Source organism: Cupressus sempervirens, chromosome 9 (genome assembly GCF_028749045.1).
Source record: "Cupressus sempervirens isolate cs-2001-9-10 chromosome 9, ASM2874904v1, whole genome shotgun sequence".
Lineage (NCBI taxonomy): Eukaryota > Viridiplantae > Streptophyta > Pinopsida > Cupressales > Cupressaceae > Cupressus > Cupressus sempervirens.
In genome coordinates, this window is record NC_143126.1 from 301,163,666 (window position 1) to 301,235,754 (window position 72,089).

At 34.6% G+C, this 72,089-nt stretch overlaps 1 protein-coding gene across 2 annotated transcripts; it reads right to left on the reverse strand.

The window, feature by feature from the left end:
* Window positions 1–8,607: 8,607 nt before the first annotated feature.
* LOC149538596 (myosin-9-like) lies at window positions 8,608–55,024 on the reverse strand. 2 transcript variants are annotated; one of them, XM_089799904.1, is made up of 39 exons: window positions 54,883–55,024; window positions 53,218–53,346; window positions 52,560–52,703; window positions 52,134–52,279; window positions 51,878–52,034; window positions 51,673–51,731; window positions 51,306–51,465; window positions 50,989–51,138; window positions 50,748–50,884; window positions 50,488–50,634; window positions 50,228–50,329; window positions 49,779–49,836; window positions 49,533–49,634; window positions 47,214–47,251; window positions 46,975–47,101; window positions 46,712–46,882; window positions 33,573–33,704; window positions 33,338–33,447; window positions 33,145–33,205; window positions 24,679–24,856; window positions 24,303–24,508; window positions 23,995–24,114; window positions 23,550–23,648; window positions 13,161–13,382; window positions 12,883–13,022; window positions 12,651–12,765; window positions 12,479–12,529; window positions 12,269–12,352; window positions 11,956–12,126; window positions 11,560–11,715; window positions 11,266–11,472; window positions 10,826–10,969; window positions 10,622–10,692; window positions 10,392–10,491; window positions 10,210–10,266; window positions 10,039–10,095; window positions 9,868–9,948; window positions 9,661–9,743; window positions 8,608–9,472 (listed from the first exon to the last, which is right to left on the reverse strand). In XM_089799904.1, the coding sequence occupies exons 1-39, from the start codon at window positions 54,883–54,885 to the stop codon at window positions 9,343–9,345; spliced, it is 4,605 nt and encodes a 1,534-aa protein (XP_089656030.1). In that variant the 5' UTR covers window positions 54,886–55,024; the 3' UTR covers window positions 8,608–9,342. The 2 variants fall into 2 exon arrangements, with proteins under 2 accessions (XP_089656030.1, XP_089656029.1); XM_089799903.1 differs by lacking the exon at window positions 54,883–55,024 and having other exon boundaries at window positions 53,218–53,352.
* Between the last annotated feature and the right edge of the window lie 17,065 nt (window positions 55,025–72,089).

Sequence of the window (72,089 nt, forward strand, 5' to 3'; positions counted from 1 at the left end):
AGATGAATTTCGCTAGGACATTGCTACAAGACAAATAACATGCATGATATTTGATCTAGTAGTAGACAAGTATAACAATCCTCCAACCATTGACCTGTATTTGTTGTCATCAATCATAAAAGATTCTTCATCCTTACTCATTTACAACTAGTAATCATGGAAGTGTGTATTGGTTTAGTATTTTCCATTCCAAAGTTTTTTAACATCTCTATGACATATTTTGATTGTGAAATAAAGATTTTTTCACCTTTTTGACTATCTTGTAAGCCCAAAAATATATTCATCTCCCCAATCATAATCATTCCAAACGTTTTTTTGCATTTGATCAGCAATCTTGTGCATGTTATCATTTCCTCCAAATATTACATCATTAGTATACATAACTACAATAAAACTATAAATTGACTCAATTTTAAAGTAGGGTTACCATTAGTCATACATTTATTAAATTCTTGCATCAATAAATATTTTAGTCATGCATGGCATATTTTGGGAGATTTCTTCAACTCATATAATGTCTTCTTCAACTTGAAAATTTTTTCTAGATCATCTAAAATCTTGAATCCTTTCAATTGTTCTATGTATACCTCTTACTTCCATTCTCTACTTAGAAATTCATATTTCACATCCATTTGACATAGCTTGAATTCATCTTTTGTTGCGGAAGTCAAAATAAATTGGATTTCATCCATTCATATGATAAGAGCATAAGTCTCCTCAAATTCAATTCCTTCCATATGTGTGTATCATTTGCCTACAAGTCTAGTCGTGTTCCTTACTATGTGTCAATCTTCATAAAGTTTAATTTGCAATCCCCATTTTGTTCCAATCACATTTTTGTCTACCAGTGTTGGGACCAATTCCCAAGTCTGATTCTTCATAATCTAATATGGTTATTCTTGCATCACATTCATCCAACTCTAATAATTGCATGCCTCTTTTTAGTCTTTGGTTCAATTTCTGAGAGTAAGCACATATTCACTTATTAAGCAGCCTTACTTCTTGTAATGACACCTATATTCTTGTCCCTAATAATCTAAATTTATGAGCGATTTATCTACACATTTTTTGGGGCTCTCGAAATACTTGTTGGAGCAACCTCACCATCATTTTTTTCTCCATTCTCTTTAATCTTCTCTTCCTCCTATTTTTCCAAATGACTCATCTAATATGTACCCTATTTCTATTTCTATTTTTTTCCAATATTTTCGTCAACTTTCACATTTGTACTTCAAAATATTCTTCTCAACCTCTTATTGTAGCATCTATAAGGTTTTCTTTTAGTGGAATATTGAAGTAATATGTGTTCATGAACTCAAGAATCAAACTTGCCAATATTCAATTCATCTCTTCTAATATAACATTTGCTTCTAGATACTCTCAAATACTTTACACATGAGGTTCATCCATATCATACCTCATAAAATATTTTCCCAAGAATTCTTTCTAATTTGAACTATGTTTAGTGTTAGTGTGTACAATATCAGCACTACATCTTTCCAATAAATTTTAGATAGATTAGCTTCCTTTAACATTGTTTTAACAACTTCATGAAATGTTCTATTCATGCTTTTGACTACTCTATTTTGTTGTAAAGCTCTAGGAGTAGACAAAATTCTTCCAAATTCTCAAAAAAAAATGTTAAACTCTACAAAAAGTAAAGTCCTAAAGTCCCCTCCTCTATCATATCTAAAGAATTTGATTCTTTCAACTATTCCTCGAAAGGTTTTAATTTTCCCTTCGAAAAGTAACCTAAGGAATCTTAAAGAAATCACTGATTAAAAAGAATAAAGTACCTATCACATTATTGAATTCTTATTCATATAGAACCACATATATTAGTGTGCACCAACTCTAATAGCCAAGTAGAAAATTGTTTCTTACCTCTGACAATTTTGCTTGTTTGTTTCCCAACTTGATAATCTTTGCAAACATTATTAGTCAACCTTGTGTCTTGGAAAATCTCTCACAACTTGTATTGAACTAATCCTTATTGGATTGTCAAAATTGATGGCGCTTCCTTTGATTCTACATCTAGCTATCAATGATCTAAAAATGTAAGCAGTATTCACTAGCATTCTTCAATTAATACATATTTCCTCCTTTTTTTAATTTTAATAGCAATCATAGTTCCAAGTTTCTTTTTAATTTTACTTCTATCCTCCTTGAAAATAGGTTTACATCGATTCTCACACAGTTGTCCAACACTGAAGAGATCGTGATTCAATCTCTTCACATAGTACACATTGTCACTATTATGCTTTCCATCAAAACTGATAAAACCAATTCAAACCATCCTAACTCCTTGCTTACCTCCAAATATAATTATAAATCCATCATACTTTTCAAGTTTTACAAACTTTCTTTTAGTGGCATTCATATGATTAGAAGAACCATTTTTAATAAGTTATTCACCTATAATTCTTCTAACATGTAAAGCAGGTGTTACTATATTTGTGACCTTAGTACCTACTTTTGGAGATTTTTCAAGAATAGAAAAATATGTTTCTTCTTTAATTTTCAAAAATTATCATACATCATCTTCTTTATAGTCATATTTATCATTAGAAGTACTAGCATCTTCTCTAACATAATAGGCTTTCTAATTGAACTTTCCTTTTTTTTGTATTTGTAATTCTATTGGGTTGTCTAGAAGCATACTGACTTATCTTCTCATAGTTGAAACATTTCAAGGGTAACCTCCCTCTATACTTCTTGGTTCCTTTCTTTATTCTTATTAAATTTTCCTCAATCTTATCAAAATCGTCTTCTAAATCTTCATCATTTCTTGATTAGGTAGCCTTCAATGTAGTTTTTGTCCTTACAATGGTAGTGCCAAATTCTCTCGTTACAAAAGCAAGCTGTTGCACAATTTTTCTCTAGTATATTGGTTTAAATTCTAAGATTCTTTTACAAAAAAGACCTTGGATCTATAGGTTTTGGTAAGAATTTTAAGTACCTTTTGCACATCATCAATTTCTTCCAAATTGTCATTCGCAACATCATCAATCTTTTGTAGGTAGGTGGCAATATTGTCATCTTCTTCCATCCACGAACCTTCATACTTAGCTTTAGCATTCTACAACTTAGCTTGTTTGACCATTTTATTTCCTTCATAACAACTTCTTAACTTTTCCCAGACATGATAAGTAGTTTATAATGATATAACACGATTTTTAATCAAGCTTTGAAAAATTGCATAGCTTAGTCTTTCATTGTCTTCATATGCTTCAATTTGAACTGAAGTGTTCAATGCATTGGTTAATCATTAGTTAATTTCACATATTTGTTTCCAATAATATTCTAGGTCTTAAATTGAGACAAACCAAGTAACCTTGCATCTATACTTCTAGTAAGCATGGGCAGATTCATCAACTGTAGGTAATGTTAGTTTGTGCACCAAGTTTGATTACCATTAAGAACAATTTAAGTGGTTGAGCTCTTTCTAAAGAACAACATCTCTAATACCAATTGTTGAATATGCAAGGCAATTAAGAAGAGGGATGAATTAGTTGTCCACAAATTAAAATTCTTTCATCATTTCCACCAAACTTATTTTAAACTTTTAATCATTAAAAGATATGAAAATGAAAAGCACAACACATGAAGCACCTAATTTACGCGAAAAAACCTTGTAAAGAGAAATACCACAAAAAAATATTATTCTCAAATGTATGAACACTAGTTAAGGTGGATTATAAGAAAGGCTCGCTCTAAAGGCCCATTGCTAAAGGTCTCACTACTCAAAGAATGCTCACTACCTAGATGGAGAATGATAAGAGTGAATGGATCCATTGTTGATGTACAACCACAATACAACTAAAAGATTTGTAGTCACATTTGTCTCACTTTTTTAGTAGTTAACAAATTGAAGTTCTCATTGTTTTACACCACACTCCACACTTTTGCAATCAAGGAGATAGTTTCTTTTTTATATATCATCATCACATAAGCACGCACTTGCACAAAATCCACACACATGACACATCAAGACACTAATGATTCATCATTTATTTATATCAAATTTCTATTTGTGGAATCCCCACTCTTGGTCAAACAAGGACCAAACAAGATATAAAAATGAATCAGCACTAAACATTCCACAATAGAGAAAAAAAAAAGTAGACCACCACACACCATAATTGAGACAACAAAAAGCACCATACATGTTACATATCTTTTTGCATTCACTTAGACAAGTAATTGAACTTTAAACACTCAAGGTCAACCAAACCTAGACTAAAAACACCATTCAACTCTGAAAACATGTCCTCAAAGTCAAAAACAAACTCCTGCCAATTGTAATGAATGAAGCTAAGTATATTATCGAATATTTTCCAAACATACACCATTTAAAACCATTGTGCAAAGACAATGTAAAGCATGCATCTCTCAAATAGAATACTCTCAACAACCATCACAATCAAACAAATACCAAATTCAGTGCAATATGTTCTAAACCACAAAGTCTTGAATTTAACAATTACAGATACTAAACAACATATCAAAATCTTGCCATCAGATTCGCAACATAAAGTACAAGTGGAAAAAAATTCACATCACCAATGTATAGAGCACATGTTGATATTCATACAACAATGCATTGATATCAATGACAATCATACCAAAATAATCAAACCAAGTCATTGTTTTTCAAACTCAATTTTTCTCTTCAATTATATTAATCCTCCACTTGGTTTTTTCTAAATTATATAGAGCTAGTGAAGGTGGAAACAACTATTGTATTTTACGATTAAAAATGTTGTAGTGCCTCTCGTGGTTGCATTATGTACCTTTTTATATTTTGGTTTCGAGAGATACTTTGACACTCATGTTTGAGGAGATTTGAGATGACCTGATGGTCAAATACTATATTTTGTTTGGCAGTATCATAGATGTTAGATGCTATGTTGTCTAGTTTGATCATATCTGCATGACAATGTTTATTGATGTGACATGATGCTTTATGATGTTATCTCGTTATTTTGTATTATGTGATTATTTCATGAAGTTGGTTGTGCCTACACACGAGCACGTGTGCATGCATTTGATAGGATCTTGTGAGACCCAAACTCCCAGATATAGGTCGGTTGAGGGATTGTTCATTTGGGGTTGGGTTGGGAACTTGCATTGCCTTTGGGCACTCATTTTGAGATAAGCACAGGTATTTAAGGTAGACGTGTGGAGTGGTTTCTCTCGTATACCCTAGTTGTATTCCAAAAAGGTAGTATGAAGAAGTTCTAACAAGTGATAACTAAATTAATAAATGGGTATTAAAACTTAATGAAAGATAAGATTATGGAACACTTGGCCTCCCGAGGGAGTTGATCGAAGGCACAGTATCTAGCCTCCTACGAGAGGTGATTGAAGATACATTCTAAGTCTAGCCTTCCGAGGGAGTTGATCGAAGACTCGAAGTACTTGCGCTACCCAATGGCAAATAAGGACACTCCACTAGAGTCTCTACATAGTTATCCATAGAGAGTCTAACCAAGACATTTTGTATTGCATTGTCTCATGATATTGGTTTTAGTCCTCCTTACTGTCTAGTGTGAGTGTTAGTTGTGGACGTTTGTTTTATGTGTGTTTGTGGTTGGATTATTATCTCCATCAGTAAAGCGGAAGGGGACCTGCAAGTTCCACGTGGTTGGGAGAAGTAGCTACCTATACCACTGCTGGGGACCAGTGTACAGAGACGGTCGATTTCCAGTTGACACCAGTGCTTGATGTTCACTTGGTATTTCGGGTTACCGGAGTATGTTTCCTTGTGATTTATGCTTTAATTGGAATGCTTGGATATCATGTTTAAATGATGTTGTTTCATTTGATGCATTCATTTATTATGATGTTATAGCATATGGTTAGATGATGTGATTAACTACTAGTTGGAGTATCTATGCTTTGATGGATTAGCATGTTAAATCTTCTTGTTCTTATGATGTTACTTATGTTGTAGTAGTAACACCCTCTTAAGACAGCTCTGACTATCTAGTTGGCAGTTTGGGATGTTACGCTCTGGGATGGTTAGGATGCGTGTAATCTCATGATGCCATTGCGGTTGGGAGGAATCGAGCACGAGTTTTAATTGCTTTGGTGCTTAGTTGTTTTATGCTTTCCTTCATATGATGTTTGGTTTATGAACCATGTATGTGCATTGCGATGTTGATTTCCACATGTTCTTTGATATGTTGTTATGGATTAGATGGATACATGTTTTCTCCTTCATGTTGCATGGTGTCTTATATTTCATGCATTCGAGTGTCCAAGCCTCGTTTTGGTGGATCTAGTACTGCCCGATGTGGAGGTTCTTCCCCTTTTTGTCTTCTAGACTTAGCATTGTCCCTTTCGTTTTGAGTCTGGACCACAAAAGTTCAGCATTGGGCAATACTGGAAAAGTATCGCACACCGTAAGGGAAAGTGTTGCACAGCAGTAGTAAGTTTTGTTGTACAACACTAGCAAAGTATCACATAGCAATATTGAGGTCTATCACGTGATCCGTGAAAGTGTCGCCTGGTAGTAGTACAATGTATCGCGCAATAATGGAAAAGCATCACCTGATAGTACTATGAAATGTCGTACGCCACTAGAAAAGTGTCGCCTGATTTCTTGCAAAAACCTGCTTGGGCAAACAGCAAGTATCTCCAAACTTTTCGATATGGAGTCGAAGGGTGTTTTTGGGTACCCTTTAGGGTTGCATACCTCCCTAGTTGAAAACAAATTTTCTATAGGGCTTAAAATATATCGTTCAAGTATAAGTTGGCAAATATTTATTATACTTCAGATATATTTTAATATATGCAACAATTCATTTGAGATAGGTCCCAGACCTCTCCAAGTTAAGATAAAGATTCTAGGAAATTTCAAGGCTTTAGAAATTCAAACAGCCTAATTTCAGAGCTTCAGGATTTCAGACATAGGAAAATTTCAAGGTTCAACATGGTGTCCAGTAGATGAGCAATTGTAACTTGAGCCCTTGTCTTGTGCGTGGCCATTGTTGATCTCTACTTATAGTTCTTGATTATGTTATGGTTAGTTGGAAATGGACTTATATGTTCAACCGTGCTAGGAACTTGCTCTTTGGGGCTTAAAAAGAACATCTCTCCTTGAGTATTCCCATGATTTGTGTGATCATTGATATTGAGTTTGGTTTAGTGCATATGGATATTTGGAAGTGTTTGTTAGACTTCTGCTAGTGTAGGTGAACATGTGAGTTTAGTCGTGTTCCCTATTCTTATCACTTCGTTTCGATGCTTCATTCTTGCACTGGGTTACTTCATGTTGTTAAGTAACTTCACTTAACAATGCCTATTTTATCCTTGTGTTCCAAGGATTTTCGGTCGAGGTATTACAAATATAATACCTTTTTTTTAGTCAAGATCCAAGACTCGATCAATAATTATTTCTTAATTAAGTTATAACTTTAGCTTTGCATGCCACTACTTCAACAATTATTGTATGCAAATAAATTTTATCTTTTTATGATATTAATTATTACTAAAAACTTTGAGACTAACATGAAATATCACATCAATTATCACCACAAATTTCAGTCAATCAAGTGTAGTAATGATTAAAAGTTGTCCAAAATAAAACATTAGCTTCTCTACAATATGTTACATGTTTAATAGAGTATTGTGCAAGTCAAATTTACTTTTGTCCAATATAAGACATTAGCTTCTCTATAATATCTTACATGTTAGTATTGGTTAGTATAATTCAGTTTCATTACAAAATTGGCGTAATAAATGCAACAAAAAAACCGGCTAGTTGTAAGAATAGATGTGCCAGGTTTTCTAGTCCATCAATAGTATTGGGAAAAAAATTAAAACAAACTATATGTTCCAAAACTTGAAAGAAAAATGTACAATTTAAAAACTTATAATTTCTAAGTTCAAATTTAGAAACTATAATAGTTTTCATATGAATTGTGAAAATCTGCGCAATTAATTGAAAAAATATTGGTCAATAATATTTACAAGGATACAAAATTACTATAAAGAAGTATTAGATAATAAAATAATCAACAAAAGATCATGATACGGAAAACTAGACAAGAGATGGTGGCCATCTCCAAAGAGAATGAGAATGGTTAGACTATAACCCTTGAGAGGCTTACGACTACATACACTGACCGTTCAAATGCTTGTCTTTACAATGTAGGCCTTGATAAGTGAGATGTTCGGTTCTTATTTCTCTTCAACTACTTGTGTTAGGTGTCAACTTGTTTCAATGCAATAAGGTACCAAATCAAATCATTTACCCTTCATTTTTAGAGTATATGGTGAAAACGAGGTAGCTGGTGACAATCTCTAGGTAGAATCGTGGACCACCAATGACCTCCATCAATTTGCAAAGTCCAGATTAACCATATTTTATATGATTCCCCTCAGTATTAAACGTCCTCTTTTTAATGTAGGTTGGAACTGAAAAAGAAATGGCAAAAGAACCCAATAACAAACAAATCCACATTCATAAATTAGGGTCATTATCATCAGAGGTGTACAAAAACATAGCATGCACACATCTAAAGAGAAATGCTTAGAAAACATGTCCATTGTCATATGCAAATGAATTGAGCAGATTCGTAGTCCCATTACCAATAGCCCTAAAAAATCTCAATCACATTACTCTACCTTCAATATAGTCAAGTAATTGAAACACATTCCCAGATACACTGCACAAATTACTGGGTTCATTCTTCATTATGTACAATATAGAAAGCACCAGCGCCTTCTTTCATATTCTTTACTAGAAGTAAAGAAAAATTACAATATTTCAACGGAAGGTTTCAATGATTTGCACATAAAAACCTACACTGAATACAATTTTGGGACTCAAATCCTATCTATTCAGAAACCCTTAGATTCACTATAGCCTCAAAATCAATAAAGAATTCATACCATAGACTAATACACTGTAGGATACATTAAAATACAAGCTGCGCTTGAGCGGAAGCAATAATTTTGCTTCAAGCTTGCCAAACTTGTGGGACTCTATATGAACAAGGAATACTATTTCTTGGGACGTAAATACAGGCCAGAAAAAAATGATTCTGTGATTAGGAATACAGAACCTCCTAAAATCTGCCCCTCAAAACAAAGCAAATAATTCCTTAATCAGAAAATCTAAAATGAAAATCCAAATAAAAAAATCTAGGGCAAAAGAATTATATTTTCTCAGAAAAAAACAAATGGGCTCTTGCAGCAAACTCTTTTGGATAGACTCTGGCACTTTTGAGCTTCGGAAAAATCAAAATACAAATACAACCAGTAGGCATGCTTCTATTCACAAATATTTGGTGCCAATTTTTAGGGTGGTAATGAATCAGCGCTCGCCTCCAATTAATGTTGCTCAGCTCGTGGCAGCAAAAAACTGAAGCCTGAATTCTCACGAATAAGAGCAGGAGGTTCAATGTCTGACAAATCCATCTGGTTCAAAGACTTCGATATATCATCCACTGAGAAAGGTATGCTGTACCAAAACAAACAAAAATTCGGTTGTTTAGGCAAATTTAAAATATCAAGTTAATATGTCCTGTCCTATATTCATCTCAATTGTTACAAATTACAGGAGATTTGAGCATATAATTGAATAAAATGTCAACTTCTTAAATCAATGAAAAGTTCAGTAATGCATAGTCGTGAAGGCTTGACCTTTACCTTGAGTCATCATCCAACAAGAAAGAATTACTCATAGCATTGTTGGAATCTTCTGTCATCAATACTCTCATGTTGGAAATAACCTGCAAAAAACAACATTTAAGAATCACAACTTAAAATCTATAATCTTGCATCAAATAACCTAAAAGTCCATAGTATTCCAGAAAAAGATATTTAAAAATAGGAATTTTAAATAATTGAACTTACATCAGCTGACACACTGTGTGTTCCATATTTATCATCCCAATACATAGTGCTGATTCTATAGAGTTGTTGTATGCTCAAAACCTGAAAAGAATCAGAATAACAATAACAATTAAAATTCAGTAACCAGTCAATAAATTAACAACCCTCCTGAAAAAGCGAAATGTGTCTTACTGGGCATAGATCATGAGTAATTTCATCCAATGATTTCTTTGGCTTTTGATGAATGACCTGCATAAGTTTCATTAAAGCATTTTAATATTTTGCACAGGAGTTGTAAAAAGGATTATAACTCCTTATCAAAATAGCACACTCAGCACATTTCTCATCTCAAACAGTTCTTACCAGGAACCCAACTGCTTGCCTGATATGTTTGAGTTCATCCCAGGCTGAACCTACATACTGCATAATATACAGTTCCAATTAGAAACATGGTAAGAAATGGAGCACGGTGCCGACACTAGTCCTGATTTGTAAATGTAAACAGCAATTACTAAATTATTGAACTGGAAAGCCATCTGATCAACCTCTTCCGTTGCTTCGTAGCACCAATGCTCTAACTCAGCTAGCCCTGCCTTTACATATTCCCCATTACTAAATGAGCAACACTCACGTCGCAGGAGAAGGCTGTATGCAATCAAAATATATATATTGAACATTGTAGTGCAATACTCAACAGTTAAAGTAAAATTGAGATAAAACGAGAGTAATAAGCAACTGAAGATACAAAACTAAAAATAAATCTGTGCAAATTTACCTGTTGAAAAGTTGGACATTGATAAATGAAAATATCTGTGTGAATACCTTACGTATCAAAAAGGAAGGCACCTACAAAAAGGAGGTCACCGGCTCTTTGAGTATGGAAATGTGTAGAACTACTTGAGAAAATTAACATTAATTTGAAGTTTTAAAACATGCAATCCTTCAATTGCCCATAAATCAAGGCTTCAAATCCACTCACATATTTGGCACATAATGTTTCCTTAAAGTCGCTCAGACACTTCACAACGCTTTGCCAATGGCCAATCAATACTTGTTGTGCTGCTGCATTGGCATGAGACCTAGAAGACCCTTTAATCAAACTTGCTCTAGATGTTCTTGGTGCCTGTATACAAAACAGAAGGCAGTGAAATTTGTATCTGAGTAATATTTTTTCCATAAACAATAGTCCACCTCCAAAATTCCAAATAACCTCCATATTCTACCAGTTGTTGGGATCCCTGAGAGTCCATCCAATGCATAATAAAATAAGTCATTAATATAATCTGATGGTATCCCATTTCTTGTACTCTAAAGACATCAGGAGGTTAACTTATTAAAATAACAAGAAGTTCAAAGTAATTGTCATTAATTATTTTCAGTCAACATTGGAAGAATTCCAATTAAGTTATGTCAACAAACCTGAATGCATAATACAAGCTTCTTTGAAATTTCCTTCTTCAGAATATCACGGATCATTCCATATATTTTTTCTACATAGGCCGTAAGTTGTTGCTTAAAAAGCAAAGCTGGATATTTTGCTTCTACTTGCCGCGAAGCATCTAAACCACCAATTGTCACACCATTACCCAATGAGAGACCTGTGCTTGATGGACTTGTTCGAAACCCCTGTTAAAACATGAAATGTGTTAATCGTAACTAAATCTCAGCCATAGTAGTTCAGTGATATGACAATTAAACAAAAAGAAATCTTACACTAGCCATTCTTCCAAATAAACCAGATGAAGATGATCTGCGACGTTGGGGAGTCATGCCAGCTGCACCACTTGCTTTTAGTGTACGTTGTAGGAACAAAAGTAAAGTTGATGCATTTGATAACCAATAAGCCAAAACATCATTGCTCTCCTGAGCCTTCACAATACAAATGAAATTATGTCAGCATTTAAAAAAATTGGAAGTGCACTCATAAAGAAATTCAATAAGATTTCAAGAAAAGCTGTGCATGCTCACATAATCTCATAAGAGATGTGCATGCTCACATAAATTCATAAGAGATGTGCATGCTTCAATAAGATTTCATTGATAACTCATCAGAGATGTGCATGCTCACATAATCTACTCGTAACTGGAGAAATGTAGAATCAATATTACCTCAATTGCTGAACCAATCGTTTGAATAATACGGTCAAAAATACTTGTTCTTTCAACTTCAAATGAACGCCATTGCAGAAGTGACTTATAGATAATACAAGCAGCTACAGGTTTTCCATTACTAAAACCAATATCTTCTGAGATACACTTGATCAATGCATCTTGATTTTCCTAAAAACAAATACATGTAGTATAAGGGAATAGAAAAATCACCGGAGCTTTATAATATTATGTGTCTAACCAAAAAAGTGATATAATTAGAAATACAAATTGAAGAGATTGATAATGCTTCAGCAGGTTCAGAATCATATACTTGCTGCCTGTCAGTGAGAGTCTTCTGTGGCCTCTGCTCTCCATCAGTGAGTTCTTTCAAGGCAGACACAGGAGTTTGTAAATTCTGCCAGAAAGGTCTATTGGTTAAAAACTTAAAACATTACAAAAATAATATTGCTTACTAAAAATCAGGAGGAGATAACAAATCTTAAACATAAAAGATATGATTCGATTCACTGGAGGTACTTACTCCTGCAGGCTTAACTTCACCATTCAGCAAATGGCCATTTTCTGGAGTCCTCTGTAAAATAGAAAAAAACAGGCAACAGCACTTGAGATTATGACAAAATGTAACTATCATTCATTTAAACAAATATTTGACCATGCCACTTTGTACATTTCAAATAGATAGCCTTAATTACCAGAATAATAGGAGTCTTGTACCGCCCTGAGGGAGCTCTTGTTGGTGACATTACTAGTGCCTGCTGCCGAAGAACTTGATTCTCAGATTCTAAGTTAGAACTCTTTTCTTCAAGCCTAAATCATTAGAAGAAATATTTAACCCAGTAGCCAGTTATTGCACGTGAAATAAAAGATGAGTAATAATTCAATAACATTGCTCTTAAAGCCCGTAAATGATTTTATGTTGACTACCTTTGCAGATTCTCCTGAAGTTGGTCTATTTTTGACTCTGCTTCCTCAGCCCTCTTGAGCCTTTCCTCACTCACTTTTTGGGTTTCTGAATACTTCCTCTCAACTTCATCTGCTCTATTCTCTTGTGATTTTAGTAAAGCCTGTATGGTGCCAAATGTTAAAATCAATTTCACATCAATTTAACAAGAAATTAATGATTTGTAAAGAAAACCGTAACTCCTTCCAGTATACTGAATGAGAACTGGTTATTCTGCTATGAAAGTCTGCAAAAAACCAACCTTCAGTTCCTCATTCTCCTGTGTTAGTAGGTCAACCCTGGCAGTATCCTCAACAAGCACAGGCGTTTCCTTAATCACAGGTGGCGCCTCTTCTATAGCCTTCCTTGCTGCCTCCCGTTCCTTTACCAGCATGGCATTAGCTTCTTCTACTTGAGCTTGCAATGCCTGTAAAGAGGCTTGCAATTTTGCAATATCTTGTGCCTTTGATTCTTCCAAATCAGTCTGCATAAGATAATTTCAGATAGCATCATAAATAAAACTCAATACACCTTGCCAAACAGGTTGGGATACTTCACCAACACATACATAAAGCATCAAGAGATCAATATACTTCAAATAATTCATATTACAGATCAATAAATTATTATTTTCTAATATTCATGTGAAACATATATTTACACAAAAGCTAATTTGTATAAAGTGGCTCTTATGGTCATATCAAAAAACTGAAAAAAAATCATTTTATTGATTGTTTTGAAGAGCCAGACTATGAAGTATGTGGAGAGAAACCTCATAATACTCGGACACCCAGGAGGCTTTCCTAATTAAAGAAGCCTGGAATAATTTTAGGAAGCTCCCAAGAGGTGTCCCTTGGATGCCACATGTTTTACCCTTATGTGAAGTTCCGAGGTCTTCCCTCATCTACAAAGTGAGCAATTGTGTTATATTCCTTAACCCTGTATAACTACCCATTTATTCATTTGCACCAACCATGTGGTTTGACTGCTGTTTCTCAGTTTCAGTGCAACAGCAGTTTTCCAGATATTGAACACAACAGAGTAATAGCAGGAGAACAGCTTACCATAATTATAATATCAAAAGAATAAAAAGAATATTTGAGTTTTCTTTTAAAATTATATATATAATATCTAAACCTAATTAAACCAAACTTAAAGGGGCTGAAGTTTTAAAAAGGTGGATTATTTTAAACATATCTAATAAAAATAACAAAATATAAACATGAGCCCATACAAAGAATATAACTCTGGAGATTTCTCTAAATTTGAAAAAGAGAAACCACAGATGTCTAGGATAATCTGAAATAGATTCAATTATGACATCAGTAAACCAGATACACAACAATAAAAATAACAAAATATAAACATGAGCCCATACAAAGAATATAACTCTAGAAATTTCTCTAAATTTGAAAGAGAGAAACCACAGATGTCTAGGATAATGTTAATCTGAAATAGATTCAATTATGACCTCAGTGAAACAGATACACAACAATGAAAGCACAAAGGAATAACAACAAAGACTCATGGCTTCTCTTACATGCAGAAGAATTGCATCCCTCAGAGACCACTCAAAAACATACGGAACCCGGTTGATCTACATTATGCAACCAGCTATACACAGCCCACTTGCAGAGACTCTCTGTGTTAAGAAACATCCCCATTGATTAAGCACACTCTCGTATGACTTCAGCAGCAACTCCAGCAGCCTCTCCAAGAGGAATCAATTCACTTTTAAGCAAATGCAGTGAAGTTTGATCTTCCACATTATGTGGGAATTAAAAGGTTTCTTTTTTTGCATCTACATATAACTCAAGCTCAAAGATATCACGGTGCTTCAGTTTCCTATACATGTCTGCTAATTTTCCAACTGTTTCTGACTAATAGTCACCAAAATCAGACAAAACCAACAATCACCATCTGCAGCTTCTCCACATATCCACCCTTCGGGACATAGAATGGATCCCACATAAGCCCACTTAGAGTTAGCTTCAGGCCTTCAACCTGTGTGCCATGTGACACCGTGTCAACTACTGGTCCTCTCCCAAACACGAACACATTAAATGTGAAGCTCTTTCACAAAAGTTTCATCAAAGAATCCTTTCTGAATTAAATGTTTCATCAGTTAGTCAAGCAGAAAACGATTCTCACCCCAGAAAATCTCTCCAATAGAGGTTTAGACCTCATATCTAGTTTCGACATTTCAAAGGTTGTGAAACCCACCCCTTGTACCTTTTGAATGCGAAGCACTTTATTGAATTTTTATTCAGAATGGTAGGACTAAAAGGATGTCTGAAGACCTAGGTTGCATGGGTACCCTATCACACCCCTGGGATGTGTACCCATGTACCACAAGTACCAGGTACTCAGTGGAGAGCATCATAGCTAAGGACCTTTATTAAAATTTCTGTTTTATTTTGGTTTTTTTGTATATCAGCTTGTTGTTTATCAAGCTTAATCCAATACATAATCAGTTTGAAACTTTGATACAATACTGATTATCGGTAAACTTTATCACTGTTCAAGACAAAAAAAATTTATTTACAATATGTCATTGTTATATGATTTATGATCTTGTTCATGTTTAAAGTCTGTCTTGTCTGTTATGCATCTAGACATTTATCACATCTCATTTGTTCAAACATATTGCAAATCTGAAACTGAAAACAATACATTACATTTGCAAACTTTATCAATGTTCTTGTTTTGAAAAACCATTGTCATGACTCATAGTTTCAGATTTTCTATAAATATTCAATTGTATTTTAAAAAAGAATGGAAATGCCCAACCTTGCCCCCTATTTTAAAAAATAATCGTACCCATACCCGTACCCGTACCCAAGTACCCTCATACCCGTGCAACCTTGCTGAAGACACTGCTACTCCTAAGAACACACAAACCTACAAGATTCAGCATCTTGTGAAAAATACCAAAACTCATTGCAAAAAAAGAAGCACAAAAAAGCAGAACTTCACATTCTAAAAAAATGGAACCTTATGGATTTTACACATAACTCTTTGCCTAGCCTGCCCTCTTTGGAAATTCACTTCAATTGTTGTACTCTGTTTTGTGGAGGCCTAAAATTTGATCCCAGTATTGCAGCTGCTAGAGATGTGCTATAATCTGGACCTCGGCACAAAACTTGGAGTGGACCTACAACTATATTGAACAATTTATGGACTGCAATCTTGATTGTCTTCTTGCTTTCAAAGAAAACACAAGAATTATTCTGTTTATGGGGATAGTAAATTGATTATCCAATGTCTCTCAGATAAAAAAATTATCAGGTTTGTCTGACTTCATCTCTTGAAGACCGTCCATAATTTTTATCCAACTGATTCGTATCATATCTCCCAAAAATTGAACAATGTGTTCAGTGAACAAATGCATGCTATTACATCCCTGGCTGCAACAAATAATTGAGTCTCTCAACATAATTAAAACCTAAAAGAGTTCTTTATATGGGCTTCTGTTGAAAGAAGAAAAAAAAATTTAAAAGGTGATAAATTTTTCTTCTTTTGCAAAGGATACATTTCACCAACAAAATATGAATAACTTTTAACTTTTGCAGAATGCAAGTAAAAAAATCCTATAAAAAAGCTGAAAATGTCAATACAAGATATTTTCATAAAAACTGAACGCCTAATTTTTCATGTTTTCAAGTCCTATATAGACAAGATATTTTATCTTCAAGACTATCAAAGAGACATTTTATGAGGGGGATAATTTTATAAAAACTGAATGCCTAAATTTTCATGCTATATGTCCTATAAAAGAGAGATTTTATGGAGGGTACAATTGAGCAGGCACATACATTGATGATCATCACCATATTTGCGAGCAAGAATTTGTTTTCAAAGTTTTGTAGAACTTAGAACAGTAAAAGGCCAATTACATTGTCTTCCGCTGAGCCAAAGATGACCTTTATACTCATCCATGGTGACAGCTTGGTATAGGAAATTTTTTAATTTCCTGAATGATGTTATCCCAAGGGTCAAATGACAACTCTTGGGATATTGTTTAGAGTTGAAGCTTGGGCAGCAAGGTCTTCATCCAACTTTTGTGAAAGATCTTTTTGCAGTGATTGTGGTGGGTCATCGGTTAGTCAAGCAGAAAAAGAATCTCAACCCAGAAAATCTCACCAATAAAGGCTTAGACCTCATATCTAGTTTAGACGTTTCAAAGCTTGTGAAAAACACCCCTCGTACTTTTTAAATGCAAAGCAATTTATTGAAATTTTATTCAGAATGATAGCAGAACTTCACATTCTAAAAAATTGGAACCTTATGGATTTTACACAACTCTTCGCCTATCCTACCCTCTTTGGAAATTCACTTCAATTATTGTACTCTGTTTTGAGGGGGCCTAAAAAAATTGATCCCGGTATTGCAGCTGCTAAAGATGTGCTATAATCTGGACCTTGGCACAACATATCTTCAGTTGTAAACTTGGAGCAGACCTCCAACAATGTTGCACAATTTACAGGCTGCAATTTTGATGATCATCTTGCTTTCAAAAAAACTCAAGAATTATTCTGTTTATGGGGATAGTAAATTGATTATCCAATATCTCTCAGGTAAAAAAAAATCAGGTTTATCTGAATTTATCTCTTGCTAAATCATGTCTTGAAGACCCTCAATAATTTTCATCCAACTGATTCGTATCATATCTCCCAAAAATAGAACAATGTGTTCAGTGAACAAATGCATACCATTACATCCCTGGCTACAACAAATAATTGGGTCTCTCAGCATAAGTATAACCTAAAAGAGTTCTTTACATGGGCTTCTGTTAAAAAAAGACAAAAAAAAGTAAAAGGTGACATTTTTTTCTTCTTTTGCAAAGAATAAATTTCACCAACAAAATATGAATAATTTTGAACTTTTGCAGAATGCAAGTAAAAAAATCCTAAAAAAAAAAGCTGAAAATGCCAATACAAGATATTTTTATCTTCAAGACTATAAAAGAGACATTTTGCGAGGGGGATAATTTGAGGTTGACAACTGTACTCCAGATTTCTTTTATCTTGAAACTTAATAAGATTAACAAAAAATAATTTTATTAACTTGAGATGCTGTGATTTCATTCATCAATAATGAAATAATTTCTACAGGCATTTACTATTTCATTCTAAAGAATCCTTTAAGACAATAACATGTATTGTTTTAATGCCCCTTTTCCAACTAAAAGACAATGTACTGTTTTTGTCCTCACTTGAGGCAGCAAATCACCTCATTCAAAAGATACTTCGCAGAAATTACCTTAGTCACACAAAAGCATGTATTCTCAGTAGAAAAAACTAACACGTATCAAAAACTTACGTTGACTACAACAGAGCTCATTTTCTGAAAACGTACCATTCTTTTTTGTTTTTATCCAAATTCCACTGAGTTGATTTTTTTTATAGCACTAGCAATTATACCCAATCTATTTGAATGTCACTGAAGAATTCTTCACACTCTACCAGTAAAGAAATCAAACATGCAACCGATTTGCCGTGTTCTTTAAAAAAGATTCATAATTTTGTCTGTGGACAACTTTTGAACTAGAATTTGTCTTAGAGAATCAGAATGAGTCCTCTCAATTCATTTGCAAATAAACTGCAATCACATGACCAGCTCCAGCAAGTGAGCACTATCAATTCACAGATGCTAAATCCAATGTTACCTATTCACCTTCTACCATGCCCAGATCCAGGTTCAGTTTGCTCCTGTTATATAAATCCAATGTTACCTGTTCACCTCCTATCATGCCGAGATCCAGGTTCGGTTCGTTCCTGGTCTATCTTCAGGAACAATTCAACAGGGAATTCAACCAAAGTGCATGCAAATAATGGTGGATTCATCCCGGATGAACTTTGCACACCCATGAAGAGCCGAGCGGATCCAATAGTACCCAAAACAAACCCACACAAGAAAGAGGGTTTTAAAAATATTTATCATTTCTAGACCTTGATTTTGACTGGGAAGGAGTACGTTGGGAGCTCTAGCCTAAAAATGTTCTCTACACGCGCTAAAGATTTATGGCAGACAGCATGGTTGTGGCCAAAGAAGACATCCTCAAACTAGAAGTCCCGCCAAGAATATTAATCATTCTACCTCCCACCAATGGTTGCAGTGATAGGAAAGTAATAAAAGTGCAGCAGCCATACACTCTGAATTAAATAATTATCTATTGCTGACTCTATGCGGAGAAAATAGCTAAATTTTGTTCATCCAACTTTATCCCAACATGTTGTTTCTTATGGTTACGTTTTAACTTTGAATAACACCATCTAGCATATAAACACAATTAATAATATAATTCTAGATATTTCAGTACAATTCTTACATTTAAACTTAACTATATATTTATGAGCTTTATTTTATATCTACGTCAATTATGTGTATACTTATAAAATTTATATATTCAAGGTATGGACATACCCATTCCAAGAGGATACAGTTCTCTCCTTGTTCATTTTTCGAAGGGTGGGGTCATTTATGGAGTAACTTTCAAATAGGCTCTGCAACTAATGTACCCTACCTTAGGAAAAATGTAATGTCCCCACTATTAGGATTGATTTGAAATACAAATACCTTCAAAATAAATGTTAGGTTTAAGAACTAACAATTATAGATATATTATTCTTGCCATAGTTCTGGCCATTTTCTCATTCTCATCTAGCCATTTATACAAGGTTACTCATCTCCCGCACTAGCACGATAGCCATTTATATGAGGATCTCACTTCTTGCACTGGCACCATAAGATTCCATCAATCCCCATCTTAGCCATTTGTATAAAGACGACTCCTAACTCTATACTAGCACGAAGCCATTTATATAGACGAGCAATGTCCTTATACTGGAACTATGGGTTTTTAATCATTTTGTAACAAATATATGTACTAAATAATTAATTAACTTATATTCATAAATATAAATAAATTCATAAACATAATTAAATAAATATAATCTATAAACGTACCTTTCTTACCTTCTTTTCTTGGTCTATGTGGTTCTATCCTTAGTCGGCCATTCAATGAATTATTCCTTCTAGATTATCTCAACTCTATATTTACTTTCCAAAACTCTTCATTTTCTAATTATAAGGAAAGGAAAAAATATACTTTTTCATTTCTTCTTTTCCAAGAGTCACAAACTTTCATAATACAAATTTCTTTGAAAAGTCACAACACTTCATAGTTATAACCCTTTTGAAAAGTTACAACACTTCGTAACTAAAATCCTTTGGAAAAGTCCCAATACTTTATAATCAAAATATTTTTGAAAAGTCACAACTATTCATAATTATGAGTCTTTCAAAAGGTTCGCATCCTTTCAATATCATCGATACCTTTTCCGAAAGTCACTTATTTTTTTCATATTACTTTCCTCTTCCATTTTCCCTTTTTCAACTCCTCTCTTCTCTTCCTTTTTTCTCCCTCTCTAAAATAAACTCTCCTCCCTTTTATATCTTAATTTTAAGGAGTCATGTCTATTTGTTAAACATCTCTTGACTTTTCATTAGATTTAGTTGATTTATATTATTCTATGTTATATTATTTATTTACTTACTTATTTATGTTTATTTTATTTATGTTTATTTTATTTATTATTAAATTCTATTTAGAAAGTTAACATACTTTCTATAATATTGTCTCTTGTATTTGATTTTCTTTCTTTCTTTACTCACTAAATTTTTATTATTATTTTTAATTATTTAATATATCATGCTAAATATTATTTTATTTGTAATATAGATTAAATAATTATTGTTTCCTTGTTTTATATTTTAGTATTAGTTTTAATATAACTTTATTATTTATTTAATAACATTGTATTACCTAATTATTATTAAAATTCTATCTTAAAATGGCAATATGACAATCCGCCCTTTTCCTCAAATTGCATGTCCTCAAGCAATTAGATAATTTCTTTAATTGAGTTGAAATATATATTTCGTTTAGTCCAAATTATTAGGTTTCTATCATGAATATGTTTGAATCCTTTAACCCTACAGGATAGCAAGATCCTACTCTGATACCACTATAATGTCCACTATTAGGGTTGACTTGAAATACTAATACCTTCAAAATAAATGTTAGGTTTAAATACTAACAATGTGTGTATATATATATATAATTCTTGCCATAGTTCTGGCCATTTTCTCATTCTCATCTAGCCATTTATACAAGGTTACTCATCTCTCGCACTGGCACGATAGCCATTTATACAAGGATCTCACTTCTTGCATTGACACTATAAGATTCCATCAATCCCCATTGTAGCCATTTATATAAAGACGACTCCTAACTCTATCTTGGCACGAAGCCATTTATATAGGCGAGCAATGTCCTTATACTGGCACTATGGGTTTTTAATCATTTTGTAACAAATATATGTACTAAATAATTAATTAACTTATATTCATAAATATAAATAAATTCATAAACATAATTAAATAAATATAATCTATAAACGTACCTTTCTTACCTCCTTTTCTTAGTCTATGTGGCTCTATCCTTAGTCAGCATGTGGCTCTATCCTTAGTCAGCCATTCAATGAATTATTCCTTCTAGATTATCTCAACTCTATATTTACTTTCCAAAACTCTTCATTTTCTAATTATAAGGAAAGGTAAAAGTATACTTTTTCATTTCTTCTTTTCCAAGAGTCACAACCTTTCATAATACAAATCTTTTGAAAAGTCACAACACTTCATAGTTATAACCCTTTCGAAAAGTCACAACACTTCATCACTAAAATCCTTTGGAAAAGTCTCAATACTTTATAATCAAAATATTTTTGAAGAGTCACAACTATTCATAATTATGAGCCTTTCAAAAGGTTCGCATCCTTTCAATATCATTGATACCTTTTCTGAAAGTCAATTATTTTTTTCATATTACTTTCCTCTTCCATTTTCCCTTTTTGAACTCCTCTCCTCTTCTCTTCCTTTTTTGTCCCTCTCTAAAATAAACTCTCCTCCCTTTTATATCTTAATTTTAAGGAGTCATGTCTATTTGTTAAACATCTCTTGACTTTTCATTAGATTTAGTTGATTTATATTATTCTATGTTATATTATTTATCAGTGTAACACGGGGACGCGTCCCCCCCCCAAAATTGGGCTGTTTCGGAGACGGGGACATCCCCGGGACGGGGGGACGGCGTCTCGGCGTTTCGGGCGGCGCCACTTAGAGCGCCACCGCCGCCGGAGACAGCGAGACGTCTCCGAGACGGCTAGAGGTCTCCGAGACGGGGGAGACGTCTTCGAAACGGCTAGAGGTCTCCGAGTGTGGGGGTGCGGGGGGACGCCAAGGAGTCTCCTTCATTGAGGGGGGACGCCAAGAAATCTCCTTCATTGTGGGGGGACGCCAAGGAGTCTCCATTGATTTGACATTTTGATTTGGACTCTAGGAGACTTGTAGTTTTTGTTTGCATTATATACTTATTTTGATATCATGATTCATGGCACATGATACTTATTGTAATCATCTTTATGTCATGACTCATATGATCATTGATTACTATTAGATAGTAGAATCTAGATACTCATACTATTGATTTGAAGGCTGATATATAGAGTTTAGACTAATATTTATTATTTTCTGATGTTCAATGTTTAATGTTCATTGTTTGTTTGTCATTTGATCATGAATCATGATATTCCAGTTGATATGGTATATGCTATACCATATGTATAGTATATACACCCCTACTCCTTCCGCCACCCCCCCATCCCCCGCCGTCCCCCTGCCGTCCCCAAATCAAGGCCCCTCTGTCCCCCCGTCTCGGAAACTTGTCCTCCCGTCCCCCCGTCCCCCCGTCTCCCAGGGCAGTGTAACTATTTTATTTATTTACTTACTTATTTGTGTTTATTTTATTTATTATTAAATTCTATTTAGAAAGTTAACATACTTTCTACAATATTATCTCTTGTATTTTATTTTATTTCTTTCTTTACTCATTAAAATTTTATTATTTTTTAATTATTTAAAATATCATACTAAATATTATTTTATTAATAATATAGATTAGATAATTATTGTTTCCTTGTTTTATATTTTAGTATTAGTTTTAATATAACTTTACTATTTATTTAATAACATTGTATTATCTAATTATTATTAAAATTTTATCTTAAAATGGGTATATGACAAAAGAATTCCTTATCTGTGTACCAAACCCCTATAAACTGGAAAACCCAGACCTAAACCAGTAACGTAGGGTAAACCTGAAAGATCAATTGGACTCCTCGCTTAACTTAGGCTAATCTTAAAATCAAATAGAATTACTCACTTTCCTCTCTACTCCACCTATGAAGGCTTGATCACTTGATCTCAGTCCTGACAAGCTCAATGAAAACTTGTCACAGCTTTAAATTGCTCTTTAAAAGGTGCAGGCATGGGGGAACACCCTGACATCTGCAAGACACTAGGACATCCTCAATTTTAGTAAAAATAAAGGTGGCAACCCCTAGATGTCCCCTGTTTTAGATGACAGCCCAATTTCATCAAAAAAGTGGACACTGGAGGATAGAATGCATCCCCATCCTCGCAACAGCTCGGATGGGTGTCTATAACAGAGTCACATCCCTGGAGAACAGAGCTTTTTCACCATGATTTAAGATATTCATACATGAAAAATCAAAATAGAAAGATGTACCCTTAAACGTTTTTCCAATTGCAAACGCCATGAAAGTTCCTCAACACGTTTCTCCAACTTGTCTTTGGCTTCTTTCAATGCCCCAGTCTCCCTGGCAGCCTACACGACAGTAAAAATAGGTTTGAGTAAATCTTCAGTTTGAAAAATAAAAATATGACAGACTAAAATCATATGAAATATATATTTAAAATTGAATGAAAGATGGAAGGAAATGAATTTTTTTGGAGAAAGATAGGTAAGATCCTAACAAACAATTCCTGATATTAGATGGATAAACAATAAAAGTTGGAAAGAGACCTGTCAACCAGCAAAATTTTATTTAAGGTGGTATCCACTACATATTACAATTTACATCAAGCCTGGTACTGAACGAATTTACCAATAACTCACTATTAAGCATAATTTCAAATGCCCTGCTATAATGCAACATAAATATGGTGCTTACCATCTTTAGTTTTCTAAGCTCCCTCCTTGCAACCCGTGATCTCCAAGCACATTGGGAAACAACTGCTGCCTTTTTCAGACTCTTGTAATAAGAATTAGCTCTATATTTGCGCCATTGAGCCTGCAACCCCACCCAAAAAAAAATCAATTTGTGATTTGAATTAGGTTCACATTCTTTAACACCAGCTATAATATAATTGCATTAATTGATGCCTCTCTAGGAGCTTGCACGCATCTTCCTTCAGGCAAGCAAGCAGATCAAGTACAAAATTTTAGAAAGCAAATCTATCCTAAAATAAAAGATAATACCTGAATAATAATTGCAGCTTTTGTTTGCCTCCTAAAGCGAAAGTCATTGCGAGCAGCCATTGCACGTAATCCTGCTTGAACAACAATTGCTGAGAACCGCAACTGAGTGTATGCTTTCCTGGCATGATATCCACGCATATTTTTTTGTATTTTAACTGCTGCAGCTTCTCTCCTCATCTGCTCATAAAGTTTGCATGCTAATTTGCCTGAAACAATATGTAGAAATAAATAATTGGTAATTTTCAATAACCAAAAAGCTGAAACAAAATAATTAATTGTTTACTATCAGGTAATACGAGAATAAAAGGCAGTTATCATTCTCCCAATTTCAATTTATAAATTCTTGAGTTATATGGAAAAATATGCGGTGGTATACCTCTCCATAGAGTCTGCACATTTATAGCAGCCTTGCGCAAGCCAAGAAATTCTTTTCGAGCAATGTATGTCCGGATTTGGCGCTGGATAACTCTCGCTGCATGTCCTAAAACCTCAGCTCTTCGAGCATCCAATTCAGCCATTTGTCCAGCTCTAAGGAAAACCTTCGTCTTTCCCACCTGTAAACATGTTTAATAAATCTGTTAGAATACTTACATTTTATGTTTTAACATGCCTCTGACGGTTTCGACTGTGTTATGAACAATAATATGGCAAAATTACATTTACAGTCACCAAGAATCTCAACATAAATTTTCCAGAAAAAAGATATTTGCCAGTTTGGGGATGTCCCATAAGCACAACAGAAACTGAAACAATGGACCATCCATTCATAAATTTGCCCATTTGGGTTGAAACTGTAATGGTAACCAGGGTAACTAAGGGCATCCCAAATAGTGTGACCTATCTCAAAGATACAGCATTGTGATAGACATCGAGTAGAGGCATAAGACATGTAATTTGGGGTAAGAGTTTAAGGTCTGGTGATTGCAAGTGCTTGCCAATGAGGGCAGAGGTGTAAAGTAGCATCAAAATCAACATCACAGAGGCTGACTGCACATAAGTTTCCCTAGTGCTGTAAAGTTCCCTTTTTGGACATTAGGGACTCTGAAGTTAAATTCATATAATATTTAATTTAGCTTACAAGAGTTTAAAGCAAATGCATAAAATGGATCAATTTAATATTATAAAAGGGGGTTAAAAGGTGACAAAAGAAGATGACAAAATATGGAGAAGTGAAAACTGAAGAGTCGTGGCTTGATGTATTAAAGGAGGGGAGACTCATTTTGGTTATGCTTGGTTTATTGTTTTGTTTGGAGAGTTAACAGTTCCTCTTCGAGAAACATGGGGAGAGTTTACATCTTCCATTTCAGACCTGAGGACGCAAATCTTCAGGCCATCTCTGGTGGATTGGACATAGCCCCAGTTCATCACTCCAGTGGATTCAAGACACAGTTAATGCTGAGGTTACAGGGTACTTTTATATGTTTCCAATCTGACTATTATTGCTGTTTGTAAGATTGGACTTTATGCATGTTATTGTATTGCTGGTTTATAATACAATAGCAAATTTTAAGTGTTAATACTGAGGTTTTTTATTGAGCATACTGGTTCATTTGCTGGTTAATGTTGTTGGGTTATATTGTATAATATATCTGTTATTTTCTGAAAACTATTTATGAGAAAAATTGGGAGATAATATCCTATGGGGATATTACAGTGGTATCATAGCAGTGTAAGTTGCCAGCCTGAACGGTTAAAATTTGCAGATGAACATTTGAAAATTATATTCAAAAGAGATTATAAATTTGTTGAGAGCTTAAATCAAAGCTGTTCGAATTTTTAAAAACAAAAAGCTAATGTGGGCCCTGAAAATCGCATGAAATTAATATTTTGCTCAATGTTCCAAAGAGCATCTCTATATGTAGTTCAGGCTCCGTAAGGATATTTATCTTCCAGAATTGGATACTGCAAGACCAACTGTTTAAAGACGTGAATTAAAGTATTCAATTCCCAAGTGACACTTGTAATCCTTTGGGCATTATTGTGATTGCCATGAGTGGAAGCCAACACTAGCCAGAATCCAGAAATAGAGGGATTTGATTTCCATCATAAATCTGAGGTAATATTCAAGAGTCCACATCGTTTGCAAAGATTTTGGGAAATTATTATTGATAAAATTATTGTTGTTCTGGAGTACTGTGCGGTAAAAGAAAAATTATTGTTTAAGTGACTATATTTTCCACTGGCAAGTGAACCTAATTTGCTTGGAAATATTATTCGCTAGGAGTCAAAGGTTGAGAGAAATCATATGGCATTTGTTAGGTGATTTTTTTTCTGTGAGCTGTAATCTTCAGGGCCCGTCTCATTGGTTGAATTTGCTTTGGTAATAATATATTTTTGGAGCCGTCAAATAGTGGTAACAATCTTCACAAAACATTCTTGGTGTTGGATATATACGTGTGAGTTGGCAATTGCAGGTAGTGATTCCATCGCCTTGGCAGACTGGAGAAGAAACATCGCCAAATAATGAAGAGCAGACAAGCACGTTTGTTGGGAGTGGGAAAAACATTCTGAATGTTATTGTCTGAATCGAGACAGTACAATATAATTATAGAAATTGAGTATGTGAACAGACATTTCAGTGTCGTTGTAAATATTATGGTGGCTAAACAATCATTATAAGACCTTGAGATTGGAAGAAACAGTACTCCCGCCAAGTTCTCTGGTCTTCATGCAACACGCGAGTGGAAGTTGTGTGCTTTGTTAGTCGAGCAGTTCATATTTCTTTGATGATCAATATTGCAGTCTTCTCTGTAAATGCCCAGATTGTTTGAAAATCTTGGGTATCATCTTATTAAAATATATCAAAGGTAACAATTACTGTGAATATAAAAGCCAAATCATTTGCAACAGCACTGCTCAAACAGGCTGTGATAGTTTTTGGAGGCACTTTCAGCATGAGTGGCTTGCTCAAATGTGAATCTATGTTCGGAGGATTAGTGTGACAGTCCAATTGGTGGCTCAGAGACGTTACAGAGTAGTCTCAGGAACCATTTCTTATTTGGGAATTCCAACCTAAACATTTGCTGGAATTGGTTCAGTCACAGGGAATTGTCGTTTTTGTACAACTTGCTCATCATTTTTTGGAGGGCTACCAGTATCATTCACCGTGAAGTACCGGAACTGACATAGGTGGTGTCATTGATAATTTCGAACACATACTAGTAATAGAAATGAAATGGCTGCCTTAATTTGCAGGAGCTAATTAAGCAACGAAGAAGTGTTGTCTTATATGTTATGAAAACATTGGAATGAAAATGTGGACATTGCTCGAGAAACTGGATTTGTGTATTGAATAACCTGGATAAACTGGCATTACAGAAAGAAGGCCATGCAAGGACAATTTTCTCATACATCCCCATTTCCAGTCGTATGACAATTGTCTGATAGTGCAGGTAATGTGAACAACATTTTCTAGAAGGTGTAATCGAAGTGTTGGCCAAATCGATGTGGTAATGGCTGCTCCCACTTCTACGAGGTGTAAAATAGTATAGTGAACCACGGGTGCTGAGAACATTGTTTTTAGAAATGACTGTAGCGAAAATATACAACTCATTCTTCAGATTGTACTCTAGCAGCAGTGGTAGCTATTACACAGTTGAGGTAGTTAAGTCTGGTACCTGGAACCGAATGCAGTGACTGGTTGTTCATGCTCGATTTCATGTGAAGAAGACTGCCGTCAATTTTTAGCTCAATTTGGTGATGATCCCAAGCCATTCATAGCCAAGTGATGTCATTGCAGACTGCATGGCCAGGTCTAATCTATATTGAAGAAAGACATTGAATTCAGATTGTCTGATTACCTGATGCAGTTGCATGAGCTGTTGTTGGGACATTATCCTTCAACAATCACACTTCTAGAGGCCACAAATAACATATCAGTAGCTGAAGAGTTCTGGCAATCATTCTCAATAAGTCTCATTGTGTAGAATTTCTGAATATGATGATACCATTCTTTGTGCAAACTTGAACTCTAAATCTGTCATTGGAGGGCAGCCAACACACTATAGCAGCGAGGACAAACTTGGGCATTATGTCAAAAGATTCAAGGGCTTTTGGAAGAATACTGCTTAGTGTTCCAGTATGACTGATAAAAAAAATTGTATGACAGCATGCATACTGTTCAGCTTGATTGGGGTTAAGATTTGGAAGATAATTATATCAGTATATGCTGCAACCTTGGTCTTTTGAAACTTTGACTAACTTCTGAGACTGTTGGATGGAGTTTGGAACATTATTGGGAGTCGCAGGGACTATTCAAGCAGTCTGACAATTGTCCTTAAAGCCAACTAAACAGAAGATTAAAGTAAGATTAGCTTATTCCATTGTGGAGTTTAGATTTGAGGAAAACAGAAAATCTGAAAAATCTCCACCAAGGGATTCGATGACACTTTTAATTATGAGCAGCTAAGGGATTTGCAGAAAGACAAGGCAACAGGGATCAAGTTGTACATTATGGGATGGCAATTGGAGTCTATGCAATGTATGGATGGTGTCTCTACAAAATTGGAAGAGTTGGGTTCTTGTTTAGCCGAAGTGGATCAGTCTAATTGGAGGCTCTTGAACTGGGCATTACAACCTTCCATGATTGCTTTAGGCCAACACAGGTCAATGGAGCATCCATGTGAAGAGGTAAGATTAATGGTTGCTACTTATCTCAGTGATATCATCAAAATAACAGCTCCTACTGCTCCTTATAATGATAGCATCTTGAAGAAGGTTCTACAACTAATTGTGGACAGCTTATGTGAATTTCATGAGGTTACCAACCCTACCTTTGGTAGATAAGCTAAGACCTTATGATTCGTGGCGAAGGCCAGATTTTTTATTATCATGTTGCTCTCAATTGTGAACAAATGGTGCTACAAATGTCTCATTGTTTCTTAAGGGAGGTAATTCAGATAAGGTGAAAACTTGCATAAAAACAATCATGTCTTTAATTCTAGATGAGGATGATGATGTATGTAAGTAGTTAAAATCAAACTTGCTGGCTATATGGAGGGAGGAGGATAGAGTCTCAACCATGGCTTATGAACTTGTGGAGGAAATAATTGAACATAAATTTGACATGTTCAAGGAATTTATGTCTGACAATGAGCTGAGATCAGCAAGCATACACATTGCAGGTCCTTCGAAAATGAGCAAGAACCAAATGAGGAAAAAGCAGATTTGTTTTAGTTGCAGACATCTTTGGTCATTCGGTCACACTTGTGAGGGTAGCAGGGAGGAAGAGGCACAAGAAGTGCAGATCAACGTTGAGAAAGTTGAGGATTCGTTAGTCCAGCTTCAACATAATGAGGACCATGAGAGGGAACCCGCTATGGTTGATGGTAAGATTTATACTAGCATTTTATTTGGTGATTTGGAGGTCATTATTGACAAGCATTACGCTGATCATAAGGCTGAAAGTGAATCTCTTCATGAGGATGAACTATGTGAAAATAATGATGTCATAGTTGAGGAAGCAATACATTTAAGATAGAGGGAAATCACGAAAAAGGCACAGCTGAAAATGATGTTGTTAATATAGGCGCTGATTTTAAGGACTAATCAGATATCCCATTTCTGGATGATGATTTTAGAATGTATAATTTAGAGGATAAGCTGAAAGTATCAAATGATATGATCATTGCAGCCTTAGTGCACTTTAATAACACCCATAAAAACATTGAAAAAACCTTACTGGAAGTGAATAATCTTAAAGAGGAGAAAGGAATAACGAATGAAATCAATAGTGCATACCTCCATACTCTTAAAAGGGCATTAGAAAGAATGAATCAGACTACTTGAAGTTGATCAAAGATAGGGAAATAGCTATCAAACATGTTGAGGATAAAGATAGGGAAATAGCTATCAAACATGTTGAGGATAAAGAGAGGGAGATAGATGAGTTATGTCTCCAACTAAGTGTTACACATTACTCCTTATAGTAGGCTGAAAATCAGAACCCTATAGCAGCCATTCACAAAGAAGATGAACAAAAAAAATAGAACTATGGAGATGGCATCATTTGTTGAAGGAATCAAATACCATTTGTGGGCATGAAAACCAGAACAATGCCACCATTCCCCATCTTAATGAGACATATGTTGCTGATGAAGACCGTAAGGACCAGCAAGAAGTCAAATACATAAATTCTGAATATTACAACAGCAATAACATGATCTCACCGTATCACAAGGTAGAAGATAAATCAAGTGACTTTACTTCAAAAACTATGTGTGGAAGTGATCATTTCATTAATGGAGATGTTGAGCATAGTTGGCACACTCACAGAGTAATCTGCAATTGGCAGGAAATCGCCAAGATTTCTTGGCCGGCAAGTATTTGGCAGAAAAATTGTCATTTCAAAAACTTGGCAAAAACAAGAAAAATCGGAAAGTAATCACAGTTTTTTCGGCAAGTTTTTTTGTAAAAACTCAAAAGCACGTTAGCAGGTTATAGGCCAAAAAAATTCATTTTTGCAACACCAATTTTCTTTTAGGCAATCAGAGGCTTGAGGAAGGGAGAGAATAAGGGTTCCAAGGCATTCTTGGGTGACTGCAAGTGATTCAAGGCAGATTTGAGTAGATTTGAAGAGGATTGCAACTGGTTTTAGAAGACAAATCTCTTTCCCAGGTTTGAAACTTTGACAGAAACTATTTACTATTTTGCTTCCCGCCGTCAACATTCCACATGAGAATGCAATTGTGTACCCACTCTATATATATATATATATATATATATATATATATATATATATATATATATATATATATATATATATAAACTCTTCTTGTTTCTTTTGTGTTCTCTTTAATTAACTCATTACATGCATCTCCTCATTGAATTTTGAAAAAAAAGCATACTTTTAATTAAATTTAAGCGGTTTTTCAAGTTCTCGGGTTTTTAAAAAAAACTGGCCAATTTTTTACAAATAAACTTTTGGGAGCTTGGCGAGTTGTTGCCAAGTCCAAGTTTTCCAACAATGGATTATAGCAATGATACTTATGGTGAGACATATAATTTAGAGTTGTCCTTAGTGTGCCCTATGGGTTTTTACAGCTTATCTGGAGATTTATACCAAGTTCTTATGATATGGTGATTTTATCTTTCTACATACTCCAGTTATCAGTGGCTGCCCTGCTTAGACTATTAGTACATGTGATATATTTCATATGAGATGTTTACCTTTCCAGTTCAACAACATTGTCATTCTTGATGTTGATCCGAGTTATGACAGCAACATCTTGAGTCATGATGAGTTGATTTCCTTGCACACGGAGAGTGTGTTGGACATCTATTTTTTCAGTTGGCTGATTTGGGAGGTTGGAGATTCACCAATCATCTATTTCTACACCCAGGATCGTGCTGATAGGTTGGTTTGGGATCTAAGTGTTAATGGGATGTATGCTTTACATTTTATGGATTATGTTGTGACGCTACACAGCCAGAGATGTATGATCAAAGTCACGCAGCCTACAGTTGCAGCGGAGATTGAGAGATTGACATGGGATCCAAGGATCATACTAATAGATGGGTTGCATTCTCACATTTGGTACCACAGCATGGCAGATCCTGACTTCAGAGTTACTAGTATGAACCACAGTGATGCTAGTAGATGCATATGGGACCCCAGTATTGGCTTATGGACTCATGATTGCTTGAGGGCAAGCAATCTCGAAGAGGGAAGACTCTAATGTCCCTTTTTTGGACATTAGGACTTCTGAAGTTAAATTCATTTAATATTTAATTTGGCTTATACAAGTTTAAAGAAAATTTATAAAATGGGTCAGTTTAATATCATAAGAGAGGGTTAAAAGGTAACCAAAGAAGAAGATGACGAAAGATGGAGAAGTGGAAACTAAAGAGTCATGGCTTGATGCATAAAGAAGGGAGACTCTTTTTGGGCATACTTGGATTATTGTTTTGTTTGGAGAATTTGAATTTCTCTTGGAGAAAGATTGAGAGAATTTACACCTTCCACTTCAGACCTGAGGACACAAACCTTCGGGCCATTTATGGTTTTGATTGGACATAGCCCCAGTTCATCACTGCAGTATATTCAAGACAGAATTCGCGTTGAGTTTACAGGTTCTTTTTATATGTTTCCAATCTGACTGTTATTGCTGTTTGTAAGATTGGACTTTATGCATGTTATCGTATTGTTGGTTTATAATACAATAGCAAATCTGAAGTGTTAAAATTGAGCCTTTTATTGAGCATACTGGTTCATTTGATGGTTTATGTTGCTGGGTTATATTGCATAACTTATCTGTTATATTCTGAAAACTATTTGTGGAAATATTTGGGAGATAATATCCTACTGGGATATTACAAGTGCTCTTTCAACTAATCATAGGGCCGTAAAGGATTTCTAGCATGGATATATGAAGAGGAATATCTACACTTGTTACCATATCCATAGCCTATGTATCCTAGTTTCCAGTCTAGCAATCCAATTGTTCTGCCCAGGCTTCAGTAAGATTCTGAATATGCCTACTCAGATACCCATAAATGTACAGCAGAAGATGAATAGTACAGATAATATGGAGCATAAAGACTCTTTAACTTACGATGCCTTCAAGAAAAATGAAATTGAAACATGTTGAAAATGATCATAACTTGGAAGGTGGAAATACAGGTCTTATACTTCATTGCTGGCATATACAACATGGCATCATCACTCACATGCAACATGGAAAATTTTCCAAATATAGCTTATATTGATGGCCAATAGTACTTGAATGGGACAAATGGCAATCTAAGGGTAACTACAGTTCACTTCCATTAGTTTTAAAGAGATATGAATAACTGTGCTTGTCCAGGCATTATGAATCTATAAGTGTACAGGTTTTAGGCAAACCTGATAGCCTTTAAGGCCTTTCTTGTCCAAAATCTTTTCACATGCTGTCTTTTCATCATAACTGCCATCAAGGACGATAAAAAGTCAAAAGCTAATTTTGAAATCAGAATTTAGATGCAACATACAAAACTGCAAACATTTTATTAAGGACCCAAAGAAACCTAAACTGTGCAAATGGATCAAAGAGGCATACTTTCCCTCCAAAACTTCTGGAGCAAGAAGACCAAAACGATTGAGAAATTCGAAAAATGTTCGTCTGGTTGGATACCCAGCACAACTGATCCTGATGGCTTCAAGGACACCCTGCAACACAGAAGTGAATACAAAAGAACTATTTATCTCCATTGATAACAACTTGGAAAACACGGAAGTTAATTCTTGTAGAAGTCAATTCATCTGAGATTGGTCAAATAGCACAATCTACTTACTCCACATCTGAGCTGTTGTAGAACATTGTGATTCTCAAAAATGGCAGGCTTGAGAAGATTATTTGGCTTTACACATCTTATGTAGTGGGGTTCTGTTAAGCTCAATGTTTCCATTAGAGACTGCAATTGTTGCTGCAGAAAGAGAACCAAACAAATTAATTTCAAATCATATAAGAATGCTAATAATAATAATGAGTCGAGCAAATTGCATGAAAAACATCATAATGTGAAGTAATGATCAACATAAGAAGGAGGTTATCAGCACAAAGAAGCATGTGAACACAGTACCAACAGACCTATATCATGAGACACCAGACTAATTAACAACAGCTATGATATTTTCAGTCCATTTAGGTGATTATGTATGCTTCTGATGATAGCTGTATAGATGCATTTTGCATCAATGTTTCAAATCCCACTCCATGATCCATCGGCAGGGTGAGGTAAATATGATACTTGCCACTAATAGGGAAAACAAAGCTTTCACATCAATTAAAAAAATTTGAAAATGTTGCATTTATATCAAATTTTGGACTCAACCCACCCCTCTGCTACAAAAAAATCAGATTCTATAATAATTAGGAGCCATTATTACCATGATTCTGTGAATGCAAGTGAAAATATGGCTATCTATAGTTTTTGTTGCTAAACTTGATCCCACTATTACTTCAGGTTGAGGGGGGAGGAGGCCCGAATACAATCCAAGGCGCTTACAGACCACTTGAAAGATTCTCTCAAAAGCTTACAGATCCAAGACCTTATCTGACCTTGGAACTTTTGCCCTCAAGGTTTGCAAGGTCATTGATCCCCGCCTTATCTTGGGAACTGTCCTCCTGGGATTTAGACCGCCATTCCTTGAGTTGCTTCAGCCTTCTTTTTTTATTGCTAAAGTACTAATGAAGATTTCAAGATTATGTATATGTATACATTTCTATGTTTCTCTTCAGATGTGCATTAATCTATTTTAACTGTAAATAACAGAACCAGATGCATACCCGGCGCCTGTAACAGCCAGTGATTTATTTCTGACTTGCTCTGCTTTTTTTATTTATGCAAACTGTCTGTTTATCTTTTTTCCAGATTATCTCAGATTGTAGTCTGAAATCCTTTATATTTCCCTTTTCCATCCCCCAAGTTGAGTGAGCTCACTTTTATACCTCAAAACCAAATGGTTGCCATCCCTTGAGTTTGACGGGTTGTGTCTTTCCCTCATCAATCCTTTAATAATAATTACCTGTTGTTGACTTAACTTCATTAGTCATTGCCCTGACTTCTTCATTGCACCATCATACATAATTGTTGACAACTATTGTGGAGCCTTCATATGATTTATCTTTATCGATTAGATAGTCCGCATAGGAGAGGACTTGCTCATGTTTAATATGAATCTTTTATTCAATCACATAACAAGGAAACTTGTAAACAGATTGCATTCTTAAGGGATTCCTCTTTTCTTGATTATTCACCAAATTATTGCAAGCTATTATATTAGATAATAATATAATAGTATTTATTATTCTTTGTATATTATTAAATAATATATGATATTATTATTATATATTATTCAATGTTAGCCCAAGTTTGAAAGATGGGACTAGCAGGGGACAGGAAGACAAGTTTTTGAGACAGCAAATTTGTTTGCCAAGTTAGGGGATGGCAAAGGAGGCGTCTGTATAAATATAAGGACAATTCAAAATCTTTAGGGAAATATATATATATATATATATATATAAACATGGATAAAACATGCAATTTAAACATCACAGAACCTTAACATGCAACATTTCAATAGTCAAACTCAATGCTCAATATGCATTCATAATTCGCAATTTGCCAATATGCATGTAATATTGAAATAATAACATAAAAAACTGAAATACACCCATGAACAAAATTCGGAATTCATTTTCAATAGCAAGAAGCACAATAACCCACCCTCCAAAATAAAACACACTACTATCACACACCTCCACCTCATTGTAAGTGGACTGATCTTAATACGAACAGGTCTGCTATACAGATCTAATTGTGATATAGGTCTGTTACAGTAAAATAGTACCTTGGTGCAAACTCTAGTATTCGCCAAATCTTCCACAATATTACAAATTACTTGGAAAATATTTGCTTGTTATTAACAAAGACCGAGAGGTCAATATATACAAAAGAATGATGTTTCCTTAGGAAATGATCGTAAAGAATAAAAACGTTCTATTCTAGCTAATAGAAAACTAATAGTTATCTACAAGCTAACTAAATATTAGAAACATTCTAATATTTAGAATAAATTATAAATAGATAACCATTAGATAATATTAGATGCTATCTATTATCGTAATGCCCTCCCTTACTGGTTAATCTATCTACAACACCCAAGTTGTCCTCTGAATTTGACAAACTTATCAGGACCAAGAGGCGTGGTGAGAATATTTGCAATCTGATCCGTTATAAGAACATACTGCAAGTCTATTGTCCAGTCTTCAACCAGTTGTCGTATGTAATGACAATGAACATCCACATGCTTGGTTCGTTCATGGAAGACTAAATTCCATGCTAATTGATAATGCCTTCGTTATCAACAAACAAAGTGGTCAGTCCTGTGTATTGTCCCTGGTCACTCGGTCGGAAGATTCCACAATGTCCTAGCTGATAAACCTACAAATATATTAGTTCACCCAAAATTATAATACAATGTTTTCTAAACATTACTATTGGAATTAATGCAGACCCTATTCCCTAGTTGGGTTTTCTTCTTAAAGAGATGTCGTGATCAAACACTTAGCTCCTGGGGGAGTGCTTTCTGGGGCTCCTACTTCGGAACAACTCTCCACTAAGTGTCGTCTTCCCAGAATATTCTCTATAAGCCTCATGGACGATCATGCAGATACATCCATCCTTCTTAGGAGAGTTTACTGCCAACCTAAGCCTTATGAACTACCATGGGTATGCTCATTATATCATATGCATATGTAAAAGTTAAAACCTTTCAGTTTACTGACCTTGCTTCAGTTTGACATTTTCAGTTGGATGTCTCAATGAAGCCCTTAAAGATATTCAGATATCTGCCTGATTCCCAAGGAATTATATGGAACTTCAAGTTCCTTTGTACTGGTAATTACTTAACCGCCTTGGAGTTGCCTGATGTATATTTGTGTTTGTTTATATGCTATTTATTAGTGTATTTGATGCAGACGTTGACCAGGCTGAACTGACTAAGTTAAGAGAGTTACCTTTGTGCCTGGATGCGTTATTACTGCTGACTGGAATATGATGTAATTCTGAAGGACTCTGAAGTTAAACTGAATATCATTGCATAGACTCTCTCTGTCTTCCCTGGATATTTGTGATCAATACTGCAATTGCTTATTGTCTTCGTATATTCACGTTTCCTTCCTCCGTCCCCTTTCCTCACAATACCTTGCCTCCTATTCTTGTTCGAACAAATTGGTTCCAAAGGATACGTCTTTTATATTGTTTACTGCATAGTTGACCTTGACTATAGTGTGGCCCCAAACACTTGTCCAATCCTTTGTTCTACCTATTATGGTTCTGGAATTCCTTTGTTTGAAGGTTAAATCATGCCCGTACTTGTGGGGTGGTTTGCTGAGTGTTGTTTCCTTCAGAATATGCTCGGTTATTGAGAGGATGATCTCTGCTGTGTACGGATATATGCCACGGTGGTATGTGTTGCCTAATTCTTCTCTGTTGTGTCCAACGATGTTCTTGCTGAGGTGGTTGATTCCGTCTTCCTTCTCCATTTTTCCTGTGTTGGTCACCGCCTCCATCCCAAGCCTCGCTGTTCCATATATATACGTAGGTTGGTCAGGGGTCACAACCAACTATGTTCGTCATGACTCATTGACCTTGTATATGATAAACGCATTTTGAATACTCTCTTGTTTTTGTTTATTATTTCATTATAGTAATATTTATTTTAGTAATAGTTATTATTATGTAATAATATGTATTTTAATAATTATATAATTACAAAGAAATTGACCATTACTAAATAATGATTGTTAAATTTGTCAAATAATGAAATTATTATATTTTCTTTACAATCATGATATTATTGACCATTATTAAATAATGATTGTTAAACTTGTCAAATAATGAAATTATTATATTTTCTTTACAATCATGATTTTATTATAAAATTTCTTAAAATAATTATTTTTATCTTAAATCATGGGGGTCATTACAGTCCCTCCCACCCTACTTTGCTTGTCCTCAAGCAATTTGATGGTTTCTTCCTTCTCCCAAGTGGCGTCTTCTTTAGGTAGATTTCTCCATTGGATCAAATACTCAGTAATGGTTCTATTCCTAAGCTTCCTCTCCTGAATATTATCCAAAATAACCTCGGGCTCTAGGACATGCTGACCTCCGTCATCTAGTGGGGGTAATTCTATGTAGGGTTCTATTTGTTTTCCCACTACTTTCTTAAGCCTTGAGACGTGGAAAATATTATGGATTCTACTCCCTTCAAGAAGTTGTAGTTCATATGCCACCTCTCCATGTTTCTTGATTACTCCATATGGTCCATACAATCGTGGTCCAAGTTTATTTATCCCATTCTTTTAAATTGATATTTGTTTAAATGGTTGTAATCTTAAGAACACTAAATCTCCAACAACAAATGTCCTTTCAATCTGTTTCCTGTCGGCATATAACTTTTGTTGATTTTGGGCTTGTTATAAATTCTCTTTAAGAATTTTAAAATATTTGTGCTTTATTGAATAAAATCCTATGCGCTTGGTACTCAACTCTCTTGTGAGATCAAGTTCACAAAAGTGAGTGCCTCATATCCATATAAATCTTTGAAGGGGGTCATTCTGGTGGACATGTGATGGGTTGTATTATAGCTAAATTCACCTAAATGTAGCCATCTGATCCATGCTTTCTGCTGCCTTGTTACGCAGTTCCTCAAATATCCTTCTAACCACTTATTTACTATTTTGGTTTGTCCATCTGTTTACGGGTGGTAACTCGTGTTGGGGGGCAAACTAGTCCCTGCTAGTTTAAAAAGCTATTGCCAAAATTGACTGATGAATTTGTTGTCTTGATTACTGATTATGTTTTGTTGAAGTCCATGGAGTCTAAATACTTCTCTGAAAAATAGTTCAGCTATTTGATGTGTTGATGACTCGATACTAACGAAAAAGAAATGAGTGTATTTAGTGAGTCTATCCACCACTACATAAATACTATTCTTCCCTTGAACTTTGGGTAAGCCGGTTATGAAATCCATCAAAATGCTTTCCCATTTCTGATTAGGAATGGGTAATGGTTGTAGTAGTCCTAGAGGGTGTGTGTGTTCTGCCTTATTCTGCTGACAAGTCATGCATTCTTGTACAAATTCTGGACATCTTTCTTTAGACCTTTCCATGAGAATTTCTCTCTTATATGTTTATATGTTTTGAAATACCCTTGATGGGCAAACAAGGGATTATCATGATACTCTTGTAAGATTGTGTTTTTAACTTTTGACTATGGGATTAGAAATGCTCTTCCTTTATAAAATATAATATCATCTCGGGTTTTGAAGTCTTCATTTGGAATTTTTCCTTCTAATATTTTATTAGCTTCAGGATTTTTTGCATACCTAGCAATGATATCTTTCTTCCAATCTCCTGAAATACTGGTAACCATATTGAGGTGGGGGCGTCGAAATAGAGCATCTACAACTCCATCATTCACCCGCTTAACATATTCTATGTCAAAATCATATGCTTGAATTCTACACACCCATTTTTGTTGTTGATCATTAAGATCTTTTTGGCTTAGGAAGAAACATAAGCTATTATGATTTGTCTTAACAATGAACTTCTCGCAGACTAGATACTGTCGGAATTTAGCTAAGGCATGCATTATGGAGAACATTTCTTTATCATATGTGGAATAGTGTTTTTATGCTTCTGCGAGTTTGCGACTCTCAAATGCTATGGGATGTTTCCTTTGCATGAGGCCTACTCCAATCCCTTCCCTTGATGCATCACGTTGTAATTCAAAAGGCATCGTAAGATCAGGTATGGTTAAAATAGGACATGAACTCATTGTTTCTTTTAATTGCTCAAATGCTTGTTGAACCTTCTCGTTCCATGAGAAAGCACTTTTCTTATGCCCAACATTCAGTGTGCATAGACGTACTCAGAGGCTAAAGGTATTCCAGAGTGGGAACAAGTCATGCAATCTTAATAGCAAAGCCTATTGAAGAATCACACCTGGGTCCATTTTGATCTTCCACCAGGGAGGAAACCCATTGGTTGCAAATGGGTTTACAAAATAAAATACAAAGTCTTATGATACTTTGGATAAGTACAAAGCTCGTTTAGTTGCAAAGGGCTTTTCTCAACATTAGGGCATTGATTACAAGGAGACCTTTGCTCCTACAGCAAAGATGAGCACTATCACATTAGTCCTAGCCATGGCAGCTCAGCTTGGCTGGAAGGTTCATCTAATGGATGTCAAGAGTGCTTTCCTAAATGGTGACCTACAAGAAGAGGTCTACATGACGCAGCCTCCTAATTTCAAGGTTGTTGGTAAAAAAAACCAGGTTCTTAGACTAGTGAAATCTCTTTATGGTTTGAAGAAGGCCCCTAGGGTATGGTACATAAAAATTGATAAGTACCTCAATGATCAAGGCTATCAAAGGAGTTCTTCATACTCAAATTTGTACATCAAGACTACTGATAGTGACATCATCGTTCTAGTTAATTATGTGAATCATTTGATCATTACTGGCAATTCGGCATCTTTGATTCAGGTAACCAAACAGAGTTTATGCCAGTCTTTTGATATGACTAATCTCAGGCCCATGCATTATTGTCTAGGTGTTGAGGTTTGGCAACAGTCTTCTGGTATATTCATTTCTCAATCCAAATATGCTAGGGCTCTGTTAAACAAATTTGATATGCAAGATTGGAAGCCTGCATCCACACCCATGGAGAAAGGTTTGAAGTTATCAGCCAAGTCTGACTCTCCTCTGCTTGATGATACTACATACAAGCAACTAGTAGGTAACCTCATCTACCTCTCTACTACTAGACCTGATATCAGCTTCACAGTCAGCTACATCTCATGCTTTATGACACCTCCTAAAGCTGATCATTAGATGGTAGCAAAGTGTGTACTTTGTTATGTGAAGGGCACTATGGATTATGGATTTCTTTACTCTCAGAGTTCTAATCCTAGACTCAGTGGGTTCATAGATTCAAATTGGGCAGGCTCTATTGACAATAAGAAGTCAAATTCTGAATGTGTTCAATTTGGGATCCGATGTCGTCACATGGACCACCAAGAAGCAGCAGGTTGTTTCTCTCTCCTCCACAAAGGCTGAATACAGAAGGACAGTTAAGGCAAGTTGTGAAGTTGTTTGGCTCCGTCAGATGCTTGGGGATATGCAAATGTCGTCAACATGACCGACCACTTTGTTTGTTGATAACAAAGGCGTTATCAAGTTAGCACGGAATCCAATCTTCCATGAAGGAACCAAGCATGTGGATGTTCACTATCACTACATATGACAGCTGGTTGAAGACGGATCCAAATAAGTTTGACAAATTCAAAGATTAACCATTAAGGGGTATTACGATAATAGATAGTTTCTATTATTGTCTATTACTATTTAATGGTTATCTATTTGTAATGTATTGTATATATTAGAATGTTTCTAATATTTAGTTAGCTTTTAGTTAGTTGTTAGAGTAGAATGTTTCTATTCATGATGATTGTTTCCTAAAGAAACATCGTTTATTCTTTTGTATATAATGATCTATTGATCATTGTTAATAACAAGCAAGTATTTTTACCGATCACTTCAAAGTAGTAATTGCATGGAGGAAGTTTTCTTTTAGGGGGTTATCCAGTGCTAAGAATTCACAGAATCCTTCTTTTCTAATATCTATCCCACCTTACTTTATTACATAGTAGTTATAGAGGATTATTCAAAAAAAACAAGAATTCTTTGCATTCAAGAGACAATTGCCTAAGATGGGAATATGAGAGATGTTACCTTGAACGGGACTTTTGAAGATATTATGAAGACAGTGAGACCAGTGGATCTGCAAAAAAGGTTCTTGATATAGCACAAACTGAATACTCCAGCACTAAAAGCTAGAATTTCAAATGGCTACGTAACAACCTCTCACATCCCTTATGGTAGTAGATCAAGAGACACGCCAGTCCTTCAGCTCAAAGTTATGCGTAATAGTCTTTATGAGGTTTGTTTTATGCCTTTGGATAACTATATGCAAGCATCAATGTTTGGGAAAATTTTACTTACTATTTGTGTAACTACTTATCTTCCTCTGAACTAAGGAGACATAGCAAGAAAGCAAAAGGGATCAATTACAAAGACGATGATTTGTCTGTATATAGGGAGATGACATTAAAAACCGAGTCAAATATGGATTCTAAGGATGGGATACTTCCACAACTTTATGGAACCATTTCAAGATTATCTTTGTAAAGTAGGCGGTAGATCGATTATAAGAGTTGTACACACTAAGGTCAAATTGTGTGGTGACAATGAGTGCAATGAGGAAGTCTCACACTATTATTGAAGCTACTAGGAACAAAATGCCTATGTTGTTCTACAGCTTATTTTTTATATTTTAGCTCTTTGAACATTGTTGATGTCGTGCCTGATGGGAACACTATTGTTGTCCTGCCTAATGGGTCACTCTATGCCACTAATGCAAAGAATGGGGTTACTGTGCTCTGGGACCTTGCCGAGGGCAAGAGGCTTCATTCACTCAATGCAAGAGACATCATCTATACCCTATGCTTTGGTTCTAACAAGTATTGGCTTTGTGTCATCACACAACGGTATTGTCAAGACTTAGAAGAATCGAGAGTTCTGAGCACACCATGATCAAGAACAAGGTTCTCCAAAGAGAGCACAATAATGGTTGGGCTTTTGATGGGGTTTTGGGGATTTTTATCCCATGCTCTTGCAACTGAGGATGATCGATTTCATTTGGACAGGGTAGAGATTTGACAATTAGCTTGCGTTGGATGACTTCATCTGACGTTGTTGATTTTCAAGCCATGGCTCTACACAAAATTGTGCATTTGCTTGGACTCGATCATTCAAATGTTTTGCATTGCACTATCATATTTCCTTTGCTACTGGCTAGAGTTGTGCTCTATTTCTTTAGTGAAGATGATGTCATGAGTGCTGCTTATAAGGACTACGAGTTGATTTGAGCAAAAACCGAGAGAGATTGCATTTGGTTGCTCTAGCTAAGAGGGAATCTCAACATCAATGACCCTTACTATGTGCTAAAGTGCATATTTCTCTAACATTGGGAAATATGAGGAGAAAGTCCTTGAGACATGTTGCCCTTCCTATGTGCTAAAATGCATATTTCTCTAAGGCAGAGAAATGTAAGGTGAAAGACCTTGAGAAATGTTGCTCTTACTATGTGCTAAAATGCATATTGAGAATTGTTTCTCTTTCCACTCTTGGGAGTAGCCATGGTGAACATCGTATTTGGAGACTCCATTACAACATCATGTTGAGTAAGTCTACGATGGGCACGTGCATATGCTTCTTTGCAAACATGGGAGTAGCCCATGTCGAGTGGCTCCATGACATTATTACGTTGAGAGATTTTGTGATAAACTCTTTCCACAAATGAGTGTAGATATTGTGGGTGTCATGTTGAGTAACTCCATGACATTATTGTGTTGGGAGATATCATGGTACACACTTTTCTACAAATGGGTGTAGCCATTGTGGGTCATGTTGAGACTCCATGACAGGGATATCTGGAATGATACCTCCCTAACCAAGAGGAAGTGTTGATGTTATAGCATCAAGAGCTATCTTTCTTTCCTAATTTTGAAATATATAAATAATCTCTTTCTTATAAAAAGCATCAAAAGGTCCTGATGTTGAAGGGGCAAAACATAGAAGAGTCAAGGCAATGAAGGTCCAAGACAACAAAGGGTCTTCGGTTTCTAATGCCAAGACCATCCAAGGCCCAAGCAATTTTACATATCCTTCCAAGAGGAATTCGCAAATAGACATACAGATTTATATCTTGTGTTTCTGAATATTGGTACAAAAGTAGTATTTATTATTATAAGCAGATCATAGGAGTGTTGTTAATCATCGCTACAGTTTGAGCCTTATGTTTTGGCAAATTTTATTTTAGACTTCCAATTATTCATTAATAAAGTGATGTTTTGTTGTTGGGTTATTCTCCCTAAAGTGGAGGGTTTTCCCAAGGTAATTACTATGTTTTGTGTTCACTATCTCTTGTTTGTGTTGCTTATTTCTTTTCTGGTTAAAAATCAACATGCCCCATGCGGTAGAAATACTCAGTCAATATGTACGGGTTAAGAGTCTAGAACTTTACAAAAAGAAGACCTACCAAAGGTTTTAGCAAAGACTTTCAAAACTTAAATTAATGCCTTTGATCAATGCATTCGTGGGGAAGACATTTTAAAATGAGTTTGCCTGACATATATGATGCAAACTGAGTCATTAAAAATTACAGTTGTTGCGAATATACTGCACTGGATTTGTCGTGTAGCTTACTTTAAATTAGCCCACTAGTTACAAAATGTGGAAAAAAAACACTAGGACATCAATGCCAAAGAAAATGGGAGGCAAGACCAAACTGCAACCTAGACCCAAATAGCTTGAAATCCTAGTACAATCTTAGTTTTTTAATTGAAAAAGTACTATAGATAGTCTAGGATTGCTCATGTTATAACTTATCATGTGTCACAAAGCTATCCTTTTCTTATAATTCTAAAACATCGTCTCAAATTTCTAAAACAGGCCAGCTAGCTAACTTGAACATTCGATCAATATTTCTAATTGTTTGATCGGAACAAGCAGCATAATATTATTACAAAGTAATTGATAAATATTTGCTTATTATTAACAGTGATCAAGAGATCAATTTATACGACAAACTGAACGATGTTTCCTTAGGAAACAATCGTAAAGAATAGAAACATTCTATTTTAGAAACAAGAAATCAAATATTAGAAACTTCCTATTATTTATAGGAGATGAAATAGATAACCATTAGATACTTATACAAAGATAATAGAAACTATCTATTATTATAATACCCTCCCTTAATGGTTAATCTATCCAAAGCACAAAGTTGTGCAAAGGTGTAAAAGGCACATTGTCTGCTCAATGTGCTCCACACTGTTAGCTATGGGCTGCCAAACCAAACTGCTTAGATAGGGCAGCTAAGCGCTTCCGACATTCAACCTTCATTTGCCCATACTTGTGGCAATAGTTGCATTGAATATTCTTTTTCCTGGAGCCTTTTGAAGCTGGAGCAAAGGACCTCTACTGAGAAGACTATTGTGAATGAGACTTCCCCTTATCCTTCTGAAAGGACTCAACAACAAAGGCTTGCTCTGTGGAGGGAGAGCTGGAACTGCTACCGAACTGTTGTTTCCATCGATCTTGTTTTAGCAGAAGTGTGCAAAGATCTGTGAACTTCACATCAACACTAGTAGAAGTGATGTTTAGAGTCTCGATAAAATGCTCGTAAGACTTGGGCAAACTTTTGAGGGTTATGACCACAACGTCCTCTTCCTCCATCTTGCGTCCAATGGGAAGCAATTGATCACGGATTTCCTAAATCCTATTCAAGTGTTCCTGGAGCGATTTTCGCTCATCCATGATACTAGAAAACAGAGTGTTATTGAGAAAGAAGGCTCTACTTTTGTCTGAAGTCTCATGAAGTTTCTTGAGATGCTCCCATATCTCGGCAGTTGTTTTGCAAGATGGAATCTAAGGGAGCTGATCATCAGCTACGGATAATTTGAGAAGCATCACTACCTCCTGATTATTTACATCTCATGTATTCTAAGAAGTACCAACTATAGTCGAACGTTGTGTTACAATTAGAACAATTTGATCGACATTCTGGTATTCGAAGATTGCTAGTATTCACTGCTTCCATGTGTTGTAATTCCAACCATTGAATTGCCCTCGAGCAGAATATTAGTCAAAGATGCTATAGCACATTTTTCAATGAAAAAGCATGAAAATCTGTGAAGGCACGTACCTCAAAAACCCAAAAAGAATATGTTGTCAGATTTTGGAACCGCTAGCTTGAAAATCGAGGCACACAAAAAAGCAGACGACAACCTAGTTGAAATCTTGAAAAACCCACCAAGAATCTTTTTTTTTAAAATGATCCGGTGCAAAAAATTAGGGTTTCAACCAAAAATGACCCTGGTTGCAAAAAATCCCAAAATAAATGGCAAAAATGTAGAAAATGTGTTTTCTGGGTTGGATTTGAGTCGTGAGGCAGAAGGTTGGAAACTCCTAGACACCTCCAACAATGGCGATTGGATGTTGTGATGTCCAACCTAATCAGACTCGTGCATTTATTCGGCACAGTTTCCTCCCAAATTATTTCTACAAGGGTTTGGGGGCAACGCCCCAAAAACAAGGTCAAGGGGCAGCACCCCTTGCGGGGTTCTAGGGCAACGCCCTAGATGCGCTCCCTATAACAGTATAGAGTGGGGTCAAGGGGCAACGCCCCCTATGGGGATTTTTAGGGGCAGTGCCCTCGAAGCCAAAAATGACCCTACTATTGTAAAGGGCATCGGCTGCTATTTTTCTATTAGACGACTTATTCTAGCCCTAATTTTGTAAGCGGCAAAAGATTGTATAAATGGCTTAGGGTTAGGGGTTTCATAATGTATGATGATATTGTAGCTTCTTCTGGCAGTATTGAGTTGTAAGGGATTGCAAATTGTAATCACTGGATAATAATAATATTGGACTTGTTGTTGGCGGACGTAGCCTAGGAATTGGGTGCACCTTGTCTTGTGTTCTCTTCTGTGCGATTTATTATATTCTAATATCGGTTATATTTGCATGTAATTGTTATTTCTATCTGTGGCTAATCCTAACAAGTGGCTGCAAAAGACCTCAAAAAAGAAAAAAAACAGCTCGTAGATTATACAAACTCAAAAAAAAAAGATGATTTGAGCAACAGCAAAAAATGTCGCAATTTGCAGAGGTAGTAAACCACAGGCAGGGTCACAATTTGCAAAGGTAATGGCAACTATCTATTATCGTAATAAATACTAAGCTACAAACAGACCAAAAATTATATTATATATCTACAAGAAGTGAAGCACTAAAGTACCTTGAATCGTGTGCCAATAGAAGAAAATTTTGAAGACTTTGAAGTCTCCTCTGGGAGAGGAGGGAAAAGACTTGCAACAAAGGGACACTTTGAAGCATTCAATAGGTCTTGATGCTCTGCTACTACATAGTCCTTGTTCTTATCAAGGAATAAATCAGCTTGATATGTAACCTGCATCAACAGTACAAGTAATTAATAACTGGAAGACTATAGAAAGCACAAAACAAAATCAAATTGTAGGGCTAAAGCCAACAGTTGCTTACATCACCAGCATAATGAACAATTGTGAAATCTGTTTGAGAAAGTTTTGGCTTGCTGAAACGCTTGTTTTTTACAAATGTTGCATAAAGCTTTTGTGCAAAAGTTTCATGCGTTGATTTTGGAAACATACTGCAAAAACAGAAAATGTTTTGTACTCAAAATTCCATAAATATGCTTGCTAAGTTAATTACTGGAAAAGGAACATCAAAAAGTTGCACACAACAAGAGCACATATGCATACCAAGCTTCATCTAAGAGAGCAATGATTCCTCCAGGTTTCTGCAACATCGATCAAGATTACTAATAGTAGAATGCTAGAATGGAATAGATAGGAAGCAATTCATATTGAAAATTATGTGTTAAGACATTTTTAGTAGAAGCCATTGTAAGAAAAAATGTGAGAGACAGATTGTTCATTTTTCCCTGCATATATAAAAATAACTTAAACTATGTAAGGCAATTACAATTTTAACACATTACTGATGTCAGGCTTGATAATCACTTCAGACAATATATGTTGGAATATAGCATTAAGATCCTGATTAAATTCTCACAGTTAATGTGAATAAATGAGCAATCCTCATATCCGTGATGTGTGCTCTAAAAAAAGAGAGATAGTTTGCAGTTAATTTCAGTATATCAAAATACAAATGACAGCCTTAAGAAGGATTTGATGCATGACGTAAACATTGATTTCTTATTCAAATTGCACAAGAGGAATGTTTGCTCTGACAAAAGCAAAGAGCTCTTCACCTTGAAAACAACAATGTGCAGCGAGATAATCAAGATGTATCTATTGCCTGAGAAAATAAAATCCAGAATTTGAAGAGGCCAAATCAAACATCGATAAAGCGAGTGAGATGAATATCCTGATCAAATAAGCATCTAGTACTATGTTCATTGCAAAGTTAATAACATTTTGAATGTGTTCCACAGCAATACAATTCTGGATGAATATCCTGATCAAATAAGCATCTAGTACTATGTTCATTGCAAAGTTAATAACATTTTGAATGTGTTCCACAGCAATACAATTCTGGTACTAAACAACTTAAACACCATGTACCCAAATTGGCACATGGACTAAGGGCTACATTAGGGGCATTCTGGAGCCATCCAAGTTGTTAAAGGATGGATTGGCATCTTTTCTAGTCCACTGTCCAATCCACATTTGCATTGGGACACAAAAAGGAGGAACCCTTGAGGCACAATTAGGTATCCCAACAAAATTTAAAATTAAAAATACCACTTACTAAACCTGGCCCTAAATTTTTCATAACCACCTAAAACCTGCATAAATTTTATGAAAACCTAAACCAAATACAAATTTTATAAGTTAGCATGTTTTTGTCTCTTCTTCATGTCATTTTGAAATTAGGCTAGTCAGAACAGTTCTTAGCAATTACATAAAACCAACATCTTTACGCAATTGAATATGATGCATTTCTGTATTGCATTATACAATTTTCATATTGTCAGTCTACCAATATTAATGTAAAAACAGTGTTCGTTTTGCCTTCTGTGAGATCCTTAACTAGAATGGGTGCAGTTTCCTGAACAGATGTGTATATTAGGAGAAACTACTAGCTCAACTCCCTACAAAAACAATGCTTAGTTTCCTTGCTGTTAACCATGTTTTGATTTGAAATCTGCAATTTTTATACTGTGTTCTTAAACTTCTTGTACAGATGATACCTTTGCTGCCAACATTTTCCTAAGATTTGATGAATACTTTCTCGTGAACCCTTTTAGGTCTCCCTGTTTTCTCGTTCCTCGATAAAGAGGTTTCGGCACAACACAGACTTTGCAAACCTCCATAGTCTCAAAAAGTGCAAGGTTGCCAAATATTTTCTAGAGCATCTAACTGTGGCAAATGAAAGCAACAGCCCAATCACCATTCCATCTAAGAGACATTATAGCAACTAGCCCGGTTTATCTATTCTATTTACAGCCCACTTAGAAAGGCAGCCATTCTCCAATTGTTTTATCTATGTAACTAAATACTTGGAAAAGTTCTATATATATCAGCTAGATCAAACTACATGTCAGTTTCATAATGTGTACTCAGTATGGCAAATGTCCTTGTACCAGACTATAGAATGCCATTCATTACGATTCATATAGAATCTGCAGCCCTAGAAATATGACATAAGACACTTGAGTTAGAAAGGTTTAGAATGAGTTAGCTAAAAAGTAACATCTTCAAATAATTGTTGCAACATCCAACTCTTCACAAAAAACAGACAGATGCTAAGTATTTGCAGAAAATAGACAAAACTATAAAATATTATGGAACTAAGAAAGTAGGCATACCAACCAACCCTCTTCAGCAGCAAAAATACATCTATATGCCTCAATGTTAATTAAACTAAAATAAGTCAACTATATAATAACAGTATCTAACACCAGAAAATACCAGGATCCTATCAAACATCATCTCAAAAACTCACCATTGGGAAAATGATTCACATATTTGTTAAGTGAATTTACATCGATGGTAAAAACTGCAGTAAATTAACATCAGAAATTCCCCAAAAGCTAAAGAGGCAGCAGTTAAAACCTTCTCAATGAGGTCCAATACATCTTGATTATCTACAAATTCAATGTAACTCCAATTAATTTCTTCTCTTGTGTACTCTTCTTGCTCCATTTTAAAAACATGCTGCAGAAAATGTACAAAGAGAGTAAACCAGCTTAAGAACAACAATATACTCTAGAAACATCCTTGACCATATTCATAATTTGAGTGAACTATCATAAAAATATGTGACATTACAATAAGAACTGCATCCGGAAATTCTCTAACCTGATTGAAATGCTGTTGCAACTTCTCATTTGTAAGATTGATGCAGAATTGCTCAAAACTACCATACAAAAAACAACGAGGTGCATAAACGAACTGAAAAAAAGATGCCGTGGAAATCATGTACTGATCTGAAGTTAACAAATTCAAATTTTCATCACTCTAAATTTGCTTTAGAGAGATAACACACTTTAAGCAAACGGAAAAAAACATGAATCTGCAATTTTCAATGCCAGAATGATCACAAATCCACACAGAAAACACATGCAAATCAGACTAAATCAAATAAACATAGAAGTTTGCAATTTTCAGCTAAGATGATGTTGGCAATTTCAGCAAACATACGTTTAAATTCTCATAGGGATTCCAATAGACCAGGAAGTTCCTTTCAAACAAGAATCTTTGCATATTTTTTTCTTTTAAATACCATTTCTCCTATGAACAATATGTACCTGTTGTGTTTAAAGCTTTCAAAACCATATATATCAAGAACTCCAATCAATGTCTTTGAGTTGGGATCCTGTCCTATTGAACTGTTAATTTTCTCCACAATCCTGTCAGCAGCACAAATGCATTCTTATTACTTTACACACCATTGAAATATCCAGCTGTTGGCATTCAAAAATGTTTTTTACAGTCAAATATATTAACTTGAAAAGATAGAGAAGCAAGCACATTTATGTTAAATCTGTGTTAGAGATGACAGTCTTACCAGTCGAATAACCTTGAGTATATTGTTTTTGCTAGGGCATCCCGGTTGGTTGTTGCCGCCATGGGATCAAGAGACATGATGATTGTTTCCTCACGTGTCACCATGGCACGTTTGCAAAGAGCATGTTCCAAACCTTGGGCATCACACCTACAATATATTTTTGTAATTATTGTCAACCAATTTGATTGCCAGCAACTGAAAGTAAGTGTAATGCGTACAAAAGGTTTTAAAATATACATATTTCAGAAACTGCAACATACATGAGAAGTTCAGCAGCCATTTTCAGATGGAAAAGTGATTGCTCATCTTTAGGTTTTGAAGAATCTATCTCCTTCCCCTTGGTGAAATTAATGTTACCCAAATGCAAGATAGCTGCCACAACTCTGAAAATTGCATCCTGAAAAGAAAGCCAATACTTCAGTAAGCTGAATGGTCATTCAACATTTAATATCATATCTACTTGTAGAAGGAAAACACCATTTCTAATAACAATAAACGTACCTGTTCCTCGGGACCAATACCCACAATATCCATTGCCCTTCTGGTAGCAAGATACTCCTCAGCATCACTAACACCATCCAGTTTGAAACAATTGGTTTGATTGAGATAGTGAAAGGATCTTGGGTCACCCAGCTTGTATTTTTCAATATCCTGTAAAAGTATCAGAGAATAAAATTTCAAATTAGTAAACTACAATTGCTTGTCAAAATCAATTAACGGTTATTAGACATAACAATAAATAGTTCAAATATATGTCACAGCACCTATATCAATAAGTAAGAATTTTCAATAATAATATCACAGACAATATAACATGCCTGAGGTGGAGCAGCACAAAGTAGGTAGAAACAATGATAATTTCTCTCTGGATCCGATACTTGACAAACTCGGGACCTTTCAAGAAGGTATGTTCTTATAGCAGCTCCTGAAATTCTTCCATTTCTGTCAAACTGAAGCTCCACAAATTTCCCAAAGCGACTGCAACCATGAAAACTCTTCTCATCTCAGTCTAACATGAGCTATGAAAAACCATAAGAAAATATCAATATAACATTGAACCACTAACAATGCCATTGCTTTTTCCTATTAAAAAGCATATAGCCACCCTGAAAATGCAATATTGTTTTACTGATTGAACACGCAACTTTTTCAGTAACATATATTAGATGATCAAAATGTCTCAACCTGGAATTGTTATTTCTGACTGTTTTGGCGTTACCAAATGCTTCAAGAACAGGGTTTGACTGTAAGACAAAAAGACAGAGAAATCAGAAGAAAATTATACAATAACATTGCAGTCCTAAATTAGTATAATAATATAAACTAACTTTTACAAAATCAAAAACTTTTTGGCCTTGACTTATAATTGTACAAATGACATTCATCTTACTTCTAGAACTTGTTGCTCAACTGTCCTTCCTTCTGTTGCAGCTCGACCCCCCATGAATGCTAAATAACGCATGAGCATTTTTGTGGTTTCTGTTTTACCAGCACCACTTTCTCCACTGACTAGAATAGAGTTGCTTTTTCCCTCATTAATCATAGCCCTGTATTTGGAAACATTTAAAGCCAAATCAAAAGTCAACCATATGTTTAGTTTAAAAAATCTGAGTTATAGAAGTATCATAAAGAATCAGTAGCCTTGCCTGTATGCAGCATCTGCCACTGCAAATACATGAGGATTTAACTCTCCAAATGTTGCGCCCTTGTATTGTTGCATCATATGTGTATCATATAAATGAGGTAGACGTGTAAATGGATTGATGGCAATCAATATATTTCCTGTATATGTCTGGCAAACATTGTATAATTCCCATCAGAGAGACTGATATAAAAAAAGCCAAACAAAGTTAGGAGGCGTACATTTAATTCATTGATCGAGCTTTAAAAATAGGTGTCAAGTACCTAACATCACAAACTTATAAAATCACAAAACTGTGGTCTTTAAAATTATATAATAGCATGAATATCTAAAACTCAAAAGAAAAGTTATTAAGAGACATAATGTTTCCACAATCCATGTTAATATTCAGATTTAAACAAGAATAAATTATTATAAACTGACATCTTACATATATTTCATTGAGTTCATATCTGGTTTTTAAATTTTGCAGGACTCCTGGCTCATGTAAATAGGAGAGTTTTGTCATATCATCAACTCCAGCCGGAGGTGCTTCTGTATCCTTTGGGTACACATTTGCCAAATTAACAGACACCTGTAGACAAACAAAAACATTTACCATATGCTCCAAATTAATGCACATGATTACAAAATTTCCTCGTAATAGCCAATAATTTTGCTGCAACTTATGGAAAAATACAATGCAAGTAAATGCTTGAAGAGATTGAACTCTTCGGCAATATAAATGAAACAGATGCCTAGATTTGTGTTTCCAAGCTTAACTTGAGAGTTCCAAAAATTCAATACAAATTAAAATGCACATTCATTCTAACTACTGATCATGCCCAAGACAAAATAATTTTCAGTTCTGACTACTAATCCAATGCATGTCACCCTTCAAACTATTCTTTATTTGAAAAGCACTGTAGAAGCCAAATATTTGCTATATATAACTCTAAACAGTACAATGTACATAAAAACCAGTCCTTTACAGATAACAAATTAGATCAACTCAATTTACATTTGAAATGCTATCACAAAAAACAGGAACACCTTGTAAAAGCTGCACATTATCATCACTGAATAGTTCAATCATCACTAGCCCTTACCGTCTTTCCAGCAGTAGTCTGAACTTCAGCCTTTTGGCCCACAATTTTAATAACTTCTCCATCAATCCAGGCTAGCTTTGGGTCTTCTACCCATACATGGGATCCTACTATTATGTTGACAGGCGCAGCCTGCATCCAAATCAGGGAAGACAGATAAGAATATCTTCACTGACTACTAATAAAATTCCATAAAACAAACATTATAAACAGAAGTATGTCTAAAATTGACATTGTATATGACTTCACCAAAACTGGAATCAAAAAATTATAGATATTTTTCTCAAAGATCAAACAGCAACTTTATTATACATGTACTAGATAAACAAGGAGAATGTTTGAGTTTTTCATCTACAAATGTATTGCTTAACGCTTCCTAACTCAAGCCTAAAGATAGGAAGGTTGAATATGCTATCCTAGTTAATTTGACATATCAACCAATGTTTCAAGCCAGTTAAGCTCAATTGATTTTTCCATTCTTTGCAGAGATAAGGGAAGAATGGAGTTGAATGTGCCTTAAATAACTATATGAGGGATGAACATCGGTCACATAACAATGATATAAAGGTAGTTGCAATACATTCCCACGTATAGCAAATTTCAACTCTAAAAATTGAATATGACATGAAAGGTATTGTATTGCATTATGCATTTGTACACGATCTGGTAAGAATAGATTCATTATGTTATTTTCCTTATTTCTTAATAAACATTTCCCAAGTCATACTTTATGCTTGCTTTTCACTTAAATTCAAACACCAATTCTTATAAATATTAAATAGCCATCTTAATTAAGAAAATATTTTAGCAGCCCTTACAGTGTACTTTGAACACCATAATCCCGAGTTATTGCGTTCTGAGGAGTGAGGGGGTGTCTTTATAATAGACACTTTTTGGAGCGAAGTTATATTGTAAGAAAAATATAAAAATATGTCTCAAAGAGCACCTGCAATTGAGGTAAGATGTGAAATCAACAGCAGCAGAAACATCCTAATTCTCAAGTTCACCAGTTTCTATTGTAGCTCACACCATTTTTTGCATAGGTCTCTATTTGCTTATGCATTCATGTGTCTGTTTGTAAACTGTTTAGTCCGCATATTGTCTTCATAACTTTCGAGTACAAAATCTCTGTTGCTGACATATTCATAAAAAGATCTCTCTCCAACTGAAAGGAAGAATTCTCCTTCGCATCCGATTTTCTAAAAAGCTTAAATAACAAACCGGATTCAATCTATTCATCTGTGATTGCCGATAGCCACCATTTCAAGTGCCAGTAAATAGACATGCTAGCCTCAATATTATGCTGTGGTTGCTGGGAAAGCATGCGATTAAAGGACCCAAAATAATAAACGTTTCACGAAACATTTTTTCTTCCATATTGATTTACGACACAAACAATATCGACCAAATCAGGATTCGGATAGAAAGCCCTCCATAACCCTATCGTTCACAACCCTAGGCCCCCTGGCCTACCAAACTAAATTCGTTTCAATGTCTGTTTTGTTTGGGTCGAATTAAACGTTATTGACAATCAATCAAATGACACAATATCAAAAACTAATACTTTGAATCATAACTTTCATCTACAAAACAAAATATAGAGTCTTCAACGATAGTAAAAGAAATAACAGAACTCAAAGCCAAATGAGTGCAGACATTTGCACGTACCATTGCGGAGATTTATTCAGAAGTCCAAGCAAACCGCAAAATAGGATGAAATTGATAGGGGAATCGGCCGGAAGCACAGAAGCCCCAACCTTCCCTGCAATTCACAAGCGGCTACAACGGAACCTCCGATCTTACCACATAAGCCTCCGAATCCTCACCTTCCGCAGCTGACAAACTTGATCGATGATCCAAAGCACCACAACAACTACTATTTCCCACAATTTCGCAATCCTTGCCCGCCCCGATCATGAGTTCCTGATTTCCGCTCCTAATTCTTCTCCGATTGCGGCCGTTTACGTTCCACGGCCGCTTCACTCGACAAGTCCCTGAGCTGATAATTGCTTTGATAAAGGCATTTAGTTTTTCCTCCTGAACTCTCCTGGATAAGGCAAAAGTAGCTTTTGTTGCTCCAAAAGGCCTGCGATTCGAAAGGGAAAGCTTCAGCTCTTCAATATAACAGATCCACCGCACAATAAATATATTGATTTCCAATATACATCTAGAAATACCTTATTTCTCTACTCTGTTCTTCTGACAAAACCAAAAGCTCTCCTTTCTCTCACAGGCGCCTTCTTCGTTTCTAAACTGTTTAATGTGAGAAAAAAAATCACCGCATAAAGTTATACATGACCATAATCATTTTACACACAACACATAAAAAATAGCTATTTTACTTCCATTCCACCATTGAAAATGATTTTTCTATTAATTTACAATGACATTTAAATCTAAAGCGATCTGAAAAGGGTTTTTCAGTGACAGAAAAAACTCACCGTCCATGGTTAATCCTCAAAACCTCAAGCGTGAAAATCGCCACTTTACCTCCATTTGCATAAGAAAAAACATCTCCATAATCATCATTTGATTTATTTTCAAAAACATATTCCTGTAAACAGCCCCCACAATAAATACTAAAGAATTTAAGACAGGAAAACTTTTAAGATTTTCAGTCAGCATGAAAATCCGTCACATTTGACGGAGGAATGCTTTCCGTCTATCTGTCCATCTGTTTGTTGCAACACGCCAGAATTAGTGTTTTTGCCGTTGAGCCAAAAACGGTGAATTTGTTTGTTTTGTAAGTAACGGCGTACAAAGTTGTCGTGTGACGGAGAATATTGTATGAAATTGACGGTAAACTCTCTCCTTCACCAATAAATACCATATCCATACAGGGAAATCACTTAACAGCCAACTAAAAAGTAATAATATTTTGAAAACAATTTGAAAAAAAAAAAAAAAAAAATCTTCATTACAAATGAATACCATTGTACATACGCGGAATGACTAAACAGACTATACAGCCAGCTAAAATGCAGTAATATTTAAGAAAAGTTTGGAAAGAAAATTCATCTTTACCAATGAATACTATTGTATATCTTAGATTTTAGCAATGAATTGAATATAATAATATTTAGAAAGTGTCTCGGAAAAAATTGTGTTCTTACGTTTTCCCAATGCATGTTGTAGTGTAGTGGTAAATTGATTACATTGTTAATAATACAATCGAGTCTATTTGGAAACGATATTAGTGATGGCGTTGATTGACTAGGCCAAATCCTCACTAGATTGGAGTGCTCGCAAACCTCTGTAAAACTCATATAAGTTCTGTTGGGAAACGTTGTTTGGAAATGATATTAATGATGGTGTTGATTAACTAGACCAAATTCTCACTAGATTGGAGTGCTCTCATACCTCCGTAAAACCCATATAAGTTTTCTTGGGAAATGATATTAGTGATGGTGTTGGTTGGCTAAGCTACATTTTCAGTGGATTGGAGTATTCATATGTGTGTGTTAAACCCTCGTAAGTTTTGTTGGGAAATGATATTAGTGATGGTGTTGATTGACTAGGCCAGATTTTCGTTCAGTTGGAGTGTTTCCATACCTATGTAAAACACATTCACGTTTTGTTTGGAAATGATATTAGTGATGGTGTTAATTGACCAAGCTACAATTTCATTGGATTGGAGTGCTCCTATACCTCCTGTCAAACTCATATAAGTTTTGTGTGTATCTATCCCATGTTCTATAGACTTAGGAGTAGGTTGTCCTAAAGATTTGGAGTCTCAGCACAATTTGGATACGTCATTGGAGAAATAAGAAGTTTGTCAACAAAAAAATGATATTAGAGATATAAGGAAAATAAAGTTAATCTAGAGTATGACCTCTCTAATTCTTTAATTAAACCAATTAGCAAACATAAAAATAAAAATATACTAAATACATTTCAATTGTAATTTTTAATTGTTTAATAATTAGAGTAAATAGTGCATTTCTCACTTAGTCACTGGTGAGTGAATGTCCGCGATTGTTAGATGGCGGCTCGGTCGGGAAAACGTGCAATCTGAATATACATATGCAAATAAAATAGGTGGGAGCAATATCTCATCGTTTATATTTATTTTATTTGTTTATTATTAATTACTTAAGGTGTATGGTTTTCTGAATTAAAAATCTGAGAATATTCGAAAAGGAATTACGGTGATGTGGAAATGAATAAATTAGCGGCAGAGAGAGAAGGAAGGAAGGTTTAAGACAGCGCCGTCCATTGGGCTTATTTATTTATTTAAAAATAGGTGTATTTATTTGATTGGCTTCCTATATACAACTTTATACATTCGCCGCCTCCTTTCTAACTACGTTTGCCGCCTCCCGTGTCAAATATTGTTTATTTATGTTTTATATATCTTGATTGGAAAGCAAGGTCCCTTTTAAGGTATAGAATATGTGGCTTAGGGAAATTGATTTCCAAAATTTTATTTGTTAAGACAGATTAGATTAAGTTGGTGTTGTAGGTGATTTGTATTTATTTTTTATTTAAGTTTGTGTTTATATTAGTGGAATGTTTATTTTTAATTAATATTATTAAGAGTTATATTATTTTATGAGATTTAGTCTGTACTTTGTAGCTTGATGTTTTGAAGTTACTATTTTGTTTGGAAGTTTATTTATGTATATATCGAATTGACTTGGTTGAATTTCATGGTAAGTCAAATTTAACTTGGAATTCAAGTTTCAAGTTTCTCATCCATTTTTATATTTGAGAAACTTGAAACTTGAATTCAATTGGATCGTATTTCCATCTTGATGTGAAATTTTGATTAAAAATAGGCACCTCCAAAAAGACACCTATGTGTACATATGTATGTGTATGTGTTTGTAGCAATCATCAAATAATATGTGAAACTTTAAATAAATTAAATTTATATCTATATATTTTATATAAATTATATTTTAATATGTTAATATAATATTAATAATTAAATTTTATGATAAATATAATAATAATAATTTATAATTATGATATATAAATATATTTTATATTTTAAATAAAATGTGTATAATTAGATTATAAAATATATAATATTATATTATAATCTAATTTAAATATAATATAATAAGAATTAAAAATTATATAAACAGTAGTTCTAATAGAGCTGAAGTTATAAAAAAGGGGATTGTTTGCAGGCATCATAACAAAACATAGTTTGAAGAGTTATGCTTTTCTTAATCTAAAATATTCAAAGTTGAATGGTAGAATTTCAATCTAGGGGAGTTGATTTTTCTTTGAATCTAGGGGTGTTGTAGCTAAGTATATTGTTTTCTTTCCGATCACATGGTTGGGTGAATGTGCATTTTAGCTTTTTGATATATGTGTGGGTGGATCAATGAATAAGAGGCCAATAGTGACACTTTTCATCATCTAAATGTGATTTTTAAAAGGCGTTCTTAGAGAATATCAAATCTGGTTTCGTTTGGAATCTTCGATCATTTGGAGTTGGAAGATTGTAAACTACAATTTGTTGAGGTGGGACATTTTTTTTTTTTGACTAAATTGAAGCTTGTAGTGACTTAATGTCTTGCATACAAGAGCAATGTCGAGTCTAAATCTGTTTATTGTAGAACAACATTAGATTTCAAAGATGCTCATAAATTTGTGAATGAAGAGCAATAGTAAACTTCAGAAAAAGCATAAGTTTGAAATGAACTTGTTGATTTATGAATGTACAACCATGTTAACCTTTGAACAAACGTAAATTATGAATGTACTTGCTCGTTTATGATAGTACAACATTTTAAACCTTGTAAACGACATTAAAACATTGTTGATATAAGAGAGTTGAACAATATAAACGCTCATAACAGAAATAGAGCATGAATGCAATATTCCTATAGTGAGAAAATTAATGAACAACTACTCTATCAAAGATCTTATTACAAGACAAGTCTTGGATATCTTATTAGATAAAAAGCAGCAAAGAAATCTCAAATTAGAAAAGAACTAGATCCAGTTGTTGAAACCCCTGAACCTAAGAAAGACAATCAGAATCAAATTGAGTCAAGTAAGTATGAAGAAGCTTCTAAAGAAGTTGAGCAAGTAAGTCAACTTGAGAAAATTAATGAACCCAAGCAAACAAAGCAAGTTGAACCATGTAAAGAAGTAAGAAATGAATTCAAAGGTAGATTGCCTTATTGTAATGAAAAAGATTGCACAGGTAAGTCTTTCAAAACCTATTACTAATTTCTATTGTTATAATTGCAATGGTTTTGGATATAAAGCATTAGATTGTAGGAAACCTAAGTTTGATAGTAATAATGGCAATAGCAGAATGTTTAGGGATACTAACCTTATAGGTAATGAAAGAAGGAGATCCTCAAGTAGATCTAATGAACGTGAAAGAGATATTGGGACAAGGAAAAATGTTGTGTGTTACAAGTGTAACAACTTTGGACACACTACGAGGAATTGTAGAGCACCAGTCAATTAGAATGGACCTAATCAAAGAAAGAGTACACCAATATGTTAGTTATGCAATAATTTTGGTCACATTGCAAGATTTTGCATAATGGATAGAAGGAACATCAACAAGAAGCCAAACTATAGAAGGAACAACAACAAAAATGATAGAAGGAATAACAGTAGCAATAGCGATAAAAAAGAAGCACTCAAAGAGAATCTTGAAGAATTCAAGGAAGTATTTGTGAAGGCAAATGATCCATCAAGTTCACATGTGTTTTTACAAGAATAGTATTTCAATGCACCTAACGAGAGACTAAAATCATCCATTGTGTGTGATTCATCTTATTTGAATTAAGCAATTTTTATTGAAGACAAAGTATCGAAAAGATAGAACAATAGTTAGAGATCGAGTTAGAAGTTGTAAAGTTAACGAAAGAAAAAGAAAATCATAAGAAAGTTCTAATTAAGAGTGGAAGTCATTTGGAGATCGAATAAGGCTGAATTTTTTTTTTAAGTTCACACGTTAACAGATAATAAATTTTATAGATTAAGTAGTTGCACAACCAATGTGAAGTTCAATTTCAAAGGATTTAAATGATGCAAACAAGATTGTGAGTACCATTCGAGCATGTGAAGAGTTAAGAAGCAATTGAGAGTGATTTAAAAATTTGAAGCATTTGCAAGTGCTAACTAAGAAAGCCCTAGTTATGAAAATTCTAGGTATTTTATAGAGTTTTCAGTCATGTTTTTTAAATCTTTGAATCAGTTATGATGGAAAATCCTACTATAAGTGATGTTAGTGAGAGACCATGGTACAAGTTCAAGAAACATCCATTTGTATCTTTGGAAGATGATCATTTGGGAGCATTTTTGCAAGGTTCATTGAATGTATTGCATGTAGAGGATGTAAGGGCATACATTTACTGCAAGTTTGACACTATTCATGACAATGACATTCACAATGATTTGGATGTGGTATGTAACAATGATTTATCTTTTAAGAAAGATTTTCAGCATTTAGAAGAACTGAACAATATCAAGCACATGTTCTATATGGAGTTTGATATCCATGAATGGAGCAGAGTAATCTTGAGCAGAAACCATAAAGGAATGTTTTACATCCTTGTCGTGATTTACAACAACATGATCCATAGGCTTATTGGATTAAGTAATGAAGGGAGCAATCCAGTTAATAAGAAGAATGCTAAGAAATTAGATAAAACCAATCTGAAGACCAAGTCAGATGGAAGAAACATGAGAATTGGTCTGATTAAGGAAGATGATGTAAGAATCATTAGCAAAATCATAGGTTATAAGATCAACCATAGTTCAAGGTTGAATTATGTACCTGCTGGATTTACCATTCAACATATGACAGTGAAAAAGGAAAAGATTACTCTTTGTGATATTGTAAAGCAACAGTTGCTTGAAAACATTGAGGAGTTGAAAAGGACAAAGAGTACAGTTTTCATATTTAAATCACTGATAACTCACCTATTCTTTCAAGTTATCAAAAAGTTTCTAGGTATGCTAGATCATAAATGAAATGGAAATAAGTGCACAATGAATCTGATCACTTATCGTTATAGGAGACAATCAGAGGAAAGAATTGTTGAAGACATAACTAAGATGATGAAGAGTTTTCAATCTGAAATGAAGAAGAGATTCAAAATCCCTCCATCACTGGTAAAGAAGTACAAGAATGACATATGTTTCATGGTTGAAACTAATGTCACATGTATGGAAGCAATTGAACCTAGAGTTATGTTCATAGATCTTATGGACTATGAAATGAGTGAAGATCTTATAGAAAGTTGTGTTAAGATCATCCTAGAGTTTGATAGGGATAAGAAATGCCTTAGATGGGGTACTTATGATGAAAAGATGAAAGAAGTTCGCGGTGAAATTTAAAGCAAAGATATTAAGAAAAAGGTAGACAAAAAGATAGAAGCTATCTTAAAGGAATCAGGTATGACCAAAGAAGAATTCAATAAAGACAAAGGGATTGCCTTGGAAATATAGGCAAGTGGACAAACAAAGATATTGATAGCCACACCCCTTGCAATGGTAGGACCTTCAGAAGGAGTTATAGTAGTGTGATCTACTTCATAGATACCTATTGTTCCTTATGTACCAGTAGCACATGTACTACCCACTATTGTACACCCAGCTAGGAAGATTGATGAAGAAGAGGTCACTATTACTAATGTCAAATCAGTCATTCCTCCAAGGAAATCAGAGTGACTTGCCAAGGTAAAACAAGAGATTGAGTCACCTAGTAAGAAGAGGACTAAGCAATTGTCAAATAGACGTTGATACAAAAGAGAGACATTGCAGATGATTGAATCAGATGAGCCTGATGATGAAGAAGAAACAAAGGACAAACCAACAAAAAAGGTAGTTGGAGAAGCAAGAACATATGTTGGGAAGAAGCCCTGGAAGCGAAAGGTAGAGAATTTGAATGTTCAAATCATTAATGATGATAATTTTATTCAATTAAATAAGTACTGCAATTTGTATGGCAACATAGATAAACTACAACTAGCGTAGTGCCTGCCCCTAGGTTACATTTAGTTTTTATTGCCAAACTCTTTTAGGCCAGTTTATGCTCTATGATTAGTAGCATTATCTTTTAGATTTTCAAATATTGTTTCATACTTGATTGATTTTATGATGAGACTACTTGGTACTATTTACTTCATGTATTCATGATTATACCTTGATGATGATTATTACAACAATTTTAGTTACTTAATGATGTTAGTTAGATGGATTATTATACGTGTTTTCTTATGGATCCTTACCCCATACTACATGTGTACGGTGTGTGTGTGTATGTTTTCTTTATGTATGACATTTTTGATTTGGTTAAGGAAGGGAGTCGTAATCACCTGCTAGTGGAGATCTATACAGTGTACCACTTCTTGCCATTGCCTATTTAGCTTAGAATATATGTGTTTGTACATGCGTGGATTTTATGTAGATTTTAGGTACCAGGTATCAGCTTCCCTGAATTGCTAGGATGAGCGTACCCTATCACATTATCTCAATGGTAAGAGAGGGGAGATAAATTCTTGAGTCCAAATCCTAACCTTTAAACCCATTTGTCCTAGAAAATTAGGACAAGTATCTGAGATGATTACCTTTTGAATGTGTCATATGACGTAAATTCGTGACTATAACCCTTTAGTATGATCTTATATGTGGTATTTTATGATGGGTTTTTCTATTCGTCTTATAAGTCTTTGGTGATTTTTCTATTAATTAATTCAAATTAAAAGATTTAATTTAATGGAAATTATATGATTTTTTAAATATTTAATTATATTTAATTAATTAGAAAATTAATTTAATAAAAAGAATTAAATTTAAAGAGGAAATTATAGTTCTAATTTGAGAGCGTAGTAATATTTAATTAATTTAATAATAATATATTTAGGAGATCATTTTTAAATAAATGCTAAATAATATTATTACTTAAGTTAATAAATATTATATTAAAAATGCATCGAAAATTATTAAGAGAGAGTAAGCAATTATTTAATAAAGTTTATTTTAATTAAATTGCATAAAGCTTATGCATGAGATTAAAATATAATTAATTAATTAAAAAGAGAAAAAAAAAATTATTAAAGATATTTTATATTGCATGAAGTTTTGAAAAAGGTTTTTTTTTAATTGGAATAAGAATCTAAGAATTACAAAGCATTTATAACATTAACGATACAATATACAACAACATCGTTACAACATAATCACTAGACTATGCTCATGATACAATTTCGAAAAAGTTAATAAAGAGTTAAAGGGTTGTGATCAAGGAGTTCCCTCAGGTGATTACACAATCAATGCCTCAAATTAAGGAGAGAACTCCTTATCAGCAATCGAGCGTTCATTTTCCAGGAACCAAAGTTTTTTAGGACTGGGAATTTTGGAGAAGGAATTTTCAGAGAGAAGGTTTTGAGAGAAGATATTTCTTTCACAATATTTTGGGTGTTTGTGAATTTAGCATCAAAACCAGGTAGATCCTCATGTTTTAATCACCCAGTTAATTATGTTATTTAATATTCCTGTCTTCTTCATGATTGTTGAAATCTATTTTCCAAATTTTGTTTGTATGAATCTTTCAATCTTCCATCTGAATTTACTAGTATTCATATCATTTTCTTTTGTATATTTGAGGATTGAAATTATTAGAAACCCTCATTCCGTAGATGAAAGAAATTAGTATTTTAATCAAGAAGGGTTTGAAATAGAAATTTTAGATTGGAAATTCGAATGGTTGGTCATATTTTCCCTATCAGGTTAAATTTGAAATGTTTATAAAAAAATTAATTTAAATAAAATGTCTTGGGTGGGGGCTTGTTTTGTTGTTAAACAATTTTTATTAAATAATTTTTTTAAAAATGGTTTGGAGGAGGCGGGGCCACCAAACCCCCACCTCCCCCTTTTTACCTTTTTATTCCCCCCACGTCGCAACAATGTACTGTTGCAACAACAGGTACTGTTGACGCAGCATTACCTTGCTACGACAATAGGTTATGTTGGCCACACGGTAGCAAGCCTTGGAAGGCAGGCCGTGCGAGCCTTAAACGTGATTTGCATATGCAATTTTTAAAAAAATTATTTATAAATTTTAATAATTGTTAATTTTAATTATTTTGAATTAATTATTAATTATTAAGTTTATTAATTTAAATTATTATATATCAATAATTTTATTGATATTTAAATAAATTTTACTAATATTTAATAATTTAATAAATAATTATGAATGTTAATATAGTAATTTTTATATAATTACTAATTAATTAAATTAAATTTGGTTTAATTAAGTTTAATTAATAATGGAAATTATTTAATGAAGTTTTATTTTTAAAAAAATTATTATTATTGTTAATATTGATTTTGATAAAAATGTAAATTATTTTATGTGAAAATCAATAAGTATTATTTTAATAATTTAAATAAATAATTACCCTTAAATTATTTTGGAATAATGGACTTAAAATCAAATAGGGGTATTTGTGCATTTTGTTCAAATTGAAGAATTGGGTTATATAGTTAAAGGTAAAATTTAAAATTCATAAGTTCAAAAACTTGCATTGAAAATGAAAACTAAAACCTTACTATTAACTCAACTATGTGTTTTCAAAATCAAACCAAACTATGAAACTACACTGTTATCTGTGTGTTGTCTTATGATTTGGGTTTCGGGGTTTGACTTAGCTTTAACTAGTCTTAAGATGTTTACCAAAGGCTTAGGAGTTCTATGTTTGTAATGTCATGATGATAATTTGATCTTGATCTTTTTAAACTCAACTATGGTAATGTGTCTAGCATGCTCTATGATGAGTTTGGATTTATTGTTCGTTATAGCTTTTCAGTGTTCTTGTGTGAAACTGACATGAGTAGTATGACCTATTTGAGTTAACCTTTGAGTCTTCATTCAATATTTTTGGGATGCTTTCTAGTTTCTCATAGAGAACTGATGTGTTATTGTGAATTATCTTTTGATGCTTTCCAGTCACTCATATAGGACTGAGGGAAAAAAATATGATTCTTTGATTTGTGATTTTATGAGCTTGGGTAGGTTGTCTATATGTAATGTCAGGAAGTGGCTTGCAATGGAGGCTAGGACCCAAAGTGGCTGCCAAGGTAACCCATTGTAAGTTGTTTAATAAGTGAAAACACTACATTAAATGAGAGTAAAATGAACCTAATAAGAGTCTTTTTATGTTATCCCACATGCCTCAAGTGCTAATACAGACTAGGATGGGAATAGAGAGAACACTTGGTTGCGATCATGCATCGTTAGTATGCCTTGTCAGTACGAAAGGATACTAGTGCCGCATAGAGTCACTAGGGGACCAGGGTTAAGTTAGATTGCTAGGGTAACTCTAGCCTTGATTCATGCAATGACACTTGTCCACTTACATAGTAGACTCCCTACATGTCTTTTTTTGCCTCTGGGTCTAGATTTCAATTTAACTTGGAACCTTTGAGTTAATTACTTCTAGGGTTTCCTTGACTTAGATGTTATTTTTGATTTTGGGATTGTTATACTGTTTGGGGCTTGAGATTATCTCCTTACTGTAGCGAGAGTGGACCTTTTTGGGTTACCACGAGGTTGGGTGGCAGTACTTTTTACTCTTACCATTGAGATCCATCCATTGATGCCATGGCTGGAGTTCCTCGTCTGCATTTCCTTTCACTCTATCTTTGTGTATTATGATATATGATTATAACTTTATGATGGATGATTTCACGTATTGTATTGTACTTTGTTTCATGGATTCGAAAGGGATGATGTAATCTATTTTTATAAATGTATATTCTTTTAGCCTTTCATGCCCTATGACATGTACAGTGGATGAATGAGCATTCTAAATTTTATTGCCAAGTGGCATTCAGAACAAATGTATAATATTTAAATGAACTTGGACTTGTAGTTATTCTTTCATGTGGATGTGTTATTTATTAGACTTAGTACTAATTAAATTTAAATGTGACTCAACGTCTTGGGATCCTTAAGGAATGTAATATGTTATGTTTCCTTATGTGTGATTGTATGTTTTGCTTCTACTACTTTATGATTGATGTGTATGTTGTTCTTTAAAAAAAAAACTGTTTAGCAAACTTAGTAAAACTTTAGGTTAATTCTTTTGGATCCCTTGATGGGGTGTTACAACTAGAAAATGTTGTAGTTAGGAATATGGTTTTGAGGAACAATAGATTTAAAGACATGTTGAGGAACATTCCACAAGATTTGTGTAGTAGACTAATTAATAGGGGAAGAAGCGTTATTGAAGAAGACAAGAAATTTTAATAAAGAAATTTTTCCAAGTCAACGATGATGATGACATGAGTGGAATAATGAAGGGTATTGAGCCCTTGTTAAGAAACATAGGAAGAGTCATTCTATTAATGGGATGAAACTATGAAGAAGTAAATAAAGAAACAAAGGAAGCCATTGTTAAATACATGACTTCTGTAACCAGAATCACAGAGAAGAACATGAAGTTGGGGGGAGCAATCCCTATGTCTATTGAGCATAATACACTAGCATTAGCATTAATGGAAGTCAAGGACACTAAGATTTCATATTTATCTTCACATATCTCAATTGGGACTGAAAAAATGCAAGTTGGTGCCACCAAGGTTATAGTAAAAATTGCAAAATATCCTTTTAAGAAAATTGGGCTAAACATTGTTGGCAATATAATTGAATACTCCAGTTCTAATAAGGAAAAAGATGTAGAAGAAGAGAGAATAAAGAAAGGAGGAGAGAGAGAGAGAGAGAGAGAGAGAGAGAGAGAGAGAGAGAGAGAGAGAGAGAGAGGGGTAAAATAAAAGAGTAGAAGATGAAAAGAAAAAGAAAGAAAGAAGAAGGAATAGAATGAGAAAAAGGAGGAGGAAGAACAAAGAAAGAAGAAATTGGAAGAAGAGGAGAAAAAGAAAAAGGAGGAAGAAAAGAAAAAGAAGCAAGAAGAAGAGGAAAAAGGAAGAAGAAATCAAGAGGAAGGAAGAGAGAAGAATAACGAGGATGAGGAAAAGAGAAGGGAAGAAGAAGAACAAAGGAAGAATAAAGAAGAGGAGGATGAGAAGGCTAGTGCACCTAGCACATCTCTCACCCTAGCTTCACTAACAGGTTTAGACAATGACGAACAAACAAAGTTGATATCATCTCTCGACAAGATTATTAGCAAGAACAAACAAGCAAAGAGTTTACAAAAAGCTCTTATGGATGTAACTAAAAAGTTACAAGGAATGTTGAAAGTGAAATCATTAGATCGTAATCCAAAGGTTAGAGCTAAGGCAATGATTCATGCATTTGATGTTGAATTTACAAACTTATCAAAGGTAGTAGTAGCTCAAGCACAAGTGAGGCATGATGCTCGGATGTTTGACACTATATGTCAAAACATCAAGAATGACTTGGGAGCTCTTAATGCTTGCATCAAGGAGTTAAGAAGGTGTGAACTTGAAGAAAATATACTTTATGTTAAAGGCGCCATGTCCTTCACATTCACCAAGGACATTAATGAGGAGATGAAGAAAAAGCATGATGAAGTCAAGGTATTGACAAATCATCTCAAACAATCCAGTGTTGAGATTGAAGAAATTAAAACACAGGTCAATAAGATTTGTGATGAAATAAGTCTAGTAGAAGTAAATAAGGAAAGGATCACCAAAAGGTTCTCATTTCTGAGAGAACACCTATCAGTGAAGATAAGCACAATTGAGAAACAAGCAGAGGATTGTCTTGCAACAAAGACATCCTTTGATAAATTCATTTACTTAGACTTGAATGTAGAGGAGATTGCATCTTATGGGTTGTGCGTTCTCCTCAGCATATCAAAGAGAATAAAAGACACATGGGAGAAGAATCATAAGAATCTAATAGTAAGTTTTGTAGACTATACCTCTCATCTATAAGCCTAGAGAAGAGGTAATAAACCAAATTTTTTGACATGTATATAATTTTTGACACCTTTGTCATCGATGTCAAAGGGGGAGAAGAATACAAGAAAATTGTATAGGAAAAGAATACAGGATTGTATATGGAGAAGAATACAAGAAAATTGTATAGAATAATAATATGTAAAGGAAGTAACAATAATGATCCACAAAAAATTGAATTTTAAAATTTTAAGTTTTGAAGGCCAATTTTGAAGAAAGTTTTTTAAAAACATTTTGGGACTTAGCCAATTTTCTCGTATGTTACCATCAATGCCAAAGGGCGTGATTGTTGGAAATATGGCTAAGTAGGATGAGCTAAGGTTATCATTTATGGCAACATATATCTTAGGATGAGATTTTAGAATGTACATATAAAGATCTCGTAGTCTATGACATAAAATTGTTTAAGTGTCAGACAGTTTCATTGGTAGTACGGAGACATTTTTGGTAATGTGTAGTTTGTAAAGATATTTGGCATGTCTGTAGTTAAGGATAGGTAGTACAGAGTGTCCTGATGGCAATGCTAAGTGTGCAGTATGCTACAGATAATAGATCATTAGATATATTAGTTTTATCAATACAAGCAGTGAACAGAGCATAACAAAGCATAACAATAAAAGGTGAATTAAAGGTTAAGGAATTATTTTGGGCATGAAATAATTACTTAACTAATTAGAGAGGACATCCTAGATGTTGACCCTATGTTAGCAAGACTTTTTTTTGTAATATGCCAAGCATGTGAAAGTTTGAAGGTCAATTGGACAGAGTTTTGTTAAAATGTAAGATATAAAGGAAGATTATAACTTGTGAAGGTATGTGTTGTAATGAGAACTATGTATGCAATATGCAAACTTATGTAAAGGCTATGTGATGTGAATTATGATGTAAGATTAGAGATATGTGAATTACAACAATCAATAGTAAAGAGGTTTTTATATCAATCTCTTTTGTATAAAGGCACTACACTGTATAATTGCATGTTTGGGCAATGGGCTCTTCTTGCATGCATTTTGTATTTGTAATACCAACTCCTAATAGGGTTGAAGAAAGTCCTAATAGGGTTGAGGATTTTAATATGGCCTAGTCCTCTAACAAGGACAGAGACACTATATTTCTTTCATAGACTCCAAACAAGGTCAATGTCCTTAACAAGATTCTTTTGTTTAGTGGATCATTTTGTGGGTACCATCCCCATTGGGTTTTTTCCCCTTGGCCATGGTTTCCCTAGTTAACAAAATATGGTGTTGAGTTATCTTTGTGTATGGATTTATGTATTATTCAACATTGTTGATTTACTTTCATATGCATGTTGTAAAGTGATTAACTATATTCATTTGTGGGAAAAGGTTTGTTGAATTCTAATTCAAGCATCCCCCCACCCACCCCCCCAGTATTATCTATTTATAACAAGGTCAATCTCACCAAGTGTGTTGAATTTAGTTGCCAATAGCCTCATTCTTAATAAGTGTGTGGCCTTGTCAGTTACTGATGTAGGAGCATCCAGAGGTATAAGGGCAATCTTGTGTCACCCAAAAAAATGTACTTAGACTTAGTTTCTGTTTCATGTCTTTACATTTTTGGATACCCATTTGGGTCAAATAAAGGTTCCAACTCTCATAGTTCAACTGTCAGTGCGTTTGAAAATCCCAAAAAAATAGGAGCATGTATTTGGGCCATCATTTCGGTAAACTAGAAGGTGTGAATTGGCCAGATGAATGTAATCATGATTTAGAGCATTCCAAAAAAAGAATCAGGTCAATAGGCCCCACGGTTTGAAAGTTATTATAGTTTTTCAAGTTTTGGAGACCTCCTAAGAATGCTTCAAAGTCAGGTTTGGGGCATTAAATGACCTCGAAAAGGGTCAAAAAATGGGGGACAAGCAACGCTGTCCATAGGGCTATAGAGCGCTTTGAGAGCTTTTCAAAAATGTAAACGGTTAGTCAATCAGAGCTACAGTTCAAAAGTTATGCCTCCCGAAAGTTCAGTTACTGTTTCTGGATTCTTCTAAATTTGCACCGACTTCTAACGCAGCTTTCGGAACCTTCGATTTGGTCAGTGGATGCCTACTAGCACTTTCTAGAATGTACTCCTAGTTCTTAACCCTATGGGGTCTATTTAAGGAGATTTCTAGCATTGGAAAAGGCAGTTCGAAGTGGAGTTTGAAAGGAGGTACCATAAGGAGAATTTATCTCCAAATTTATGCTATTGTAAGCCCTTAGGGCATGTTTTGAAGTCTATTTTCCTGTACTATTTGTACTAGCTTGTTTTCTCAGTTAATATAATTTCCCTTTTCTGTTTTTTTCAATCTACCTTGGGTTGTGTCCCCATCAAGTGGTATCAGAGCCAAGTTTTCTTGAGTGTGTAGACAGAGCACCGACTGTGAGGCAGTTTGCACCAGGACTGTGTGGTTGTGGGTTCGAGTTAGAAGATGCCTCCATGAAGAGAGCTTGGCAAAAGGGACAGAGCTATTAATCCTGAGGAGGTTAGAGCCCTCCAGAGGCAGGTACAAGCATTGTAAGAGGAGCTTCGTAGAGGAGCAAATGTTGCCGCAGGTGACAACAGTGAGGATGACAATGAAGAAGAAGTAATGGGACCAGAAGAGGAAGTTGACGGGGAAGTTCTGAATCCTGTAGAGGAAAGGCTTTTTAGGGTCATTACTAAGTTTGGGAAAAGACCTACAATTGAAGTGGGTGTATTTTCAGGAAATCTGAAACCAGATGAGTTGATCGATTAGATCAATGAACTGGAAGAATACTTTGAGTATGAGGATATAAGGGACCCAGATAGGGTTAAGTTTACGAAGGCCAAACTGAAAGGCCATGCCAAAATTTGGAGGCAAGAGGTTCAATTGGAAAGAAATAGAAGAGGAAAGGAGAAGATCACAAGATGGGATCGCATGGTGGACAAATTGAAGAAGCAGTTCATTCCAGTGGACTATGAGCTTGATTTATTTAAGAAGATGCATGGGTTAAAGCAAGCGGGAAGATCAGTCCAAGAATATACAGAGGAATTTTATCGACTCTTGATTAGAGCGGGACATGCAGAAGCAAATAAGGAGAAGGTTGCTCATTATATCAGTGGGTTGAGACCTAGCATCCAGGAGGAATTAAGTCTAGTAAGAATGACCAGCGTTGAAGAGGCATACCAGTTTGCCCTACAAGTTGAAGAGAAGATGAATAAAAGGTTTGAAGGAAGACAAAGAGGGCGCGGTCAAGGAGGAAGGGGAAGTGGTAGATCATCTGGAGGCCGCAATGAAACCCAAAAGAAAAATGAAGATGAGGGTACTAGCAGGAACCAGAGGAATGAGGGTTTCAACCGCTCTCGTGACCAAGACTTTGGAAATTAGAGAGGAAGAGGTAGAGGATGTGGACAAGGAAGAGGAGGCTTCCATGGTACCTGTTTCCATTGCAATGAAGAAGGTCATCGTGCCTTTGAATGCCCTCAACAACAAGGAAGGACAGATAGGAGAGCTGAGGGCCAAGCTAGGGTTGCTCATGTGGATGAGGATGCACACTCATCACATTCAGAGGATGCAGAAAGAGGAGAGACCTTGGTAAATGAAAGAGTCCTACTAAGTGGTGAGAATGAACCAGGACAACGAAGGAGTTTGTTCTGTACCAGATGCAAGTGTGAGGATAAATGTTGTGATGTGATCATTGATGGTGGTAGCACTGATAACTTGGTATCAGAAGAGATGGTCTCTAAGCTGAAGCTCAAGAGGGAGAAACATCCCCAGCCCTATCAGATTTCTTGGGTAAAAGATGATCATAAGGTCCTGGTAAGTGAACAATGTTTAGTGAAATTCAAAATTGGGAGTTACCATGATGAAGTTCTCTGTGATGTTATTTCGATGGATGTTTGCCATCTATTGTTGGGTAGACCATGGCAGTTTGATAGACATGCAGTGCATGATGGACATACAAACACATACTCTTTGACAAAGGATGGAGTTCGCCACAAATTGAAGCCCATGAAAAAGGAAGGTGAAAAGGTATGTAGCAATG

What these genes read in the sequence shown, in the direction of transcription:
- LOC149538596 (XM_089799903.1), bottom strand. Translation starts at nt 53,352, where the DNA reads ATGCAGGCTGCGCCTGTCAACATAATAGTAGGATCCCATGTATGGGTA. An exon ending in TTGAGCAACAAGTTCTAGAA is followed by an intron (nt 51,732 to 51,877) that starts GTAAGATGAATG and finishes TTTGTCTTACAG; the next exon opens with TCAAACCCTGTTCTTGAAGC. An exon ending in CTTCAGGAGAATCTGCAAAG is followed by an intron (nt 12,766 to 12,882) that starts GTAGTCAACATA and finishes CTAATGATTTAG; the next exon opens with GCTTGAAGAAAAGAGTTCTA.